Here is a 72,089-nt window from a genome sequence, read left to right on the forward strand (position 1 = left end):
ATCAGCAGGGTGAGGGGCACGCTTATTCTTGCGTAGTTGGGGATGAAGTCGCGGTAATACCCCGACAAGCCAAGGTAAGCACGTACCTGACGCTTTGTTCGAGGAGTTGGTGCCGCCTGTATCTTGTCGAGCGTTTTCCCGAGTGGTGCCAGCTCACCTCGGCCAATGCGATGCCCGAGGAACTCGATGCTTTCCATCCCGAATTCACATTTGCTTGGTCGTACTGTCAGGCCGGCCGTCTCGATTCTCGCAAACAGCTGCCTCCCACGTAGCACTGGCAACGAGGACATCATCATAATAGTGCTATACTCCGGGAATTCTCTCCACCACTCGTTGCATCAGTCTTGAAAATACTGCCGGGGCCGTCTAACGGCATACAACGAAATTGGAAGAGTCCCTATGCCGTTGAAAACGCCGTCTTGGGCTTGGACTCCTCAGTCGATGGGATTTGCCAATATCTTTTGACAAAGTCTACCTTTGAGAAGTATTTCTTCGCTCCAGCTGCAGCGAAGACCACGTCTGCTCTGGACATTGGCTCCAAGTCGGCAACCAGGACGTCGTTCAGGCGTCGGAAACCAATGCGAAGCCAATTTGTGCCGTCTGGTTTCTTCACCAAGAGGACCAGTGCATTGTAGGGTGACTGGGACTTCTTGATTATTCCCAGCCGCTCCATCTGCTGCATCTCTCTTTTCTACGGCTTCTCTCGTCGCAAACGAAGTGGGTATTGTTTTACGTGGACCGGGGTGCGGGTAGTGAGCTCTAACCTGCACTCAGCCCAGTCCGTCTTGCCCGGGACGTCAGAGAAGATGCGAGAGTGTTCTGAAATCACTTCTCGGAGCTGTCTCCGTTGATCCGCCATCAAATCATCAGAAAGCTTCACATCTCGCTCGCCCTGTGACTGTTCAAGCGCCGGAACAGGAATGGCTCCCCCGCTGCCCGATTCGGTGACGCCGCAGATCGCGTGGCACACGCGTTCTATTGGCTGGCTTTCCCGCTCTTCGTACTTTTTAAGCAGGTTGACGTGAAAAATCTTCCTCCCTCCGGCCATCTCGATAACTTAGTCGGCTTCTCCTTGATCTCGAAGGGCCCCTTCCACTGAAGCAGTAGCTTGTTGTTGTCCGTAGGCAGCAAAATCAAGATCTTGTCTCCCGGATCAAACATCCTCTCTCTGGTTTTCCGGTTGTACAGCTTTGCGTAGAGAGCACCCCGGCCTTTTCGAGCTTCTCGTGCGCTAGTTTGCACGTGTCTTCCAGTCGGTTATGGAGGTCGAACACGTGCTGGTATGTGGTCTTCGCCTCCTCGTCGAGGTGATGGTTTGTCCAGAGCTCCTTTAAAATGGCCAGGAGTCCCCTCACGTGCCGCCCATACAAAAGCTCGAAGAGTGAAAAGCCCAAACTTGCCAGTGGAACTTCCCTGTATGCGAACAGCAACGACGCCAGATAGCGGTCCCAGTCTAACGGCTTTTCGGCGAATTTTTCGACCATCCCGTTCGCCATGGGGTAGTACGGCGTGGTATGCAGCCGGCGTATGGAGAGAAGTCGGGCCACCTCCTTCATCAAGTCAGAAGTAAAATTGGTGGCCCGGTCGCTTAGGACTTCGTTAGGGACTCCAAACCGATAAAACATTTCAACCAGTGCCTCAGCGACTTTCTCAGTTTCCACGCCTGGCAGCGCTACGGCCTCTTGGTACCGGGTTGCATAATCCATTAAGGGCATGATGTACCGGTTGCCATGTTTAGAAGGGGGCTGGATTGGGCCCACAATGTCTATGGCCACTCTTTTGAATGGCGTTTCGATGAGTGGCGTCCTCCCCAGCGGCACCCGGGCGACCCGGCCCTTCGGGATTGTCCTCTGGCATATGTCACAGAACGCGACAAATCTTTTCACGTCCGCGGTGATACCCGGCCAGAAAAAATCTTCCAACGTCCTTCCTCTTCTGAGCGCCTGAATGTCCGGCCATTATTCCGTCGTGCGCAGTTTTGAGCACCGCCTCGCGATGACAATTTGGGACAAGCAGCTGACACACGATCCGGCCAGTTTTCTCGGTGTAGATTCGGTACAGTACCTCATCCTCTTTCTTGAATTCGATTTTGCCTTCCGAATCCCTACACATCATTTTCTTTCCAATTTGGGAGAAGCAATGTTTGAGCGACTGGGCCTCTGCTTGCTCCTCTGCATGACTCTTCCTCAGCGGCTCCACTGTGACGTCGGGGGTTTTTAGTGCTTGGAACTTCTTGTTTTGCTCCCTTGCTTTTGCTCTAGTTACAACCGCTGCAACTTCCTCTTCAGCAAGCTCGTTGCTGACCGGTCGTTCAACCAATCCCTTCGGGTCATCTGGAGCTCTTGCGCCTTCTATGTTTCTAATAATTACATCATACAGCGGCTTCTCCATGCATAGCGCCGTGATAATCCCAGAAAAATACGGGGTGTCGATGTGAACCCGTGCCTCAGGCAGCATCTTAGCTGTTCCATCCACTAAGTAAACTGGCCTCTTCTCTCCTGAGAGCTGGTCATCAACGATGAGCTCTCGTCTCACGATCGCCGTATTGCATGCGGTATCCCGCAATACCAATATGCTCTTGCCTCCCAAAGTTCCAGCCACCACCGGCAGTCCTTCAACGAGGAACTCCGGTCGAGTCATCATGACCGCGTTCACAACGGGAATTTTGTCCCCATTTTTGAGCTCCATGTAGCCATCGCGAATGCTCTCCTTATTAACCTCCTTGGCGGGTGAGTAGACGCAGGATGCTTGTGGCCTATCCTTTACCGCTTAGCGGCACGCATCTGCCTTGTGTCCCTTTCGCCCGCACTTGAAACAGGTGACGCTATGACTGTTACTGGTGTGGGCACGGCACTGTGATGGCTGATGCCAAATGCGGTTGCAAAGGTAACAGCGAGGCGGTGCTCGTTGATTGATTCTCTTTCCTTCACTTTCGGGCCTCCCGGCACCGTCTCGGCTGTCTGTCTTTGACTTGGAGAGATTCAGGCTTCCTTGCGCTTCTAAAAACTAGTCAGCTAGGTCCAACTTCTCTCCTAGCGATTTTGCTTTCCTCTCCTTCAGGTAAAGTGCCATGTTGGAATGACAGCCTTGTAGGAACCTTTCCTTAATGAGGAGCTCTCTGAGTTCCTGAAACTCAGTCTTGATGCCTGAAAGCTCGATCCAGCTGTCAAAATAGTGGCTGAGACGCGCTGAGAACTGAGCTGCAGTTTAGCTACCCGCCGGTTTTCGAGTATTAAATTTCTCTCGGAACCCTTCCGCGGTGAACTGAAATCGCTTCAAAAGGGCGGTTTTCACCTTGGTATAACCCGCTGCATCACCCGGCGGCAAAAGCACTTAACCACTAATTGCTTCCCCACTCAGACACGTAGCTAGCGCTGTCGACCACTGGCTCTGCGGCCACTTCTGGCTCTTCACAATGCTTTCAAATCGTCTTATATAAGCATCTAAATCATCTTTCCTGTCGTCAAATGGGATCAGGAGTTTACTTGTGTTCAACATCAAATCACCTTTGTCCTGGCTCTCTTCTTTCTCTCTAGTCTCTTTCTCAAGTCACTGACACAATATTTTCAAATGCATCATCTCTATCTGACGTTCGTCAGCTGCCTTCGCGGCTGCGCGCTCCTCCTATACGGCCGCGCACTCGTCCTCCGCTCTCTCTCGGGCAAACGCCCGTTCTTCGCGCTGCTTATCTTCCACCCATTTTCTGAGCTCAGTGCTCGTCAGACCCAACTGGCTACCCATCGCTATCGACCCTTCCAAATCCATGCTTCTATCTCCAAGAACACTTTCAATAACACAGCTAGAAGCTCAGCAAAAAGTAAATCCCATTCATACACGACAACTCTCTAATACGTCGGCACAGTTCAACACCTCAACAAGTCTCCCTCTCAGTTCAACACGTTTTCTTTGCACCAAACGTCCTGTCGCGGACACCAGTTAATTGTCACGGGTTCGGCAATTACCCGACATCATCACCGAGTCCTGACAATGAGTGAGGTGGCCGTTTGATGACCGGCGTAGCCGGTAAGCAAACGTAGTGAATGAGAGAGAGGCGTGCTACGAGGTAACAACAAAACAACGTTTATAGTTCAATTGAAGAATGCGGCTGCTCTCACAGAAGCGTAATGTACATTCTACAAAAGAATTGCGGAGAAAATAGCATTAAATACACTGAATTAAGTAATACATTGAATATGTCTAAACAGGTCAGAACAAAAGTGAGAGTCCAATTAGCTACAGTCGCTAAAAGTTCAGAAGGGGAACAAACATACAGTCAACCGAGGAGCACGGCTGCAGTCCATCCACAAACACGCAGTCAGTGCGGCCCCCCGAAGGTGACATCCTTCCAGGGCAGCTTGCGGTTTCGCGGATGCGGTGCGGTGGCTCGTACTCCCGGGAGTTCACGGCGGCAGTGTCTCCACCGACGAGTGGACTGAAGTTTGTGCCCATACGGCCCCCTTTTTAAAGTCCTAGGCCACTAGCGGGCGAGGCACATGCGGCGCCACACAGTCGGTGTCGAAAAAGCAAACACCAAAATGCGCAACAAGAGCACGTAGGCACCTACACTTTGACACTTCATGGCCGCCATCTTAGAGCAGGAAAAAATTACCGGACGACTAAAAAGAAGCCCTAGGTTTCGACTCTGGATTCGGGAACCTTGGAACTGCAAAAAAAGCGAAACACAACCAAAAAGGGAGTCACATACGCCGCAACTTCTTTCCTGCTAATGGTCAACTCAAGACTTCGGCAGCATGGGGGCCGACCTTAAGCCGCCTCTGCTTTCGCAATGCGAGGGGGTTTTCTAAAATATTAGCAGAGGCTTAGCTTGGTTAAGCATGGTAGGTTACGAAAGCTCGTTTCTTTCTGGCTTCACACTGGCGAGCTGCCTTCTTTTGTTTGGCAGTAGACGGCATGGCAAACTATCTTTGTACGCAGTGAGAAAGATCCACCGTGACTACCCGCCGCCCTCCACGGATAGATCGAGCTGGGGGCCCTTTTTTTTCGAGCTGGTATGACGTCACCTCGACTGTAGCGGCACTGGTGAAAGGAGCGCGAGGCTCACCGCCGTGACTACCGCCGCCCTCTGCCGACAGATCGAGCTGGGGACCCTTTTTCGCAACTGGTATGACGTCACTCCACGAAAGGTCAACCGTAACAACCGCGGTGCTACGCTGAAGGCTCAAAACCGAGCGTATTATTGCTTTCGTAATAATAACTGAAACAGCATGCATGTATTCTTGACTTCCCGAGACACATACGAAGAAATGCGTACGCATCAGTTTTTTACAAACAAAAGTAAATTACAGACTGCCACCACTTCTGTGACGTCATGGAACAGCCGAGCCGTCCTTTATGTTCATGAGGTCCTACAGAAGAGCTGCAGTCTCATAGTGCGAAAGCCTTCCATTTCCGAACTTTGTGACTAAGGGTTAGAATCAGCCTGAATGCTAGCAAGAAGTGCCTGAGGCTCACCCAATGGAAATGACCTACTCTGCGCAGAAGTAGAGGGAAGAGCTTCAGTTTTATGAGGCGGGCTCTGAAACCCCGAATTTTGTTCTAGTTCCCACTGCACAACAGCATGAATATGCTTGCACAAATTCAAGCTGTTCCTGAAGTCAGCGCATGTACAATGGAACCTGTGGATACAAATTCGGCATTCATGACAGCTCTTCCTGCAACCTGTGCATGCTGTGCTCCCCTAGACAACTGTGTACTGATGTTGCCATAAAGATTCAGACTCCACAAGCTAGCCGCCATGAGGTGCTTTGCTAACACCGGATTTCATTATTATGGAACCTCCACAGTGCTTCTTGAAGTTATCAGCTGTGCGGTGGTTTGCCCTTGGCCTCACCTCAGAAGCAAGCTGCTTCAGGAGCCGCTCATTAGTGAACCTCTGCAAAGTAATCAACAGCTTGTCTAACCTCTGGCACTGCTTCTTCTCCAAGTAGACCGTCTTGAGCTGATTATGTAAGCTCTCCAAATGGTTGTTAGGAGTGAGACCGCTGCCTTCTCTATAGCAGAGTGCCCACTGCTGCTTCAGGAGTCGCTCATTAGTGAACATCTGCAAAGTGATCGACAGCTTGTCTAACCTATGGCACTGCTTCATCTCCAAGTAGACCGCCTTGAGCTCATTATGTAAGCTCTCCAAAATTTTATTAGGAGTGAGACCGCTGCCTTCTCTATAGCAGAGTGCCCACTGCTGCCTCAGGAGCCGCTCATTAGTGAACATCTGCAAAGTGATCGACAGCTTGTCTAACCTATGGCACTGCTTCATCTCCAAGTAGACCGTCTTGAGCTCATTATGCAAGCTCTCCAAAATGTTATTAGGAGTGAGACCGCTGCCTTCTCTATAGCAGAGTGCCCACTGCTGCCTCAGGAGCCGCTCATTAGTGAACATCTACAAAGTGATCGACAGCTTGTCTAACCTATGGCACTGCTTCATCTCCAAGTAGACCGTCTTGAGCTCATTATGTAACCTCTCCAAATGGTTATTAGGAGTGAGGCCGCTGCCTTCTCTAAAGCAGAGTGCCCACTGCTGTGGGCGCTTTGCATACACCCTCTCAAAGTACTCAATGAAGGCTCTGAGCTCCTCCACAGACTTTGACGCCAGAAGTTTCGCAAGGACAGCCTCAAATTCTGTTACGCTTGGGCAAAGCATCAAAGTGTGCAAAGTTTCCTTGACAAGTTTCTGATTTTCTCTCCCGCTAACTTTACTGACATTCAAGTTCCAAATACGCTTGACATGCCAAGTACAGAGCAAGTGTTTCTGGGGGCTCCCCATTACCCTTGCCCAAGCATTGTAATATGCTGGCGCATCGTCCGACATGAAGAGCTCGGTGCAAAGTGCCCGAGCAAGTCTCTCCTTGACTGCCTGAAAAAACAACAACCATATTTTCTTCTGTAGTACTTTTTGAAAGAAGGTACGCGCATGGAATGCCTGACAAGTCTTCGCCAATTACTAGCAGTGTTGTCAGATGAACATCGTGCGAATTCGTTCCATGCGTGGAATCAATACAGACACTTTTCCTACCATATTCGAGCAGGAATGCCTTCCGAGTGCTGTTCATGAGAGCTATTTTAAACTTCCCTATGCCTTGTTCTGTAAGCAACTCTCTATCAGCTTAGAGCAAAACTGAGGTTTCTTGAAGCTCATCAATCCACACACTCATGCTGACAAACTCATCTGGATCTTTCTACTCATTTCCAATATGGAACTTTCGCTTTACATTATAAACATCGTGCCTGTCCAAAGCGTGGAGCACATTCTCCACCAGTTGCATGTGCATCTAGCAAAATCCTTTTACTAGGTACTCCTAGGCTCAGTTTTGCTGCTATGGCATTCTTCTGAGAGGATGTCCAGCGCTGATGCTTCACACTTTTCTCATGGCCGTAGTGCTCCGCCTGATACTCAACACTTACTTTCTCACCTTCTTGCGTGACAGCCATAGTTGTAAAGCAGTGCTTGTTGCACTTCACACTGCCCACTAACTTTGGCTGCCGCTTACCTTTTCCAGTTTTCACCTCCATTCCTGACCTGTGGCAAAACAGGTACCTCTTCGTTGCTCCTGAGGGTAAACGCTTTGGTCCAGTAGTGGCTGTGAACTGGACTTGCTCCTTCATTTCTTCCATTTCCTTCCATGATGCAAACTCTACAAACAAAAATACAAATGCACGTATTTAATGGAGACATATTGTAACAGTTGCTACACTGAAAAGTAACTGCAGCGGCTGAACGAGGGCACCAGAGAAACGGACCTCCACTTCAGCGTCGTCTACTTCTTGCGGCTGCGATCTTTTTCCTCTTCTACGTCCAATCCTCGTGTCACTGCCCCCTCTTCAGGAGCATCGCCCCGATGCGGTGTTACCGTCAGACCGAAGAAAAAGTGTTCAAGAGTTGCACCACGAGTCTGACATCACGGAATATGACTACATGCAGCCGGAAAGTCACTCAGGGGGTCGCTCGTAGTACGGCTTCATTCGCACCACATGCACAACGTCGCTGCGCTTGCCGTTGTGCGACGAACGAGCTGGCGAGGCTGGTGCAACTTCGTACGTTACGTCGCTGAGGCGGCGGACAACAAGGTAAGGGCCGAAGTAGCGGCGCAGTAACTTTTCGGACAGCCCGCGGCGACGAACGGGCGTCCAAACCCACACACAGTCGCCTGGGTTGTAGGTAACGTGGCGGCGTCCAAGGTTGTAGCGGTCAGCATCGATCTGCTGCTGACGATGAATGCGGTGTCTGGCCAGTTGCCGCGCTTCTTCCGCACGCTGAACATAGGTGGCGACGTCGACATCAAGTTCACTCTCACTGTCAGGGGGGTCCACGGGTAGCATAGCATCCAGGGGGGTGGTAACCTGTCGACCGAAGACTAATTCGAACGGAGTGAACTGCGTCGTCTCTTGCTGCGCGGTATTATACGCGAATGTTGCGTATGGAAGAATTTCGTCCCATGTCTTGTGCTCGATATCAATATACATGGAAAGCATGTCGGTCAAGGTCCTGTTGAGGCGTTCCACCAAGCCGTTTGTCTGCGGGTGGTAGGCCGTTGTACGTCTATGGCTGGTGTGCGTGAGCTTGAGTACAGCCTGAGTGAAGCGGGCCGTAAATGCAGCTCCACGGTCAGTAATGATAGCTGCAGGAGCGCCATGACGCAGGGCGATGTTGTGGACGAAGAAGTCGGCGACTTCAGCAGCAGTACCGTTTGCAAGTGACGCGGTCTCAGCGTATCGGGTCAAATAATCTGTCGCGACCGCAATCCACCGTTTTCCTCTGGACGACTTCGGAAAAGGGCCGAGGAGGTCTATGCCAATTTGCTGAAAAGGGGTCTTTGGTGGTGCTATGGGCTGCAGAAAGCCTGCTGGCTTTAGAGGAGGAGATTTGCGCCGTTGGCAATCCCGGCATGTTGTTACGTATCTACGCACGGATTGTAGTAAATTGGGCCAGTAATACTTAAGCCGAATCTTTGCCAGTGTGCGACTGACCCCCAAGTGGCCGGCGGATGGTTCATCATGACAAGCGCTTAAGATTTCGGAGCGTAACTGGGATGGCACAACAAGCAGAAACGTCTCCTTGTTGCTGTCGAAGTTGCGCTTGTAGAGGACTCCACGCCGCAGAATGAAGGACTGTAGTCCACGGCGAAACACACGAGGTACATGAGCATTCAAACCCTCCAGATACTTAACGAGTGGCGCCAACTCAGAATCTGCTCGTTGAAGCTGCGCCATACGGGAGATGCTAATGGCACAAAGAGTAGGGCAATCTTCGGTGATGTCTTGCGTAGCCGGTTCCACGGGCGCTCGTGATAAACAGTCCGCGTCTTGGTGCTGCCGACCCGATTTATAGACGACCGTAACGTCGTACTCCTGTAAACGGAGGCTCCATCTAGCCAACCGGCCGGAAGGGTCTTGAATGCTGGCTAGCCAGCATAGCGAGTGATGATCGCTGACAACACGAAACGGTCGGCCGTAGATGTAAGGTCGAAACTTACTCAGAGCCCAGATGACGGCAAGGCACTCCTTTTCTGTCGTCGAATAGTTCCGTTCCGATCGAGAAAGTGTGCGGCTCGCATAAGCGATTACTCGCTCTGCGCCGTCCTGCCACTGTACGAGGATCGCTCCGAGGCCGACATTGCTGGCGTCAGTGTGGACATCAGTCTCTGCATTCTCGTCGAAATGAGCTAGTATTGGTGGACTTTGAAGGCGGCAGCGGAGTTCCTCGAAGGCTGCGTCTTGGGCACTTCCCCATACGAAGGGTGTGTCATCTCGAGTCAAGGCAGTCAATGGCTCAGCTAGGCGAGAAAAATCTTTAACAAAGCGGCGGTAATACGAGCAGAGGCCCAAAAAACGTCGGAGGGCCTTCTTGTCGGTTGGGCGTGGGAAACGGGAGACGGCGGAAGTCTTGTCGGGGTCTGGAAGAACACCTTGTGCGCTAACAACATGTCCTAAGAAACGGAGCTCCTCGAAGGCGAAATGGCATTTCTCTGGCTTGATAGTTAGTTGTGCAGACTGGAGGGCTTGAAGGACAATGCGCAATCGCTGCAAGTGTTGTTCGAAGCTAGACGAAAAGATGACCACGTCGTCCAGGTACACAAGGCACGACTGCCACTTCAAACCAGCTAAAACAGTGTCCATCATGCGTTGAAATGTGGCCGGAGCGGAGCAAAGTCCAAATGGGAGCACCTTAAATTCGTACAGACCGTCGGGTGTCACGAAAGCCGTTTTCTCGCGGTCTCGCTCGTCCACCTCGATCTGCCAATATCCGCTTTTCAGATCTAAGGAAGAGAAGAACCTGGCGTCCCGGAGTCGGTCGAGGGCATCATCGATCCTCGGGAGTGGGTATACGTCCTTTTTGGTAACATTATTCAGTTTCCTGTAATCAACACAGAATCGCAACGTGTTGTCTTTCTTTTTCACCAGGACCACCGGCGACGCCCACGGACTTGTTGACGGCTGTATAACATCGTCTGCAAGCATTTCATCGACTTGCGTTCTAATAGCTTCGCGCTCTTTAGGCGAAACGCGGTATGGACGCTGACAAACTGGTGGCGTGGTCGAATCGGTGACAATGCGATGCTTGGCTACCGGCGTACGTCCGACCTTGGAGCTCGCCGCGAAGCAATCTTTAAAATCAAGTAGCAGCGACGACAGAAGGTTCTTCTGATGAGGTGACAACTCCGGGTTGATTTTAACCTTCTGAAGGGCGTTACTTGGTGCGGCATCGTCGTGAAGATTCACCTGTACGGGGCACAGATTCGGCAACCTATCCACGTCGTCGAGAAAGGCGACGGCCGTTCCCTTGGCGAGGTGCTGAATTTCATTCGTGAAATTCGTCAGAAAAACTGTCGCACAGCCGTCATTCAGTTCGACAAGACCGCGCGCGATAGCCACACCCTTCTCGAGCAACAGCGAAGGGTGACTGTCCGCAATACCTTCGTAGTCGTGAAACGAGTCGTTCCTCACTAACACCAGTACACTGGACCGTGGTGGCAGCATTACGCCGTCTTCGACTATACGCAGAGCGTTGACTCCTGGGCCTTCTGTGTCACTCTGCGCCACGGCTTGCTTCGTCGAAAATCTGACTCGCGCCTCGTGTAGATCGATCACAGCACCGTTTGCCTGTAGAAAGTCGAGGCCCAGAATCAAATCTCTCGAACACTCGCTCAAGACGACGAATTCACCCACGTAGACGAAACCGCGGATGCAGACTCGGGCTGTGCACCTTCCGGCCGGGCTAATGAGGTGACCTCCAGCTGTGCAAATGCTAGGGCCCAACCATGGTGTCAAAACTTTGCTCAATTCCTGGGCGAGGGTGTGGCTCATCACTGAATAGTCAGCACCAGTGTCAAGTAAAGCGATGGTGTCAGTTCCGTCAATCGTCACACACAAATCAGAAGTAGCGCGTCGGATGCTGTCGCTACCCTGCCCCGGTGAAGAATCAGCGTATCGGTATATCGGCGGCGGAGGATCTTCAGTTTTCCCGACAGCAGCGGCCTTGCCTCCGGAGACCGCTGGAATTAGTTTTCCCGATGTGGACTGGGAGAACGCCGCTCAGGGTAGCCGGCGTCTCGGCGAGGGCTTGGGGAACGGTAACGCAGCGGAGATGACGACCTAGGATCGTAGCGACCGTATGTCCCAGGCCTCTGACGGGCCGACAGATGAGCTTCAATTTCGAATGGTCGTTCGCCATTCCGGGGGCAAGGGTCGTCGGGCGCGAAACCACGCAGACCCACTCGGCGGTACGGGCAGGCCCTGTAAAGATGTCCCGCCTCACCACAGTGGTAGCAAAGGGGCCGCCGGTCCGGTGCACGCCACACATCACACTTCCGTGGCCGCTGGTAAGCTGGTCGATCAGGCACACGGGAAAGACCAGACGGCTGCGCTGCGTGAGTCGCGGTATTCACGTCGTAGCCTGACGTTGGGGCCCGGCAGAGGACAGACGCATAGGTAGGTCTGACCTCAGTCTGTCTTGGGATCTCAGGCAGTTGTTGCTGCTGTGCTGCTAGGCGCACCTCGTCCCGGACGGCTTCAGACAGCGATGTAACAGACGGCGCGCTGGGAGGCAGCTGGAGGGCTTGTAATTCCTCCCTGACGATCGACCTGATTAGGTCCCGTAAAACGGCCGCATCACTCCCTAGCGGCATCGAAGAAACAGCGGGCCCAAGCGTGCTTACATCCCGATTGTACTGCCGGGCTCGTTGCAGGAGCGTCGTCTCCATTGTAGTCGCTTCCGTGAGGAATTCGGCAACAGTACGCGGTGGACTGCGCACAAGACCGGCGAAAAGCTCCTGCTTGACCCCGCGCATGAGGTGGCGAAGCTTCGTCTCCTCCGCCATGGATGGGTCAGCACGCTTGAAGAGGCGTGTCATGTCCTCCACATACATGCGGACGCTTTCGTGAGTCCGCTGGTTACGGGAGCGAAGCGCAGCTTCAGCTTTCTCCCGGCGGTCTGCGTTGTGGAATGTAGCTAGGAGATTTTGGCGAAATGCCTCCCAGGTGGACAGGTTGCTCTCGTGGTTCTCGTACCATGTCCTAGCGGAGTCCTCGAGCGCAAAATACACGTTATGCAGCTTACGGTCGTCGCTCCAGCCGTTGTAGCGGGCGACCCGCTCGAAGGTGTCTAGCCAGTCTTCCGCATCTTCGTACACGTCACCGTGAAAAGATGGCGGTGTTCGCGGCGTGTGGTAGAGGATGGGCGCCGGGGACCTACTGTCTGTGGCCATTTCCGGTGGGACCGCCGGTCGAGGCTGCGTCATCCTCGTCGGGTTGGCAAGAGGCCCGAACTCAGGCGACTCACCGCGGAGGCGGCGGCTTGGGCGTTGATGGACCGGTGTGAGTTCCGTCTTTATCTCGTAGGCGTACGCAGGTCGGGAAGCGTACCCAGCACTGCTCCACCAGATGTGTAACAGTTGCTACACTGAAAAGTAACTGCAGCGGCTGAACGAGGGCACCAGAGAAACGGACCTCCACTTCAGCGTCGTCTACTTCTTGCGGCTGCGATCTTTTTCCTCTTCTACGTCCAATCCTCGTGTCAATATTACACAATGGTCAAACTTGTGTGGCTATGTTTGCAACAATTTAACTGAAGTTTTTCAAGATGTAAGGCAGCCATTAGAGCAACATGGACTATTTATTTTATTTATTTGGGAATACTGCAGAGTCAGCTGACTCCAAGCAGGAGTGGACACAAGAGAGAGAGAGAGAAAACTTTTATTGCTCTTTCAAGAGATTCGCGGAGATGAAGACTTCTTGGTCGTCCTGCTTGGGCGCTGGCGACTTGAGTCTTCGAGCAAGGGTGGGCCCTCAGTCCAGGGCTCCACTGAGTCGTGCCGCTTCAACAGCGTGCTGTACCAAGGCCCTCTGGACCTCGAGCTCGCTGCTGGAGAGACAGGTCTCCCATTGCTCCTCACTCGGTGGTTGATAATTGTGGAATGCTATGTTTCTTTCGCACTCCCAGGTAATGTGATAGAGTGTAGGTGTACCGCCGCACCAGGGACAGTCTGATCTGAATTGCGTTGGTGACATTTTGCTGTATATGTACAGGTTAGGAAAAGTGTTCGTCTGTAGCCTACGCCATCCTACAGCCTCTTCCCTAGTCAGTGCTCTGTGTGGTGGTGGATACCTCAATCTAGTTCCCCTATAAAGTTGTAGGGTCTCTGCGTAGCCTCCCTCGCACGTGAGTAGCCGTAACTCCGGGGCGTCCGATAAGCCTGCTCGGTAAGTGAGCCCTCGAGCCAGGCTGTCCGCCCTTTCGTTTCCTGCTACGCCTGCGTGAGCTGGCACCCAGATGATATGCTGTATAGGCGTTTTTCCAGCGGAAGCTGCCGCCTCGCCGATGATCCTAAGGGCGATGCCGCTAATGTTGCCCTTCGTATAACTCTTGCATGTTTCTTTCGAGTCCGTTAGAATGTTCAGGGAGCGGCCTCTTCTATAGCCTTCGGCTACCGCCAGCGCGACGGCAATCTCTTCGGCCTCCGCTATCCCCGACACTCCCACTGAAGCGCAGGAGGTCATTTCCCCTGTACCATTGACTACCACTACAGCGGCTGTGCGCTTCTCTACGCTTGCGTACATAGAAGCGTCCGTATATAGTGTGTTTTCGGATCGGCCTAGCCTTTTGTCCATCTGCTCGGCCCTAGCCCTCCGCCTCTCCTCGTGTAAGTTGGGATCCATGTTTTTAGGCAATGGCCCTACATTGAAAGTCCTTCTGAGGTCGTCTGGTACTTCTGTGTATCTGTCAGCCAGACCACCGGTGTTCCGACCCAACCTCTTCAGGAGCGCCCTTCCTGTGGGGGAGCCTCTGAGTCTAACCAGTTGTGCACCCGTTTGAGCCTCTGCGAGCTCGTCGAAGGTGTTGCTGACTCCGAGCTGGAGCAGTTTTTCGTTTAATGCGTTCCTGGGTAGGTGCAAAGCGATCTTGTAGGCCTTCCTGAGGACACAGTCGGCCTGCTCCCTCTCCGCTTTCGTTGTAGCGTGGTAAGGCAGCGAGTACATGACCCTGCTGACGATCAAGCTGTTTACGAGTTTTACAGTGTCGTCTTCCTTCATTCCGTATCTTCTCTGAGATACTCGGCTGATCATTCTTCCCACTTGTTCCGCGGCCCTCTTGAGCAGGGTGATGGTGTGACTGCATTTGCGGCTACTTTGCAGCCACATACCCAGGATGCGGACCAGGTTCTTTCAGGTTCAGGTTCTTTCAGGACCAGGTTCAGGCCTTTGACAACGTGAGCCACGCCGCCATCATGGAAGGCATAAACGACACGAATTGCGGGAAGAGGGTCCACGACTACATCAGGGCCTTCCTAAGTGACCGGACAGCAACCGTAGGGCTAGGCGAGTTACGAAGCGACGTCTTCGCCACGCCCTGCAAGGGAACACCCCAAGGCTCTGTCATATCGCCTGTACTCTTCAACATGGCGATGCTAGGACTAGCGAGAAGGCTCAAAGCGATCCCGGGTATTCAACACGCGATGTACGCCGACGACATTACCGTATGGACCACCCAAGGGTCGCTAGGAGAGAAACAAGATCGGTTACAAGAAGCTGCCACCTGCATAGAAGACTACGTAAGGGAGAGAGGCCTGAGGTGCTCGACCGAAAAGTCGGAGATCATCAGAATAGGGAGACACCCCACCCAAGCTTCACAGGAGTGGACACAAAAAAAAATTACAAGAATCAAGAATACAAGAATACACTAATACAAGAATACACGATTACAAGAAACAATACAAGAATACAAGTACAAGTACAACTTCACCCCAGCATTTTTAGGTTTTTAATGAACTCTTGCGCACTGGGACTGTCGACAATATTCTTAGGTAATTTATTCCAAGCGCGCATGGTTCTTGGAAAAAATGAATACTTAAATGTATCGATTAGGGGCCTATATTCACGAATCATTTTCCCGTTATCAAAACGCGAGCTTGTGCGTAGTGTGTGAGGGGTAATGAAATTATGATTGTTGATGTCTATTATATTGTTATATATTAAATTTAATCTGCATTCGGAACGCCTCGCTCGTAGTGTCTCGAGACCAAGATAATCAATCATTTCTGTCACGCTGTCAGTGCGTTTATATTTATTACAAATGAATCTGGCCGCGGTTCTTTGAACCCTTTCTAATTTGGAAATATTTTTCTTTGTATAAGGGTCCCATAGACACGAGGCGTACTCCAGACATGGCCGAACCAACGCTTTATAGGCTGCTAGTTTCACGTGCATGGGGGCTTTTGAAAGCTTGCGTCTAATAAACCAGAGAGATTTAAAGGCTTTGGTGCAGACTGTATTAATATGAAAATCCCAACTCAGATTGTGTGTAATAGTAACTCCGAGGTATTTAACAGACGGCGATTCCTTAAGTGCAGTGCCATTTACAGAATAAGAATGTTGTAAAACGGTTTTGTTCCTGGATATGCGGAGGACTAAGCACTTATCAGCATTTAAAAACATGTTCCAATTTGCGCACCAACCTGAAACGTCAGCAATACATCAGCTATAGACTTCTCAAATGTGATCGCGCTCAAGGGTAAATCACTCTTAGCGCGTGAGGCCCACCTGCCCCAAGTTCTGCATGGCTTCAGTGTCCAGTAGTGTTCGGCGTTCTCCGCACTGAAGTAGCTGTACGAGAGCAGGCACATCACAAAGGTTCGTCATGTGAGAAAGCTGCCTCGCATCTTGCATCCCGCCGTCCTTCTTCTTGGACTTAGCGATCGGGTATGCTGTATCGCCCCAAACGTTGAGACTGCAGACCTGTATACCTCGTGCTTTCTCGGTTTCATTTCATAAGTCAACCTAGTCGACCGTCGTAGCCACGCCGTTGCTGCCAAATATAGGAGCGCAGAAGGAAGCCTATGCAGCGCTTCACCAGACAATTCCGTCCATGGTGTCGAACCGGAATTTTTTTGGGTTCAGTTCAGGTTAGGGTTCAGTTCCGGGTTCGGCTCCGGAGCGACATTTCGTTCTGGTTCAAACCGCTCCGGAAAGAGTCGAACCGGTTCAAGCGGGTTCAGGCTATAAAAAATTCTGAACGTAGGTTTTTATTGAACCTTGTTTTGCTGTTTACTTTTCTTTGTGATATCAGCATATAAAACAACTCTGCAAAATTTGCTCATTGCGAGATGTTTTACTGTTCGCGGCAAAAAGACTTAAATTTACGCAAGAGCCGCGAAATCAAATGAACTCAGAATTAGTGTACACCGGCTATGTATATTAGACTATCTGATGAGTTACATAAAAAGAAAAAGTGATGGATTTTTCATCTACAAAACCTTTCAGTTTCAGCAGTTTCAAAGTCCCCGTCAGGCGAGTAATAGGTCTCTCTTGAAGCTCGTGTCAATCGGGAATTTCTCCGGCCGAAAATGCTTAAGCGGGCGCCGTCAGGACCACTGCATGCGCCCACTATGAGCGGAAGTTGCTTTGTATTTGCAGGTATATAAAGCCAAGACATCTTTCTGTCACCCCAAAAGCGGCTTGCCAGTCACCCCCCCCCCCCCCAACCCACTCTGGCACACCTGCAGCATACATCTTGAGAGTTTACCAAAAATTTTTTTATTTTCACCTGCTCTACATCGCCTTTGTAACTCGCATTTTCTCGACCACCTATAGCTCAGTTTCTTCAAAAACACAGCTAATCGTGGCTTGTCGCTAGTACAGTGTAAAATTAAGATTTTGTCCTATGCTGATGTCGTCTCCGTCTCTTGCTCTGACGTAAAGAATATGATTAAAAAGCAGGCTTGCATTGGTTGGGGGCTCTTCGTGTCTGTACGGACACAAACTTGCGACGTCTTCGATGCGACGTTGCGCTGTGAAGATGTTGCAATTGGTGCATTGCAAGAGGACGATCGTAAATTCGTTAAATAGAATCTTTGTTACTTTTCTGGGTCGCTTTCAAAGGGCCCATGCGTGGACAGAATTTCATGCTACCTTGATACAGTATGGTGAGTCTTTCGTGCAGTTTTTGTCCACTAACCTGTTTCATGACTTATTTTTCGAAACCCAAAAAGCCACCGCTTCCTGGCAGCTGTGCTAATAATTATTAGGTGACTAAATGCTCATCTGCCTTTTATGTACATAGTCGTGAGGGCATTTTGTGCTGACACACTCGATTTCCTAAATATTCGATTTTCCCTAGAATACCTGTACGGCTTCTCCAGAAGGCAGCTGACACAGGTTCTGATCGGTTATTACTTCCTCTACGTGCAGCCTTACCTAGCCTTTGCTGACGGCCTTATATTAAGCAAGACGAGTTCATAGGATGTACATTCAATAGGCCCCAAAAACCTTTCTTAGACCTCAAACGTCGACTTTACGTGTTAGGACATGCCATCGAGCCAAGCGGACGTTTGTGCCATGATCAGGGAATTGCTACATCTGCAAGCAAGGAGGAACTATTGAACAACGAAATTATTTGTGACACTATGTTCGTTTGAGACATAGCTCACCTCAGCAGTCTCTTAAAAAGGACATTGAGGTCATGCCTTACACTATAAGATTTGTGCCAGTAATGAAGGACACCGGAATTCCGTGTGAACATTTCTTGCTAATAAGACTGTTTAGCGTGTGAAGATGCTCTATGCTTGATAAACACGCACAATCGCCACTTTCGGCGAGATCACTGTTCACAGAACAGTTCTCATTTTAGCTCAGAACGTATATGCTGCGAAAGTTCAACCTCCTGACTGATCGCCCTTTTTTGACGTGTGCACCTTCAGGAATTTTTATGTGCGGGCAGAACAAGGAAGTGATAGTGGCATGAGGCCGTGTGCCGAGGTCGCGGAATTCGACCCAATCAAGTAAAGCAAGACAAGGTCAGGGAGGTTCCCGATACTCCATGCGGCAACAATAAATAGAATCTTTCAAGATGACCGAGTAGCCTACGACATCAGTGAACGAAGCTTCTCTGTTGCGCCCGCCGCCACTGGCTCGATTCCTACTATGGGTTAGACTATTGTAGGTCGTTTCGTTACTGCGTTAGCAGTTTAGTCTCCTTTCTCAAAGATTTCCGTGGTGTGTGTGTGTACATGCGCGCGCGTGTGTCCATGCATGTGGGCGCTTAAGCATGTGTATGCACACGTGTGCACAATTCGGTGGGCGCACATCTGGGCACTCAAAAAATTTACAGACGGTTGCAAATGGCGGTAAGGCGAAGTTTAAGCGCAACTTTCGCCACTGCCAGGTTGACAACAAACCCTGTGACCAAATCTCGACATGGACTCCTGTCAGCTGCCAAGGCTTGTCTGAGGAACTGCTATGCCGCTATTTTGGCCCTTAGAGAATGTTACAGTGCGTTAACGATCTCGACTATGAAATTGTTCCAGACAATGCTGTGCAACTGCGACGCAGACAGCTCAGACATTGTGCGCGTTGTGCGGCTTAAACCGTTCTATACACGGTAATGGCAAACATGTTGAAGTCGTAACGCGCTTCAGCTGGAATGCTCTGCTAACCCCCCACCCCCCCAACGTTTATTTTCGGTATTAAACTTACGTTGACCGCTAGGCTGTCGGCATCACAACAATGCTTCTCTTTTTCGGAAGGGGAAATAATGCCACATACAGTCCGACAAAATGTAAAACAAAAAAGCAGCTGCTAACAGTGGGCTACGATCCGCGACTCTACTGGCCAATCCGAGTAGTAAAAAGTGGAACAACTTTTTACTGTTTGAGTACAGCAAACAAGCCAGGGATCAAAATTCTAGAGCATATAATTGTTTCTCTTGTAAGCCGCTTTTTCTTTAGGTGACAAGAAAAGTTTTAACAGATTACTTTTAGTTGTGGAAGAATTCTTCGCAAAGGTCCTGAATGTGGGCGAAGCTTCGCTCCAGACTTGAGTTGTATCAGACTATAGTATTGCCAGGTGGCACGTGGCTGAGCTGGAAGACGACGATGCAGCGCTCACGCTGTCATGCATCGGCCACCAATCGACCAAAGTCTTGCCCAACACCAGGTATTAAAGCACCCTGCGTCAACAAGCATGTCACAACAAGAGAATGGAGCAAGTTCTCAAGAATGAAGATAGCCTAAAAGCCGTGAAGAGGAAACTAGGCAGAGAGAAAAATCCGATGTATTCATTAAGAGAGAGAGGGCAGTGTCATTTCCAAAGTAGGCACAGAGTTCCACTATATAGTAGGCAATGGAATCAGGACAATAATGAAAGGCAGTAGTGCACAGCACTGACATCCCGCCAGAAACGAAAGAGGAAGTGAAGGAAGCTTTAGGAGCAATGCAAAGGAGGAAATCAGCTGGTGAGGATCAGGTCCATATATGCTGGGAAGGTCAGAGGGGAGATGGTGCTAGAAAAACTGGCCACCCTGTACACAGGGTTTTTAGTGTTTGGGAGAAACAGGACTTTACCCTATTAAAATTTTTACACCTCGAATATGCTCCTGAAAGATTGGGTGAAACGTGATTTTCCCCCGATTTCTGAACTACAATGCCCTAGACAGACAACGAAGAAAACAATCTAACATTATCGAAGGTGGCAGCCGTACTGCATCTACTCTAGAAGTGCTTGCTGAGTCAGTCATCCAATGACTACCGACATCTTGATTTCCGTGACCAACGTGTAAGAATATATTAAGGTGCTGACACTGCGCCCGGCGGAGCGGCCAGACCTTGTTCGCTGCTCCTCGCGCTTCTATCGAACGCAGACAGGTGGCACCATACGATCGAGGCTTGTCTAGACGCCGAGCTGCGGCAGCTATAATGCACGTGCTGAGCAATCGTTTGGTGCTGCGGCATGTAGTATGTGCGCTTTCTTAAGTGCAGCAAGGCACCGAAGGATTGAAACTGCTGTTGACACCAAATAATTTTGGGCAACTTCGTGTTGTACTTGCTGGGACTGCATGAATGGGTGAAGGACGATGCCGTGCGATCCTTCCAAGCTCGTTAACGAAATGCATTCACTGCAAAGTTTTTCCAATCCATCGACACGAATGCTCACAACATATATAATAACTATACTGACTCCTAAAATATTGTCACGAAGTTGTGACGACGGGAACGGGTTTATTTACAAGTGGGGATCGGGGACATCAATGGACGGTAAGCGTAAGGTGGGCTCCACCACAGTCTCGCAGACTGTCGTTTTCTAGGAGTCTAGGTGGCATTTCGTTTTCTAGGTGGCAACACGACCACGACCATGGTAGCCTTCAGAGGACCCAAGGTACCGAACTTTGTCCGATATGGTGTCAGGCTTATACCGTGCCACCTGTACAGAAAGCAAATCGATGTCTGCCACCAGTGTGGTCAGGGTCGGGCATCGCAAGGACGTGTGCCCGACGCCAACCAACCGGATCTGCCGGGGCTGCGGCCAAGCGAACCCCAAGGAAGACCACAAATGTAACCCCAAATGCAAACTTTGCGGCGGCGCTCACCCGACCGCCAACAGAGAATGTAAAGCCAGGTACAAGGTTCTCTACGTCGTTCGCAAGCGTCAGTGGGAGCGCCGAAAGGTCAGCCACCAGCAGCCGTCGGAGAGCGATTTCCCGTCACTCGACAAGCCAGCTGCCCGTAAGTCAAGAACGCCATCGAGAAACCGCGCGCAGTCGAGAAATAGCAGCTGCAGGAGCCAGAGCAGAGACGCGCGAAAAACCAAAACCCAAAGATCACCATCGCGCGAGAGAACCGGTTGGGTCAACGCCGCACGAGGTATGAAGACCAATCCGAGCGACAACGCCAAAACAGAAAACAACGCTTCAACCAAGGAACGAGAGATCAACGAGGCCCTGAAAAAGGAGAACGCGACCCTGCGAGCCACCATCAACAACCTCACCAAGGAAATCGCGGAGATTCGCAACGCCACCCGCAACGTCATACAACAAAAATCCAGCCCGAACGGCAAAAACAAGGCCGAAGAAACTACGGCCGACGCAGACAAGGAGCCGCCAACGAAGAAGAGGGCCGTCAAATCGCGCAAGACCAAGAACAACATGAGCAACTGCAGCACCGACAACACCAACAACAACGTCGAGGCCAAACTCAACAGCCTCGAGGATATGATCAAATCGATGAAGGAAGGCATCGAAGACTTCCTAACGGAGAACGTCAATAGAGTCAGCAATCTGGAAAGCAGTGTGCAACTAATACTAAGCAACCTAACGTTCGCGCCAGTACAGCAGCAAGTCAACCAAGCGCAGCAACTCGGAGAATTCCGAATAGGACAATCATGGCCACCAACTCCACAGGCATAAGAGTGTGGCAGTGGAACTGCCGCGGCTTCGTCAAGAAGAGGGCAGTCGTCCAGCAACACATCGAGCACGCGGCGCGCAAGCCCGACGTGCTCCTGCTCCAAGAAACACTAACGGACAAGCCGTCCCTCCCCGGCTACAGGGTGCACGCGGGCCCGCCCGACGGCAGAGGACTGAGCACCCTGGTCAGGAAGGGACACACCTTCGTCAAACACCGGCTAAGCAACGTCAGGATCGAACACACGCTCACGAAAAAACAGCATCTTCATTTTGAACATCTACAGTAACCCATCGCAGAGACTGCAGAAGTTCAAAGCCATTCTTCACAAGGCAAGCACGACGGCCGGCCAGAGCACGCTGATCGCATGCGGCGACTTTAATGCGATGGATCCGGCGTGGGGCTACGTCAAGAGCAATGCGAAAGGCAGAAACCTATCCCAAGACGCGGCGGAACTCGGCTATACCCTCATAACCGACCCGGCTTACCCAACGAGAATTGGCAACTCTGTGTCCCGAGATACCAGCCCAGACCTCATTTTTGTCAAGAACAACGAACCGATCACGATCACGTGGAGGAACACGGGGGTGGACCTCGGCAGCGACCACATGACAGTGGAAATCGTCATACCGGAGCAGAGAAGTACCAACGTCAGGAAACATACGTGGATCGATTGGACCGCTTTCAGAGATAACAGAAATCAGCAGGCGGAAGAGATCGAAATCGACGACATAGACAGGTGGACCAACAAGATCCACCAAGACGTTCGAAACTCAACCACGGACATAGAAACAGACCTCGAAACGAACAGAATGGATAACCGACTGGCCCACCTCATCGAAGCCAAGCAGTCCATTCTCAACAGATGGAAAAAACAACGCCTTAGTCGTAGGCTACGAAAGAAAGTCGCAGAACTCAACAGAGCAATCGAGGACCACTGTCGCATGCTATGTGCGCAACAGTGGAACGAGATATGCAACGCCGCCGATGGCCAGATGCACAACAGGAAAACATGGAACTTGCTGAAGCATCTGCTCGACGAAGCCAAGACTAAGTCACACCAAAGGGACCGACTGGCGAAACTCATCCATCGAGAAGTCACTAAACACGGCGCCGATGAGGTGACGAAACGCATCAGCGACAGATATCTGCCGGCTACGCCCACGGAGTGCCATAGGCCGTACGGGGGGCTGCCCAACGCCCGTCGTGACAGAGATATAGACGTAGAAGAAGATCGCACGGCACTGCAGGACCTCAACAGCAGGTCGGCGGCCGAGCTGGACCGCATCACCAACAAGGCACTTAAGAACCTCGACGACAAATCCACAGAAAGCCTCACGAGCTATTACAACAAATGCTGGAAAACAGGAACGCTGCCGACGCAGTGGAAAAGGCCAAGATAATCCTGATCCCCAAGCCGGGCAAGCCATCCGACACGGATAACCTCCGACCCATATCACTCACATCTTGCGTGGGCAAGGTGTTGGAACATGTCCTGCTCAACAGGTGGCAAGAATACCTCGAGAAAGATCTCTACCCGGAAACAATCATTGGCTTCAGGCAGCATCTAAGTACCCAAGGCGCCATGATACAACTCAAGCACCAGATCATCGACGGCAACACCGGCGACAACAAAGCAATACTGGGACTCGACCTGCAGAGCACGTTCGACAAGGTGAAGCACTCGGCGATCCTATCCCAAGTCTCGAAACTAAATATGGGAGAGAGATCCTCACGGACAGAACGGCCAAGCTCAGAGCGGGGGACCTCCAAGCACAGCAAAAGAAGCTGGGAAGCACAGGCACACCTTAGGGATCGGTCATCTCGCCGGTGCTTTTCAATCTCGTGATGATAGGAGTGGCCGAAAGGCTCAGGAGCATCAAGGAAGTCCGACATACGACATACGGTGACGACATAACGCTGTGGGTGGAAGGGGGCAGCGATGCCCACATCGAATCCACTCTACAGGTGGCCATTGACGCGATCGAAGACCAACTCGACGGAACGGGGCTCCGATGCTCGCCGAGTAAGTCGGAGCTCGTCGTCTACCCGCCCGTCAAGCACCGCAAACCAAAGAGCAGCCCGAGAGAGTACGAGGCAATCAAAGTCAAGACCAGAGAGGGAAACGCGATCCCAAGAGCCAACAAGATCAGAGTGTTGGGAATGACGATCGAGACGCACGGCAGAAACGGCGAGACTGTCACCCGACTCATTGCGAAAGCGGCGAATGCCACGAGACTACTCAAACGAGTCACGAACAAGAAAAGCGGAATGACGGGAGAGAGCCTGATCAGACTGATCCACTCGTTCGTCATTGTCACGTAGCGTACGTGGCGGCCTACCACAAGTGGAAGGAGAGCGAGAGAAACAAGATAGATATACTCATCCGCAGGGCCTACAAGACGGCACTGGGACTGTTCGAAACAACGAGCACCAAACGCCTCCTGCAGCTGGGGGTGCACAACACGCTAGAGGAGATAGCGGAGGCCCAACGCGCCGCACAACTCGAAACACTGTCTACGACCAAGGCCGGCCGGAAAATCCTGGACAAGATGGGAATTGGATATCAAGGCAGGGAGCAGACACAGCTCCCCGTCCCCTATGCGATCAGGCGCAACATCAGAGTGTACCCGGTACTGAACAACATGCACCCGGAGTATAATAAAGGGAGGAGAAAAGCAGCGAAAGCCAAGGCGCTGATAGACCAGCACGCGGCCGACACACACGCACGCTACGTTGACGCGGCTGAGTACGCCAAGATACACGGCTTCATGACGGTCGTCGTCGACGCGACCGGCACCGTTCGCACGACCGCCAGCACGAGATGCCCCAGGGCAGAGCAAGCGGAGGAGGTGGCCATCGCCGACCGCGACTACCACACGGTGCTATGCGACTCGAGGCAGGCGGTGAGAAATTACGCCAAAGGCAGGATAGCGAAGGAAGCGGTGCGCATACTGCAGGCAACCAAGTACGACGATGGCAGCAAACAAGTGAGAATCAAGTGGTTCCCGGCGCACGCGGGCGAGGCGTCAGACCGCAACGCCAACCACAACGAGACGGCACACGCCGAGGCGAGCGCGCTAACGGGCCGCGCCTCGGTCGACTGGCCGCTGTGGTTCAGCACCAAGGACCGAATGACCGAATACAACGAAATAACCAAGGCGTTCCGCCTAGCTCGCAGAACCCTTCCACCCTCTTGCTCGGGGCTCAATCGAGAGCAAGCCGTTTTATTCAGACAGCTACAGACGGGCTCACTCCTCAGCCCGTCGCTGTTGCACAGACTGTATCCCGAGACGCATCCGACAGACAAATGCAGAGTCTGCGAAACGGAGACGGCCGGCTTCGCACACATTCTGTGGAATTGCAGCAAGTACCAGGAAGAAGCTAAGTCTGGGAGGATCCCGCCGCGACTGGAAGCAGCCGCAGGGAGCGACAAACAAGAGGAACAACTTTGGGCCGTCCAGCAGGTCATGGAGGCGCTGGCCCAGCAGGAACCCAGCGAGCCGGCAACGGCGAGCGGGGACCCAGGCCGCGCGGCCGGCACCCAGAGGACGACATAAGCCCCGTCCGAAGCGCGCGCGCGCTCTACTGCAGGCCCCACACACACTGGTATAGTTTAGATTGGCGCTCTGGCGGGTCGGCGCATCATGGACACGTTACTGTCAATACTTATCGGTTTTTATCCCGGCTGTGTCATGTGGTGGTTGTTTAGAGTGTATAAAAGGTAATGCCCGAAGCGTTTTTCGAATAAAAGTTGGAAGTTCTGCGCTCAGTGTGTACGTGTGTTTCTGTCTCTGTCCTTGTTTTCTTCGCCCAGTTTAACCATGAACGAAAAGCGCCAACTGGCCCGCCAGAAGGCTATTCTTGAATATATTTCTCCTACCCAGGGCTCTATTCTATGTTCTACATCTAAGCATCAAGCGGCAACCTTTTGCGCGTCGCTAATCGCAGTCACCACATGCCGATCCCGGGTTCTTGCATACTACCTGAGGATGAAGATCCCCCCTCCGCTGATTCAAGTAATGCTGGGCACGCCGGAGCCGTCATGGGGACACGCTAGAAAGATCAGCAAAATAATGAAGTCAGAATGTTGGAGACAAGTCCGTTTCTACACGGATTGGCTACGCGCCCTTGTCTATGAAGAAGAAGATCCCTCCTTGGCAAACCGAAGATTTTCAGAACTGAAGAAGACTGCTGCCAGTTGCACCGAATTTCTTTGGCACCATGTAAGGCCGAAGCTTCATTCTCGGAAGCGCGTCGACAAGGCAGCCAGGAACATCTTTGTGGAAGGCAACATCAGCATCCCTGGGGGTATACGGAGCATCCTGGAGAAGGGTCCGAAATTCTCCTTTGAACCTCGGACCAACCTCTCTGAGCTTCTAGCTACGGTGCGACAAATTGCCCGCAGCAAAACCAACCAAGATAAAGGACGTGTTATCGGCGACGGAGTTGACAGCCTCATCCGTACTGTAAGTGAACAGCCACCTAAGAACCCCCCTTTTAAGGAAAATTGTGAACCACTTGAAAGACAACGACCTCACAGTCATCCAAGCCGACAAAGAAGGCGGCTTCGTTGTTATGCCTGTTGGAATGTATGACGAAAAGGCTCTGCAGGCACTAACGAAGAACTTCAGGCCGATAGAATTTTGTGAAGAAAGACAAAAGAGGGCTGCCAGGAAGCTTCTCAGGAAGGTACAGCTCGAATCAATGGCCAAGGACGTCAAGAAAGAGCAAAAGGGGTTCCTTCAGGTTTTCTTCACAGGAAAAACCCACAAGGTGAATTGCCCTCTTCGCGTCATTGTGTAAGAGAAGGATAGTTGGCAGCGAATGGTAGGGGATTTTCTAAAGAAGCACGTAAACGAAGTAGTGGGACCGGACCCGTTTTTAGTGAAGAGCTCGAAGGAATTTCGTGCCACTCTAGGTGACATTACCTCTGCCACCACGGCGTTCTCGATAGACATAGAAGACCTGTTCTACTCTATTCCGCATGAAGCCTTGTTTGCAGCACTCAAACAGCATGTAGAAGAATACGGTGAAGTCAGCTTCCGCAACGCTGTTAGCATGTCTTTGGAACAATTCCTTGAACTGTTGAAATTTTACCTTGCGTCGACCGCGATTTGCCACAAAGGACACTTTTACATTCAGAAAAGTGGTATTTGCATAGGCTCATCTGTGGCACCTGTTTTATGTAGTATTTTTCTCTCTTCTTTGGGTCGGCGCTTAAAAAGTAGTCTCTCCGACCAAAGCATTTTGCGCATTTTTCGGTACGTTGATGATTATCTCGTGATGTTAAACCTTTCTTCTAACTCTAGTCTGCCTCAGTCAGTTAGTACTATCCTTAATGTTTTCAAGCGTGAAGGAAAAGGGCTTAATTTTACACATGAATTGCCCAAAGGCAACCAAATCCAGTTTCTGGATATTAGTCTGGAATTTACGCCTTCACACATCTGTTGGTCCTACAACCCCAGAATGAACAAGCAGTTACTACCCTTTGACAGTGCGCATTCAAAGTTGGCTAAAAGAGCGATTGTTCACCTTGCCTGCCGTTCAGCCTTAGAAAAATCATGTGAACACAGAATGAGTTCAAGTCTTAACCGTCAGACTGAGAGGTTGTATGATGCCGGGTATCCGCCGCAACTGATAGCCTGTGTTTGTGAGAGTCTGCTACAGGGGATGAAGAACCCCCAAACGAACGAAGACCGAAAACCAGTGTGTGTCATGCCTTACCTGCACCGAGTGTCTCACAATTTAAAGAAAGTAGCAGGAAGATACGGTGTCCAACTCGTGTTTGCGGTGCCGTGCAAGCTAGCTAAACTGTGTGCATACATGAACCGAGATGATAGGCAGCAAAGATGCACCTCAAATCACAGCCTTGAGTACACTGATTGTGCCAGAGAAGCTATTTATCAGGTGCCATTATCCTGTGGAAAGATGTACATCGGACAAACTTGGCGATGTTTTAGTGAGAGGGCGGCTGAACATGTTCGCAATCTTTCTACCAACTCAGGAAGAAATTTAGCTTTACATTGTAAGAAGTGCGAGAAAAGTGATTGTCAACCGTTTCTCGAAAGCACAGAGTTCCCCGCTACGGCTAGAACCAGAACGGAAAGGGAGATAATTGAGGCCTTCCTAATCGCAAAAAATTCGAAGAATTGTGTGAGCACACCATCCATTATGCTCTCTGATAAAGAAATCTCGTTTTTAGAAGGGAACACTTTAAACCGTCCATTTTAACCCTGCACGTGTACTCTTGTTATTTGTTTTTTGCCATCCTTCATAGATTTTAGCCTGGTTTCGCCATTTCATTGCTCGCGTCGCCGTTACCTTTGTTGTTTGTTGTCTCTATCTTTCACTCTCAGTTTCACAGTTTTAGCCTCTCGTGTTTTTTCTTAGTTCTTTTCAGCCTACGTGTTTTAGGGGCTTTGCACCTTCATCGTTTATTGTTATTACCAGGGTGTCGAACCGGAACCGAACCCGAACCCTAAACCGGAACCGAACCCGAATTTTCGCCAGGAACCGGAACCGAACCGAACCCATAAATTTTTTGCCATCTTGGAACTGAACCCGAACCGGAACGATTCAAAGGAACCGTTCCGAACCGGTTCGGGACCCGGTTCAGCGCCACTTTTTTTCATCTCGGCATACTTCTTGTTTTCGGACAAAATGAGATGATCTAGCGCGTAGATTTACCCTCCCGTAGCTGTCTGCGCTGGGAAGTGCGAAAATGGTACCCAGTATATGCGACATAAAACTTACAGGAAGTCTGGTGCCTGGGAAAAAGTCTAATTGACGCTTCTGCAATGTACTACCGCCAATTCTTTGTGCGTCAGGTTTATGTGAAATCTTGAGTTATTACTCCTTCCCTTTTTACATATTTGCGTAAATCTTTAATCAAAATGTTAGGACTGCTCTAACTCAGTAAAGTACTATAGACACCAAATTTTTTGCTTGCGTGCTTTCTTCTTTCAAACGATGTGTTAGACGTTGGTGTACACGGAGCATGGCGTGGTATTTCACCAACACACAATAAATAATTTGTATTTCAATTTCTTCATGACCCTGTTTCGGTTTCACCAACATAACGATGGCTGTGACGTGTAGAGGAAATTAAGTCGCGTGAGGTGCAGTAAAACGGCAATTTAACTGCTGATACGTTGTTCGTTGTAACTATAGGTCTTTAAGCTGCCTTGTTAAGTGCTATGGTGAGTCAAAACAACGCATCAGCGTTTTTATTAGTTTTCTCGTGCCTCACTGGACCTAAAGTTGAAATCATGTAACAACCATCATTTGGTTGATGAAACCGGGACAGCATGAGAGAAAAAATTGTTTTCTAAATTATTTAGTGGCAGTAGGCGAATACCACACGGTGGTCCATGTATTCTAATATCTATGGCGTAATTTGAAAGAAGAAAACACGCAATAAAATTGGGTGTCTACAGTCATTTAAGCACCGATTAAGAATGTCTTTTCTTTGTGTCATTTCCCACCAATAGATGAAATATTAGCGCGAGGATCCAACAACGTTGTGACGGTGGTTTTTGAGGAGGAAATGGCGCCGTAACTGTCTCATTTCTTGATGGACACCTGAACCGCGCCGTAAGGAAGGGAGGAAGGTGGGAGTGAAAGAAAAAACAGAAACAGGCGAAGTAGGCGTACACCGAATAAGTAACCGAGCGCCCTAACCACTGAGCCACCGCAGTGGGTAGTGCAACATTTACTTTTGTAGGCGCTCATTGTCTCAAACAGCAGGTTCTAAATAAAACTCCTCACGATGTAGCTCAACAAAGAAAAAAAAAGGCTGAATGGCTGTGGAGCTCGGCTGCTGATTCCAAAAATACAAAGACCAGCGTGCTTTCTCGCACGCCGAAAATCCCCAGCTGGTCCTCGTTAATATGGAGCCCTCCACTACACGGTCCATCATATAGCCACAATGTCTACTCGACACATTACACCCGAGATATTCCTACTATTATTACCAAAAGAAGGATGTATAAATAGGTGCAGCTTGTTTTGTTTTTAGAATCCGCATATTCTTGTTTGTGCGCGACGGAAATAAGCAACGAAAGGCGGGTTCTTGGCAACGGTGGATATGTACTAATAAGAAAAAAATTAAATACCGAATACTCAAAAGGACAATGCGGAAATATATGCGCTTGCTGGCATGCGATAGTGATTACGCCCAGAAAGATGCTACTGCGATTAAATGTAACTGCGATGAAGTGATTTCGTTATCCCTATTCGCTGAAATCGTTCTGCTTCTAAGAAAAAATTGCTGCCAGTCGCCAGCGCGCGGCTCTATCCGCTGTCATCTCACTGCTCGATCTTAAATTCTCTGTCTGGCGACTTATACCTACTTCTCGCTGTCATACTTCCCATTCGTAGTGTCTGACACGACTGGCTTATGACTGTTGGCGTTTTTTTTCGTACAACGCTTGGGCGACTGAATACGTTGAGCCTTCACAACAATCTGCCTCGGCTATATCGGGTACAGGTGGGTGGTGGGGGTGGAAAGATGAGTGAAAGTTTTTGAAGGTGTATTTTTACCAGTGAATGCCCGAATGTGCGCCCACCGAAGTGCGCATCAAGGATGGAGGCTGCACGCACGCACCCCCCCTAACACACATACACACACGCACACGCACACGCACGCACGCACGCACACACACACACACACACACGCACACACAGCGCGGTTATTTTTGGGAAAGCAGGCTACACTGCTAACGCAGTAAAAAGAACAACTAACAGGGTTTGTATACTCTATATCCTCTGACTCCAAGTGGGATTCGTACCAATGGCGGCGCAACAGAAAACTCTCTTTACAGATGCTTTCGGCTATTCGGCTATCTTGTAGGCTTCTTTTTATGGTTGTTGCATGGAATATTTGGAACCTTTCTGACCCTTTGTGGCAGTTTAAAACTACAGTTGAGCCAATTTATAACGAACCTGTCGGTGACGCGGCTTCCGTTCGTTATATCTGATCAGGAGAGCAAGCTGCCGGGCTAGTTGGTGAAGCATGTTAAATTGAATTCAGCGCAAAAATACAGACAAGGGACAAAGAGAGACACACTCAGACGTTCACGAGCGCTAACTACCAACTGTTTATTCATGCTGAAGTACAGGGGATATATAGGAAGGGAATGAAGAGCATGCGCGTAGCGAGGTACAGATAATGCACATCCGTCAAGCAAACGAGTTAATCAAAAAACGAATCTAAAAAAGCACATTCAGATGAGTATATGTGTACCGATGTGTCACTCACACAACGTTCGGACAGCTTTCTGATATAATAAGCTTCTAAAACGAGCCTTGCCTTATCATTGCCGCTCTTGCCAAGAATCGTGGTCTTCTCTAATCCCGCCCTACATTTACACGAAGCAAGGTGCCGCACAAGATTCACATTCGTGTCGTTATTTTCTATGTTTTTGGCATGCTCCCGTATATCTGATGTTCGTAGCAAGTGGATTCTTCGTACAACAGCCAGAAACACTAAGGCCACTAAAAATGGCGTCTATTTCTTATAAAACTGCGTTCGTTATACGTGCCTGCTTGTGCAAAGCAGAGCCTGTCGCGGCTCTTTCCAAGCTATCTAGGGCGGTCATTTAATCCTCGTCGAGACCTTGCTGCCAGCTTGGTCCCTTGTTGTCCTGTTTGCGCTATTGCTCCGAAGTATGAACCAACAAGCCCGGATTTCAACGTTTTTAGTTGATCCGCGACCATGGTCAATAGCTTCGCTTTCGACGATGCCCCCGTCTCACGCACACCGCGCTTCTTCCATACGGGATGCTTTGCCCAGCCTGCGAACGCGTAGGCAATGATTGCCCTCGTAGGCCATCGACGCGGGTTTGGCCGGCGGTTACTTACTATTTCAATAGAGAGTTATAGCACATCGTTACCGTGTTTAATTTATGGTTTACATTGTTACCAGACGCTCGAATTTGCGGTTAGCGCTGCGCAGGGCAGTGCCGCCTTTTAATTGCACTTCTTCCATAGTAGACGGCACTCCCCTATCCTCTGGACCTCACCCAATTGCCAAAAAAGCCTGACTCCTTATCTACCAAACTTATAGATGGTGAAGCAACACACTCATCTGCTTCCTTCCTGATCACATAGGCCTCGACCAACTCCCTACATATGCAAACAGGGTTATTAAACAGGACACTTGTCTTATCTACTGGGGGAAGCAATTGTTGCACTCGCTGCAATGCAAAGCCAAGTTGTACGACACCGCTACTTTTTTCCCCCATCTGTGATGCTCGAACAAATGCTCATTGCTTCCCCACTTAGAAAGACAAGTCTCCTGCTTATTCAGCCTGATCGAATTGGTAGCGAGATGGTGGAGGCCTTTATGATCAGGAAGGAAGCAGATGAGCGTGCTTGTTCACCATCCATCAACTTCGTAGATAAGGAGTCAGACTTTCTTGGCAACTGTGTGAGGTCCAGAAGATAGGGGAGTGCTGTCTACTATGGAAGATAGTCTTCGAATTTCGTTGAACAGATGTCATGACTCGACATTGATGTTGGTTAGTTGGTTGGTTGATGGGGTTTAACGTCGCAAAGCGACTAAGGCTATGAGAGACGCCGTAGTGGAGGGCTCCGGAAATTTCGACCACCTGGGGTTCTTTAACGTGCACTGACATCGCACAGTACACGGGCCTCGAATTTCTCCTCCAAAGAAATTCAGCCGCCGCGGCCGGGATCGAACCCGCGTCTTTCGGGACAGCAGCCGAGCACCATAGCCACTGAGCCAGCGCGGCGGCCCGACATTGATGTGCATGCGCAGTATATTTGTTTTATTTTTAATCTTTGTTGTTCTGTTTTTTGGATTGTTCACTGTGTCCTGCGCGTTCATATAGTTTTCTGAAAATGTAATAACCTGTTGTTAGTCAGCGTCTGTGTCGTCTCCAGTCTTCCTTTTGTCCTGTTTACTGCGCTTCTTAAGCATGAATCCTTACAAACTGGCACAGTTTTATGTTCTCGTAAACAAATCTTTGCATTTTTTTTGTATACCGATGTGCCAGAAAAAAAAAAACGCATAGCAAGGTTGACTGAAACTCATCTGCGTTCTATTTTTTTTTTGTCCTGAACCCGTTTGAACCCGTTTGAACCGGTTCGGGACGGTCCGAACCGGTTCAAACCGGAACGGAATGGCCCTCTGGAGCCGAACCCGGAAATGAACCCGAAAGGCGTGAACCCGAACCGGAACCGAACCCGAAAAAATGCCGGTTTGACACCCTGGTTATTACTGTTGGTTCCGCGTCTCATCCCATTGTTGAGTAGGTTGCGCTAGTAATACAGCGTTTTGTTGATGACCTCTTTGGTGGTATTGGTTTTATCTTCACTTTTAGGATCTTAATCTTCCAGTCTCCCTTTTCTTTTTCCTTGTATCTAGGTATCAATGGTGCATAAGCTTGCACACACTGGTATAGTTTAGATTGGCGCTCTGGCGGGTCGGCGCATCATGGACCCGTTACTGTCAATACTTATCGGTTTTTATCCCGGCTGTGTCATGTGGTGGTTGTTTAGAGCGTACAAAAGGTAATTCCCGAAGCGTTTTTCGAATAAAAGTTGGAAGTTCTGCGCTCAGTGTGTACGCGTGTTTCTGTCTTTGTCCTTGCTTTCTTCGCGCAGTTTAACCATGAACGAAAAGCACCAACTAGCCCGCCAGAAGGCTATTCCCAAATAAACGTTTTAACAATCCAATCTAGGAGGCTTTCTTGAACTTGCCTCTTTTGTCAGATTAGGACATCTAGGAAAAATACTGGGCACAGCATCAGCCAAAAGGATCGGTTTCTTGGGTGCATTTAAAAGTGCATTGCCATTAAATTTGGCATAGTACGATTTTATAGTGTAAGCTCGGGAAAATGCTTCGCGCAGATGTGGTCACTAGATCGAATTATCCTACCTGTTCTGGGCAGATGGGATATTTATTTCCTATCCTCGCCTAGAACCAAATTTCTAGGCGATCGGGCTCAAACGCAGCTTGAAAGAGCGACACTTGGTCTGGACAACTCTGGTATCCTGATCTGCACTTGGATACTAAGCACAATCACGTATGGTCAGCTTCTGCTGCCATGTACATAGGCCGCAACAGCCGTCCAAGGAGTGAGACCACACCACCACGTGGGTTTCCACAATCACTGCTGCTGGTCCCAAACCGCAACACAAAAGCCAGTTCTACCAAACTTTGTTCGCGCACAGTGACTAAGACAACATCGAAGGCATGAACCTAAACGTCCACACCTTGTGATGCACTCTGGCAGTGCAAAACACCGAAAAACGAAGCCTAAAATAGGACCGAAAGCCGTGCAAACCATTCACCCGCGTCCGCCACTCCGCAAGTGAATGGCCACCACTGCGCTGAGCCCCCGCGCCGGTGTGCGCATATACTAGAAGGCGAACATGGTCTGTGCGTGCTCTCCGCAGTGGCAGACAGCCAGTGTCAACACCGAAACTATTTTTACACCGTGTCCGTGACCGGTGCAGACCATTTTTACAAGCAGTTGAACCAGTACTTGATGGAAGCGAAGCAAGCCCCACAAATACAGGTGTTGAAGTCATGGACTATTGGAATGACACAACTGCGGGCTACCCCAGGCTAGGAAATTCTGCGTTGACGGTCACAATGCTGTAGACAATAAAGAATTTTAACAATGGCTGCACACCAAGACATTTCAAATTACAGTACAAAAAATCGGAGGGGAAACAAACTCCACCTGAAGGGTATGACGCGATAGCATGTGGATTAATTCCCGTATATGCAAAAGGTCATTATCTATTTTAGATTCGTATATCCCTGACAGTCCTCATACCCCTCCTGGTGCAGTGGTGCAGCGGATAAGCCATACGCCTCTGCCCTGCAGTGGCAGGTGCTCCCCAGCGGCAGCTCTATATGACCCACGTTGCTCTTCCCAAATACCAGTCTTTCATTTAGCCGGGACCTTTCCCAATGGACAGTTTGCGTTGGGTTTGAGGACGGCACAAGGTTATGTGATGTAGGTGGGCCACCTGCCTCGTAAGTTGCTCCCGCAGCCAATCATTAAGTGCTACCTGCCAGGTTGCATGAGAATGCCGTGTTTTACGGGTACCATTGAATGTTAACACACACACACACACACACACACAGACGAGTTTTCGCTCAATGAGGCAAGCAAGGTTTGCGCATTAAAATTACTTTTGTATTCGCACTAGTACCTGCACATGCAATATAAATATCATGCAGAAAGGAGCCATGCTCCTTTATTGAGAGCACAGAGACAGCACTGATGACTTCTTAGTGAATAATACAGTTTACGTGAACTGTTCACAGACAGAAAAGATAATCATTTCGCCAGTTCTAAGCAAGAACGTGCAAGCTTGTAGCTCCATTGTGTCCAAGTTCTCACCCTCGAAAATACCGCACGTTTGCCGAAGCAGAAAGAAGAGGTAAACTGTTGCTCCACATTGCGCATTAAAATTACAGAGGAGAGAGCTATAACCAACAGATAAGCAGAAGCAATGAGGCGCATAATGCTTCTTATTCGTTTGCATTTCTCACGCTATTTTTTATGCATCCTGTGCTTCTGCTGTTCTGGTGGCAGACTCGATGGTGGTGCCTGCAAATAGCATTAACCAGGAGTCGTCCGGCGCTTGCTGTGCTTATTCCTTGCTTTACCCACCAATATAATTCGCAATGCACTGACCTCTGCCGTTCATGTAAGTACCTGGAAGCGCTTTAAGCTGTCAAAATTTCGCTCCCTTTTCCTCCGCAGAACACTACGCGAGCGGTCTACGCAAGCTAACATTTATTCGTGCGTGCACAAAAAAAGAACGCCAAGAATGCGTGCATCTTCCTCACCTGAATAGGAAGAAAACTGAAGCGTACTTAGTCTCGACACGAACCCGTGGTTCTGCTCGTGGTGCTGCAACAATTCGCCACGGCGGGCAAAGTTTACATTAGTACACTGGTCACATGAATAGGAGCCTTTCGCGAAACAAAGGGAGCTTATAGCTTCGGGATGCTGGTTTCGCAAATGCCTCCTTTGAGAACTCTCAAAAGCAAACTCAGCTTGGCACACTGGGCACAGATACTTATCTGGTGCAGGTGACTCGGCGGGTGGTGCACTTGGTCCCTCCATTCCTACAAGGGCACCTCGCCGACAGACACAAACACAATTTATATTGCCAAATAAAGAATGCGCAACGGCGCTAACAATTAGAAACTATGAATAGTAGAAAAGTGCGCACCCAGCGCAACACAGAATACGGCAACGGCCAAAAGAAAGCTCAACGGAGCTGCTACCGAACAAAGCGGTTATAAAACAGCGTGAAACATAGAACGCGCAACGGTGCTAACAATTAGAAACTATGAATAGTAGAAAAGTGCGCACCCAGGGCAATACAGAATACGGCAACGGCCAAAAGAAAGCTCAACGGAGCTGCTACTGAACAAAGCGGTTCAGCGTGAAACAGAGAACGCGCAACGGCGCTAACAACTAAGAACTATGAATATGGCAACGGCCAAAAGAAAGCTCAACGGAGCTGCGACAGAAAGAGGTAATAAAACAGTGCAATCTAACGTATACAGCAATCAGCCCTACAGCAATTGCACAGCCTAAAAGACCAGCGAAGACGCTCGCACAACGGACACGAGAGGACCGTTAGAATATCGAAAAGTGTGCAAAACAATGAAGTCACGTGATCATGCACAAATAAAAGCCCAAATTCAATTTACATAAAAAACTGTAAAAAGCTTCTATAAAATTAATAAGCATTGTTCTGAAATGCATTGTTTGTAAATATAGTAAAAAAATATTATTTCAGCTAGACAAAAAACACAAACAAATGTAGACAGGGGAAGAGAATTACCCCTAGGGACAGGGATTTCTAAGGGCCGAAGTAAAACCTAGGGAGGACTCGGATGGGTTGAACCGCACAAACAAAAAAGAAGGCTGTTCATTTACTCTTGTTACCCGGCTCGGACAAAGAGCACCATGGCACAAGGTATTTTCTTCATCTCAAGGTGGGGCAATGAACCATTTGGCAGGCATTTTGCCCTAAAGAAGACGAGCACCAGGTGAGAAGAAAGCTGCACTTTCCCACAAGCAATCAGGAAGCATACTTCCCCGAAACCTTATGCTTTCAGTTATAGTTTCCATTATCTCAGCATCTGCAAGAAAATGTACTAATCTGTGATGTCAGTGAAAATGCAGCAACAGGTGCTGGTTTGAGCTCACTAAGGTATTCAAATAACTCTGCAGTGTGCCTCACGAGGAACAGATGCTTAAGTTTCCACAAAGGGCTCTTTGCAGAAATTTAACCGAAGGCCGCTGCCATGTTAACCTTTTCAAAATGATGGCCCAGAAAGACAAGGTGTCTTCATGTGTCTGATGTAGAAAAAGGATGAAGGCATGAATCAGCTTCTTTAACAGCTGTGATGTGTTTGTAACTGGTATTGCTTGGTCTGGTTTGGTTATTAGGGTATAACGTCCCAAAGCAACTCAGGCTATGAGGGACGCTGTGTTGAAGGGCTCCGGAAATTTCGACCACCTGGGGTTTTTTAACGTGCACTGACATCGCAGAGCACGCGGGCCTCTAGAATTTCTCCTCCATGGAAATTTGGCCGCCGCGGCTGGGATCGAACCCGCGTCTTTCGGGTCAGCAGCCGAGCACCCTAACCACTGAGCCACCGCGGCAGGGCTGTTGCTGGTATTGTTTCGCACAGCTTCAGTCTTCTCTTTGACAATTCGTGAAATCATTCCATACCTGTGAAAGATCTCGCTCGCAAACATTTTGGTTCTAATGAAGGAGCAAAAAAGACCCATGTTCTAGGCCTTTTTTTGTGACACTAAAGGAAGGCTCGCTTTTAGGGTCATTTTACGAAGAGGTCTATGTGGCAACAATTTTTGAAACAATTTCTGCAAGGGCTGAGTGTTCTGAAGCCTAAGAATCTCTCATGAGGTGCCCTGTAGATGCATCAGAACACGTGAGTGAGCTGCTACTGGGCCCTTTGAGTGCTCTGTCACTTGACATCAAGGGTATGTACTTTTCCTCGACACATGCAGTGATGATGTATATGTCGAGCGAAAGCATAAAAGACTTCGAAGAGTTGCGCATCCAGATTGCTTGCGGAGGAAAGCACAAGAGTCTGGCCATGCTCAGCTGTTACCTTTGCTTCTTGCTTGTTGAGTTCTGCAGTGAGTGCTATGTAATGACAGAAGGTATCTGCATCGACTCATGTTTAACATCTGTCTGTGCAACCTCCATCTTGCACGACATGACAGGCAACTCCATAGTGCCCTTCATGCACTGAGTGTCAGTGTGTTCTGTCAGCTTCCTGGTCCTGTGATTTTTGTTCTTAAAGTTATTATCGCCTTCATTTTCCACTCCATGAAGCCTGAATGTGCTACACTGGGTTGCTCCACGCGTCATGCAGTAATCTGGCCATTTTTTTTATACATCGGAGGCACTCAGGTCGCAAGCCATGCTTACTATATTCAGGAGATAAGTGTACATGTGAGACATATCATTTATAACCAATTTTAACAGTGGTATTTCGAGCAAGAATATCTAACTGCTAATCAATTTTTGCTCAAATTTTCAGATACACACTCTTATTCAGATTAAAAACATAATTTGGCTACTGTGCTTTCCTGATGCCACGTCTTGAGTTTGCATCAGTAGCTTAGAATAGTGCCTCTGTTACCTCTGGCAATGAAATCGAAAATGTTCAGCAGAAGATTGTAGGCATCCTTTGTGATAGATATATTGAGCGCTGTCGTTTCTAAGATTACGACTTTCTTTTAGCAGACCTTGGTATGTCTACTCTTTATGACAGGTGACTCACGCGTGACATGCATTTTCTACATAAAGTTGTGCTCGGCTCTATTGACTGTGAGCAGTTATTGATGTCACTGCGATTTCGTGTGCCTCAGGGAAAAACCACCAAATGCTATGATAGATTTTATCCTGACATGCATGCCATTTCACCAATGACTCGTTTGCAAATAATACAATTCAACTTTTTATGACAGAAATATTTGCCTAATTTGCTGTTTTCATTGTTTATTTCATTTTGCTTGTTTTTCTTTACCATTATTATCATCGTATTTGTGACCATTTTTCTGTATTATGTCTGTTCACGTCATGGTGTTTGTATTGACTTAGTGTGCACTCGTTTAGGCCAATTGGCTGTTCAGGCACATTTAAAATAAAATATCTACCTATCTATTTAAGCAGAAGCACAGCACCAAGGTGCTCACCAACTGTTTGAAGCACTGTGCGCAAGTTCTCGTGCCGACATGAATACAGGTACTTTGGAATGCACACTGTCCAAGTCTTCATCATGCGATGCCGCTCTGACTCTCTGGTAGCAAAATTTTCCGCTAAAAAAAAGAGCAATTTTGTTTATATCAAACTAGTAATATTAAATTTTTCTATATACTAGGTACTTCTCATCATTCTACCCCAGACTAAACTATACACCAGTGATCATCACGTTTTGAATTTTTTTTGTATATGATCACAAAATGTGGTGTAATTAACACGTTAGAAATTCTGGTCAAAATAAATCTGAAAAAGTATTGTTTAAAAAAATCTGGGCACAAGAAAGAACGAAGCTAGCCAGATAGCCTGGACGAATGTTTTCAGTTTCATGCAAGCATCACTACCCTTGCGCACAAAATGTACAATTTAGTGAGTTTACCCTTCCAGAATGGAATTTCATGCTGCAAACATCTAGCTATGCGAAACAAATTTTAACTTCCATTACAGACAAAGGAAAAAAATTCCTCTGGTTTTTCTTCACAAGCCTCTGCAAGTATACAATTCAGTGAATCTACTCTGCAATACGTGAACCTACCAGCACGAGACAATGACAAGAAAGGAGACAAAGCAGGTGCTGACTCGCAACTGAAGTTTATTGAAGTAAACAGGGAGTACACAGAAAAGCCAAACAACACCACAAACCACACAGTTACAGATGAGCTATACCACACCATGAGTAAAAGATCGCCCTTAACTTTCCTCTCATCTAGAAGGTCCAACTCGTTGCATATTAACACGATGGACAGAACACTCACAGATTTGTCACCGAGTCATAAGATGTGTCTAGCCTCGATAATTTTCCGGTTAATCTGCTCCGAATGTATCGCCAAATTGAGTGTTGCCAAAAGGAATGGCTAGCAGCCTTCACATTCCTTGCGATGTACAGATAAGTTAGAACCCCTACCAATATCCAAATATCTCTTGTGCTCCCGTAGTCTTACATTCACACACCTTCGAGTTTGACCAACATAAACTCAACCCCAAGATAACAGTAACCGATACAGTACATACATTTTACAAGGCACATGCTTTTCCCGGAGCAAATTCACATAATTATTCTTAACAATTTTACAGATTGTAGACAACTTATTAGGGGCCAAGAGCACCATTTCTGCGTCATACCTTTTGACCACATTTTTCAAATTGTGCGACAATCTACGTATGTACAGTAACACACTCGTTGTTTTGGCATCTCGATGGCTGGCCCCGGCCGTATCCTGCCAATCCCTGTGAAGGGGTTTTAGCTTTAACATGCTAAAGGGAAGAATGGCGCAGCATCAAGTAATAAGGACAGCAGGACAGCAAGCACACGCACAAGTGCCAACCTTAGAGCGGATACAGAATCCAAGAGCACGTGCTTGACAATCAACACTGACAGTCAAGGAAATGAGAAAACACTGATTTGAACATTCAAGATTGAATGAGCCCGATCCTTGACTGCCAACGCTGAATGTCAAGCACACGCTCTTGGATTCTGTATCCGCTCCAAGGATGGCACTAATGCGTGTGTGCTCTCCTGCTGTCCTCGTTACATGATGCTATGCCATTCTTACCGTTAGCATCTCTGACCAACTTGATCAATCTTACACGCTCAGCTTTAACAATTTATCACACACTCCTGCAATAGTATGGTTGGGGAATAATGCTTTCGTAAGCCTTAAAATCTGCTCTTGGAGACCACTTGTCATGCTGTGAAAGCATCACTTCATCAATACCGAGCCTAGCCTAGATGACGCACTGCTATCTTTCACTAGCTTAGAATGGTTCGGCCAATAGTCAAGTAGCTGCTTGACACTCCTGGGTGAATATCGACAGCATACATGACATGTGCAGAACATCAAGGTGAAGCCCTGAAACCGCAGTTCTTTTTGATGGGACATTTCCTCTAAGGAAAATCTAAGACAAAGAAAGGCCTTGCTCCTTAAACAAATTTTACTATATGCCCAGGTCCCACACTATCGCAACCTTTTGTAAAAGACCAGAAAATCAGACGCAGTGAAAGATTTTCCCCCAGCCCATGCAAGATCTTGGCAATCACTCCATCTACCCTGCTTAAGAGAATGTTACTTAGCACAGAGGCATTCAATCGATACATATACTAGACTTTTGAACATATGCTGCACAGCCATACACCAGAAACATGCACTTCAAATAAAAGGAGGTAAGTAAAAAAATACTGTTACGCACCTGTTCCTAAACACAAGATCATCATTGTGCTCCGATATACACACTCACAAGCTTCTCATAAGGTCTTCAGACGGGATGGAATAAAATAGTTCTACATCGACACTAACCGCCACACAATCTGCTCGATTGCAATTCTTCAGATACTCAACCACGCTAGGAATTGAGTACAAGAAACGGATCTTCAAGTTGCGAAGCAGACAAATGCTTTTGCAAATAACCAGACAAAATTTTGCAAGAACCCTTTTGTGAAATTTATCCGAAGAGCATGCTAGTGAATAGCATTTATTTTAAGAGCATGGTTGTAGAGTATTAAGCATGAAATGCTTTTAGCTCCCGTTGTTGGCAGTGTGGTGACGTCACGCCGAGACCGAGAGCCATCATCCGGGCACTGAAATCCACTCATCCGGGCACTGAATTCCAGTCATCCGGGCACTGAAATCCACTCATCCGGGCACTGAATTCCAGTCATCCGGGCACTGAATTCCAGTCATCCGGGCACTGAAATCCACTCATCCGGGCACTGAAATCCACTCATCCGGGCACTGAATTCCATTCATCCGGGCTCTGAAACGAGAACATCCGGGCACCGTACGAGACTTAACGAGATTTAACGAGACTCTCTAAGCCCTCCTACGCGACCGGCATGCAAGCGCCGGTTCGTCTCCAAATGAGACAAGAAATAACTGCTGCCAGTGCCTTCTCAATGTATATCAAGATATCAGTGGAGCTGTGGGTTTGATAATGCACGGAATTATAATTTCCGATTTCTAATAACGCGTGCAAAAAGCACATAAATGCCACGTTACACTTCGTTGTCATACGTGATCCGGGGGAGAAGCGCTGCGTTCAAAGGGCAAGGCATCGCGCCGAACGGGTGGTGGCGTTCCTCCCTTCCTTTACGGTGCGGTCCGGGTGTCCACCGAGATGGCAGAGAATTACTGCGCCATTTCCTTTCCTCAAAAAACCTTGCATTCAAATGGCAAGGCATTGCGCTGAACGGGTGGTGGCGTTCCTCCCTTCCTGTACGGTGCGGTTCGGGTGTCCAGCGAGATGACATTAGGCCCGTAAACATTTCATGCTTACTCTACTCTCGTTTACGGGAGAGGCAGAGATTTTTTGTAGTGTGGTATGTGTTCAAAAATCTGGTACATGTAGTGGTTCGAAGATGGGCCTTGTGCTAAGAGATGTTTTAAGTAGGGTGGATAGAATGATTTTCAAGGACTTGCATGGACTGGGGGAAAAAATCTTTTGCTATGTTGATGATTTTCTGGTCTTTTACAAAGGTTCTGATAATTTGGGACGTGAGCATATTCTCAAGCTGTTTAAGGAGCAAGGCCTTTGTCTTAGGTTTACCTTGGCGCAAATGTCGCCACAAAAAGAGCTGCGGTTTCTGGACCGTACCTTGATGATCTGCACACACCATGTGTGCTGGTGATATTCACCCAGGAGTGTTAAGCTGCTACTTGGACACAGGTTGGCTATTACAAGCTAGTGAAAGATAGCATTGGACTGTCAAGCCTGGGCTCATAATTGATGAAGTCATGCTTTTACAGCATGACGACTAGTTTCCAAGAGCACATTTTAGGTTAATGAACGCAGGATTTCCTCAACATGTTATTGCAAGAGCATACAATAAATTGTTAAAGAAGCCGAAAGCTCTTCACGGCGACCGGCGCAATCAGGCCGGGGCTAGCTAGCGAGATGGCAAAAGACCGGTTGTGTTACCGTACGTACATAGATTGTCGCACAAATTGAAAAATGCGGCCAGAAGGTATGATGGAAAAGCGATTTTCTTGGCCCGTAATAAGTTGTTTAAAATATGTAAAATTGTTAAGAATAATTCTCTTAATGTGGCTAGAGAAAAGTACACATGTGGAGTGAAATGTATATGTACCTTGTAAAATGATTATGGTATCAGACACTATATCTTGTGGTAAAGTAAAGATGTACAAGACCAACCATACCATTGTGCAGAGTGGATAACTTGTTAACCTCATTTAGCCCAAAATATATTTTCATATATACTTGTGCTATAAAGTGATTAGATTCATTAATAGCATAACTGACCGACTGAAACCAAAACAAGGATGAAGGGCAGTGAATGAGCCCTAGGCGTGATGCTTTTGCCTTCCTAGTGGGACACAGAAGGATCATTCAGTTGAACATCGGGTCTCTGAGATTGATATGTAGTTTAATATTGGCGGAAAAATAGAAGTAGTAACAACAAAGCAAGCAATGTAGCTGAACATTGTTCTATGCACATGACAAAAAAAAGCATTATGAATAACCAAGTATGCAATGTTTGTAGCTGCACATTTCTTCACACACGTGTCTAAAACATGTGCGCATGATTTGCCAAAAGATAGTGTCTCGTTTAGATAGGGTACCTGCTATGGCAGTAGTGCTCAATCAGGCTGGAATGAAGTGCAAACAGCGCCTATGAACAAGACAAAATATTTCACCTGTATGCTTTCAGCTTGAGTATGCAACTGGCCTGATTCCTGTTTCAGGATAAGAGATCTACCTAAGTACAGATTTATAAACCCTTTCTAAATGTATACCTCGCTGCAAAGTAGAAAAGCACTGCTCATGTAAGTTCGCATTTCGTTCCGGCCTAACTGTAAATGCATAATGTGTGTCTAATGCATATCATTATCAGTCAAGGCTGTCACTTCCAACACCAAGCAGATATGTGAAGCCTGGAAGAACTCCTTGAAGGCAAGAGTCTGGAGGCAAGTTTCTAGACCCACTCTGAAGGATGTAGATTTGGTGTTTAGTGTAGCATATAATTACTTCTGCATTAATAGTGAGCATGTAAGGCCAATACAAGGTGCTTCTGAATTTGGTCACCTAAAATTTGCTTGGGAGAACGCAAAATAATGCTAAAGAGCAATCTATAGACACAATATTGCATGCTGAATAAACAACAAGAAAAAAGAAGGCAATGCTCTGGAAGCACCTTCAGTCATTGAAGACAAAAATGATGAGGCATGCTGATGCTGCTACTTGAACAATAGAAAAAAGCGACTACTGCTTACTTACAATAAACGCTTTCTCTGAGCAAGCAATGAAAGAGAGCTGTAACTCATGAAACCTCACGTCATTCTTTTTACAAAAATTGAATTTAAAAGGTGCAGTGCAAGAATCCCTGCCAGAATTGTATTCTCCTCACACTTGGGTTACACAAGCCAAGGCTTTTAACAGCATGTGTTTTTGCATGTGTTCATTCTGAAGCATTACCCGGTTGAAGCGACACAAAATATTTACTTCCCCATGAACCTGTGCGTGTAGCATAATCACAGAAAATATTTTTTACACTGGACAGAAACACAACAGCATAGTGGCGTGACTGACACACAACAGGCTTCGGGGACAGTGCAAGACAATGATCTGAAATCCTACACAACAGACCTGCGACATTACAATGGCTAAATCCTTGACAGTAGTACTTAACAGCCTTCTAAATGTTCGAGCGCAACAGGTGGGAGCACTTTACTGCGAAGCAACAGTAAACCTTTGCCACTTGTCTAAACAAAAGTGCGCCTCATTGCGACTTCCACTAAACTTTTTTGCTCCCAGTGCAACAAAGCATGGGGGATCGAATGGCAACGATACGATGTGTTAGGCTATCATGTCATCATCTTAACATAAACAATGCATGTGGTCTCTGTGCCGGACTGCCAATCAGCCTCGAGAAGACAAAGATGCTTATAAAAAAAGAACAAAGCAACAAGCTCTCAAACCTCACCGTGAACATAGAAGTAGCAGAACCATGTAACCTAGCCAATAGTTCGAAGCTAAGCAGCAGAAGAAAACAAGTTATGGCCAGGACAGAGCAAACAGAAAATCATGGAGGAAACCTAAAAGCAGCAACAAGCAATGAGAGTAGAGTTGCCTTGATGTTCATTGTCAATACCTACTGTTCAAAGTAAAGGAAACCAGGGTATAAGAAAACCAGCATTTAATACTATGCTTTGAGCAAATGCAGTGAGAATGAAACAGACTAGAGACTTGTCGTATAACATTTTCACTCTTTACTTTGCACCAGAGGAAAATAAATTTGTGTGCAGTTCACCTACTGCTTGGCACTGTCCTAGAAGGAATGAATCCAGGTCTCGAAAAGTCTACAGAGAGAATACTGATGCGGCATGTGCATTTCTCTCTAGACTCCCTCGTTTATTCCTTCCCTTAGGTTCAGGAGTCCACCGAGAGAAGTGAGACAGTTACTGCCCCATTTCCTTTCCTCAAAAACCAATTTTAATTTAATTTCTCTCAAATGTCCTGAAATGTGTATAAGTTACCAATTTTTTAAGTGCGTAATTACATGCTGTAATTTTTGCAGGGAATATGAGGTTGATGGACAGAAAAAAAAAGTCTGGAATGGTACCTTTGGCAACTTGGCACCTGGACAAACAGCTGACCCACTGTGCGTCCCCAAGGGCTCTGCTGCGAGGCGCCCCTAGCAACAATAGCCGGTTGTCCAGATCCAAAGGAACCACGCGAATGATTACCGAAAAGTTTAAGGACAGCAGATGCATGAACACAAAAAAGCTTTTCAGCACTGTTGCAGCGGGATGAACGGTTCCAAATCTCTAGACCATACCTGGTAATAAACAAATTATTAGAAGACCATCTCGAGCGCAGAATGATCTCAAAGCACATTCGACACGCACTACCCACATGGACAGCCTGTGCTTAATTGAATCCAAAAGTTTACGCTGATCGACCAATGTTACTTCAAATAGAGACAGAAAGCGCATGCATGTTGTACTGATGTTACCGTGAACATAACATGCGACGAGACACAGGGTTACAATACAAACAAAAAAGCACTTTGAAAATCTGAGAACAAATTGCTCACCTTCTCACAAGTTCACCAAACCGGAGACGATGCCGTGTGGCTGCCGCCTGTCACTCGCGATGCACAGAAACAATAAAAATGCAATGCCGATGACTTTCCTTGAGCAATTTTCAGTCGATTAAACTTCAAACTGTTCGCATCGACCACCGTCCACCTCACCAAGCATGTGTGCACGGAGGAAGTAACATTCATGCGGGCAAGTCAGACGCGCAAAACACCGAGCACGATGCCATTTGCAGAGCTATGGTGGCTAGCAGAGCTGCACGGGAAATTCACAGCGTCATTCGCGTATTCGCGTCCATGCTTACGTCGCTGATGCCGCAAAAGCGCACCACCTTGAAAACATATCAGTTGTATTTAATTTTACCGTAGTTTTTTTAGCTGACAACTTGAATGGTTTTTACATATCAAAATTTTCTTTTCTTTTCATGAGCGTTGTTACCACAACAGCGCAGTGCATGCAGCTTGGCCGTGACGAGTCGAAGCGCTAGCCAAGCCCGCAGTCGGAACCATGCGCGGAGTATGTGGTGTTGAGTGAACAGGTGCTTTAGAACGGTTATTGTTCTTCCGTGTTCGCTGCGTGCGTCCTGCGCGCTCTATTGTCGTTACGGTGTGTGTATGTGTGAGGCCCTTACGCCGCATTGGAGTGTACAACCGCTTGCTGTCCCATGCGGCATCGATGCATAGTAAAACGACTGTGCAGAATGGGCGTTACAATGCCAGTGGCCCTGCACGAAAGAGGAGACTTGAAGCCGGCGGAAAAGCTGCTCACCCTCGTGGGACTGCAGGAATCTGGCGAGGAACAGTCGACACACGTTTCGGTGGATGATTGCGTTTATCAAGCTAAAAAATTCAGCACTGGCCAATAGCACTGATGAGCTGCTGCTGCATCATGATAAACACCTGTCTAAAGTTTATTACAAGCTTGTTGGATGTGAACGTGGCCAGAGTGGTATTCGTCGAGCAGCGGCCCTCAGGAGGTGGAACCAGTCGATACCTGAAGACGATTACTGTTTGCCCGCGCCCTGGCGCCTCGCTTCCAACCGCATACGTTGGCGTTATTTGTATCTGAATTTCACACGTAGTTGAACTTTCGCAAATATTACAGCCGCATCTTTCAAACGTGCCGTGTGAAGAGGACCCTTTTTCATATTTTTTTGTGGGAGGGGGTGGGGGAAAAAACCGGCTGCTCAAATGTCATTCTTTATTATTTTGAGCTTATTTTCCATATATGTTCCAGGCTGGCCCATTCTTGCCTCTTGGTTGCATGTAAGCAATGCATTTATTGGGCATAAATTTCTTTGCTGTTGTATTGGCACAGGGTTAATGATTCTCATTGTATTGTGGTGACACATCATTGTATGCACTCTTTGCAGAATGTCTAAGGGGGTAATAAATTACTGAGCAGAGAGTATGCCCTGTGATAAATGCAAGGAAAATTACTGATTTATTTCACACTTGGCATGTTCCGTTGTCGTTAGTGGTTACGTATGCCTTGCCTGCTGTTTTCCAGTGTAATGGCGAGAGGCATGTCAAGCTCCATTTAGCAGCTTTTTTCTGTCCACTCTTTACTGGTCAACATGGTAAAATAATCTGAACATAATGCATGCTTGCTGAGACTTAGCTTAGACTACAATTCATTTATTTACTCTCAGGGCCTATCGGCGCCAGAGATAGGAGTGGGTGGCTAACAAAAATACATGTGTAATAGGCAGATTAGTTATGGTGATTATACACAGCATACTTGATGGCGTCGGATGCAGTGATGGACATGACGAAGGCAGAGAAGATGTGACAGTTGGAAACGTAGAAAAGTAGAGATCTGCGTGAGCTTACACATGACTTAAGGTGAACACTAGCAAAAAATTAAGAAGGTGCAGAAGACTGAGGCCAGAGTTAAAACTAGTTTAACAAAGAAAAGAACCTCTCAGCAAGCCAAAATGAGCACATGCAAGCAGTTACGTAAACATGGAACATAAAACTTTTTGGATGAAAGAAAAGCCAAGGCACATTGCTCATTGTGACGTTGCTTAAAAAGTTGGTGTCCAGTTGTTCACCTTCATATCCGGTCCTTCCACACCCAGCGACTGAAATGCCATCAAGGAGGAGCATCTCCAATCACTCTAATTTCATGGAAGGTACACATCTTCAGACGACAGAAGCTTGGTGTCTCATTTTAGTCTAGATAGTTTGGTAAATATAAACATAACCACATGTAAGAGGCATGTGGTAGCCTTGCAGGGGGTGTATTTTGTAAGTCATACAGCATGTTGTGCAATGCTGGCATGTTTCATTATTTACATTGCAGTAATATGTTAGCACAGGCGAGAAAGTTTGTAACTGAGCAGAAAAAAACAATATTCATGCCATATGTTAGCCACATTCTTAGCACAATATAAAACATAGTACGTATAAGGAACTCCTCATTTTTTTTTTCAAATTTTTCTTTCCGAGCACTGGTTTTTTGCAAGTTAGCAGGGTTCTACAGTCTTCTGTGGCTATCGACTGGCCCGCATGTTTGTCAAAGCTGCAGAGTTCATGATGGGTCGTGTCAGTGCAAGCTAAATAAAGGGGGATAGGAAATTCATGCTTCCTGAGTACATTCCAGAAAAAACAGCTATTATTTCCTACTCAGGATGAGGGAGCAGCACCGACGGTGCACATCCTCCTTGTCACTACAGTAATTATGGCTGCTCACTGCTTTTTTGCAGCGTTTCATTTATCCGCAGGAAGACCAGCCATGAATGGCCGGCTATAGGTACCTAATAAATTGAACATTGCAATGAGCAATATTTTGTTGTGCCTGTGCTTTTGTTATCCGTGAAGGATTTAGCGTATTTGATTGCTGGTTGTGTAGCAAAGATGTGACTGCTACACTGCACTGCATTCACAAATTTGTTTGCCCATGCTTTTGGCTTTTTCAGTGGTTCGTTTCCTTATCAAACAGCAGACGGAAATTCGGCTTTCACCTTGTGCACTTTGATCATGTTTGTAATGTATTTTCAGCTGGTGTTCAGTTTCAATTTAGAGAAGTTGTCTAACCATTCTCTGCACTTAAATGTTTTTTTAACTCTTGACCTCATTACGCTGCATTTCTAAATTATTTATTAAATGCATTTATTAAATGTTACCCTGTCATGTGGTTAGCAACATGGTGAAAATATTTTTTTATGAAGTCAACGTTCTTCTTTTAAAGTTATAGCCAAGTAAGTCCTTTGTTATTTAATGTTGCTCACAATTTGTAGCAATCCCTCAACGTTGAAGCAACATTATGCGTCACTTGGGTCTAATTTGATTATCACCCCCCTCGGAACTTCGGCTTTGCGCATGGGGTTAATCTGATTTTCACCATGCTAGTTTGCGGACACTGTTGAACAAGAGTAAACCAGGCAGATCGGAAATGGGGCGTCATGTGGTGCCTACTCCGGGGGCCAACAGTTACGGCGAGTAATACGTTTCAGAAAATGCATAATACGGCCAGCCACCTTCACGATTGTGTTACAGATGGACCCTCCATTTTAGATGCAACAGAGCAAGCGTTTGTTCTGTTATGGAGAGTTTGCACGTAACATTCACGGAATTTTTTTGCAGTGTGAGAAGCAATCCTATTTGCTGCGGCATTCATCTATTGACTGCATGGACGTGATGAGCGGATAATACCGGCGTGCTGTGTCCGTGATTTTCACTGATTTAACTGATTTTATTTTTGGGCCGAAATAGTGTTGCATGGGTCAACGCAGTCTGAAAAGTTTCTGCACGGGCGTTTCAAATGCCGAACTTGCGCTACCAGAGGGAAGTTTTTTAACGGCACTAATGTCATTTGAGTCTACATTTGAGATTTTTGAGCGCCTTCGACACGCGAGCTCAGTCCGCTTCCTCCTATGGCAATCGCCATCGCTTCGGCCAGCCCGTGGAAGAGGTCATGGGAGGAGTAACTTTATGAAATATAGCCAAATTACACAGATTAAAACACAAATTAAAAAAGGGGGTGGGGGGGGAGTGGAATTGTAGGCTAGGAGGCGCAAGCCAGCGCCCGATACGAAGAGTTAAGTCACTACCATCCATACATCCGCCTGCCCAAAACCGTGCCGCGCGTGTCTGCTTGGCTGAGGCTGTTGAATACGATATCAGCTGCTTGCGTTTTTCTGGTGCTTCTTTAGCAAATAGTTCGTGTACTCGCTAAATGGGCGCCTCGAGATAACAGTACACCATTCAGCATTCACTACGTGTTAAGCTAGACGCCTACGGCGCCAGTAGCTTCTTTCCCCCTCTGGCCTATTACTACCGTGTCCGTCGGAAGTCTGGAGGGGTCGAGAATGGAGACAGTGCGTCGCGCGCTTCGGGCGCTCTCCAAGGCCGCGGGAAACGGGGAGCAGACCGCGAACAGCCTTGTCTGGGCTGCAGAGGGTCGGTGACCGCTTCACATTGAAGAGAGATAAGCTGTCAAGTGGGGGTGGGGGACAGTGAGGTCGGCAACTTCTTAAACCCCCGACTGTCTACCTAAGCAGTGGACTTACTGGCGCCTCTACAGTCGGGCTCTGGCGAGCACTGGGCTCTGCCCACCTGTATGTACAGTGTCATCGCGGCAGTATTGGTTGAAATTGGGCGAGAGCAAATTTGATAAAGCTCCGCCCAATTATAGAAGCTGTTAAAACCCGCCGCGAACAAAGAGCAGGCAGGAGCGCGCCGAGTCTCAGTCTCGGCCGCTTTTCTACAGGCCTTCATTTAAAAGCCTCTTTTTTAAACCGCCTTTCTCTTTAAGTACTTGTTTTCGGTCCCGTCTTCAATAAATAAGTTTTGCTTCTCAAGAAGTTTGGAGTTGCTGCCCCAACCGGCAACGTGTCGCCGGACGAGTGGAGAAGACGTGAAGTGCTATACGATCATCGGCCAACGTGCCATCGTCATTCGTCGCATCGACGAGCATTCGTTAACTCTACGCGAGCTCAAACTTTCCGCAGCACTGCGCCGATCACGACGACTGCGTACCTTAGTACTTCGTACTATGCTACTTAAAACATAGTCATTTACAAACAGTGTGCTCGCTTGCTAGAGATAAAACGCAAGCTGCGCTCTACTGCGCTTAACTGCAGTGCTAGGACAACCTCTTGGCACCGCTCGATGGAGGGCCTATTTTACTTTTGAGATTCTCCTTTCATCTTTGCAAAAGGTATAATTCTCTGTGGTACCGCACTCGGGCAAGCATTCCTGATTTAAAACTTGTTTTGTGCAGGAGGCAGTTTCCTTACTGCAAAGAGCTTCACCATATGCATCGACACCCTGCCAGTGATGCACGCAGCCAACCTATTCCAGGCTTTCAAGCTCATAATTTATTGCACTTTGCTTTCAATGTTGTGTACCCCAAGGAAACAAGCCTCTGCTTGGAGTTCACACAGCGGTAAGTACCTATCTCGCTGGTTAACTTAGTTGTGATAACCTTTCTTGTTTTTGTTTTGCCACTTCTCACATACGCAGTGATGATCAAAGTTACAGGTATATACCACTTTGCCATAAGACCTTTTTATGAAAATGCTAACAAAGTGAAAAAGCAATCTTTAAAAAGTAAGAAAATGTTTGATGAACCCAGACAACTAATCACCCAGGGAATTAAATTTTGCTGCTGCTGCTGCTGCTGCGGCTGTTTGGTTAATGCAGCTGGTAAAAAAGCGCTCTAAAGAAATCTGTATAAAGGAAAGACAGATAAAACTATTTTTTCTGGAGTTGACCTTCAACCACTTTTTTACAGATTATGGCTGTACTAACTGCACTGCATGGTGCCCAGTCACTAATATGAAAGGGTTGGAAAGGATGGTACTATATTGCTTCTGATACTGTGTAGCAGTGTATGGGTAGTTCGGTGGAAGTTATACACATTGCTTGCTCATAGGGGTCATAGATATTTGCCCAGGACAGCACAGGACCTAGGGGAGAGGTTTTGCTGAAGAGTGCATATGTGCATGCAATGCCGTAACCCCTTTGTGGCCATGTAACCATCCATTGTTTATGGATAGATTTGAATGTGTCACCATGCACATTTGATGGGTTTGACGTCGTAGATGGTACTTCGCAGAAATTGTCAGCATTCTTTTGCTGTTAGTAAGTATGAGGACTTGTGTTTATGTAACTGTGCGATGAACTTTGTGATGGTTTGATTGCATTTCCACTACGGCTGCTGGAGCTTCTTTGATCTTGAGCTCTGGCAGCTGATGTGATTCTGGTGTTACTTGGACGGTATGGTATATTTTGTGTTTTGTTTATTGTATTTTTGTGGGGCTTAATTTGTGTTCGGATCGGATAAATGATGAGGATTTTAAATAATTGTCCATTGTCTGGTTCTTTTCTTTGCTGTATTTGATGGAAACACATTTGTCTTGTAATGTAAGCCAGTTTTTAATACTCTGCACTTTAAAATTAAAATTTGAAATATGAACGCACTTTGTGGAGAACGTATGCTCAGAAGAATAAAGGCTATGTTAACCACTTGTGTTAGAGAACTGGAACCGAAAAAGCAAAGATAGTTTCATAAGTCGCATTGAAGCTGGTCTTCTTCAAGAAGAAATCAGCTGCCTCAAACAAGAGTAAATCTGTTTTGATTGCAGCGTTTGAAGTTTCAGTATATAGTTTTTTTCTGTGAATAGATCACGCATACTGTCCATTACCATTGGCCGCTGTGTTTTCCCGCCTCTTCAGTGGTCACAGGATTTTGACTTAAATTATCAGGGAAACCATGGAAAAGTCAGAGAACTGGTAGAAAGTAGCTTGTTGACACCCTGGTTTAGTGGCGGGTCATACATCGTGTTTGTACTTATCGTGTCAGTCAACATGACTGGTAACATGGGGTAAGTATACAAGCCTTTGCAACCTCAGTGCTTCAATTTTGCAGGCAAAGTTTTGAGCACGCTAAGTCAATGAGGCTTCCTTGTTCATGTTAGCAGCAATTTTGTGAGTTCTGTCAAAAACTAATGTTCTTTAGCTCCAACATTTTTTGGAATTGCATTCATCTGCTAAGTCTTGTTTAACTCACAATGGGGTTATTAAATAGAGCAGTGAAATTTTCGTATGGCTTGCTTTCGCTACAGACTGCGAGAGAAGGCTGTGGCTAAAGGTACACCTGATGGACCCGATGCGTTTCCTCACCTTAGTACGTCGGACAGACCCGGAGCATTTTTTTTTCAAATACATTGGACAAATCTGACAGTGTTGATCAAAGTTCGGCCATTTGATTCTTGCCCGACAGTCTGCTCGATTTACTCTCATTGTGTTCCTTTGAATTCTATCTGGATTAGTCATACCTTGGGCTCAAGATTGTTTACTCACTGCCCGGAATGGGTCAATTGGTGTTCGGCGCACATACTCTGAGATCTCCATGCAATGAACTGCTTGTTCACATGACAAACACCATGTTCTCCGGTTGCACCATTCGCCTCACGTCGTTTGCTTAGAGTGTGTGAAATGCAAAATTATTCCTGGCTATTTCCATGCAGCATGGCGCACATGTGTCCTTTTATGTCGTGCGCCGAAGTCCGCTTCGTGAACTTGAAGGCTTGTTTACTTGCGACGATCCGCTGTCCTCGAAGCTGAGTGCACATGCGGGATCGGTGTTCCAAATACACGTGTGGTGTGTGGCACTGGATGAGAGGGGCCCATTGGCTCACGCTAAGCTCTAACCACTCAATATGTGCAAACTTGCACCTGAAAGACCAAGCAGCGAGCTAGGCATTTTCCTCGTATTCTCCTCAGAAATGTCAACGTTGGCCTGTAAGGGGTCTGTACATGCTTCCTTCTTTGTGGTTGCTCCTCCACAATGTTCTTTTGTATTGTGGTGGAGTATGTCTTTGCGTTACCTAGGTCGACGCTGTAAATAAATTCGCCATACTATTGCTTTTGCCATGGCTATGATGCATAATATAAATATTTTAAAGATAAATATTATATCTGGTGATAAATAGAGCTAGCATTATATTTCTTATGTAATGCACAGATAGGTGCATCTAGCGATATGCGTGCTGTGCAGAGCATAGGCGCTCAATCTAGCAAGCATTCTGCTGTGCTTCAGTGCTAGTGCTAACATGTTTAAATTATGAGCTGAACGACGTGACAGATTACAAGACCAGTGTGAAAGCACCAAGCTGCTGGTGCACGCCGCGTCGCTTGCTGCTTACATATGTGAAATGGTGCGAGTGATGGTAGTGCTATATGCACGCGCAAACGGGTGTGAAGACATATATCTGAGATTTTTGGAGAGCTGGGCTTGTTTTACTTCATCTAAATGACAGCCATCGATATAAGAATGGGAAAAATTCACTTTGTAGCTTCTCAAAAGTCACAATATGTGGCATACAACTTGCAAATGCTTCGTAGAGAAGATTGTTGCAAGCTGCAATAGTGCACCGGCTGGCAGCATCCACTATCATGTTGGACGTGATTTAGCCATGGGCCGGCAGCTACATCTGCCGTACGCTCAGTGAGAATGAATAATCTGTCGGGTGTATCTTTAGACACTTCGGCGAAAGAAAAGGGAAATTAGAAAAGCGCAGAGTTCAGCTAGGCTTGTGTTGGATACATTGCACTGTGGGAAGGACGAAAGAAGAAAAAGATGGAAAAAAAATCTTTTTACACTATATGATATATGCAGATGTCTCCAGAGATGCAGAAAAGAGGGAAGTGTGCTAGGTATGCGTCCAATGTCTCATAAACAAAGGCCGAGGGCAGATCTCTGAATGACATGCAACTTTTCATTCCGAGCAGTTTGAGCTTTCATGTTAGTGTCCTTGCATGGAGTAAAGGACCCTATATTTAACTAAGTTACCAAACAGCGCTTCGTCAGTAGCTTCCCAGTCTGTGTGCACAGGTGTATACAGTAACAGAAAAGTCCCTCAAAAAACACAGTGATTCACCAGTACCACCTTAAGGTGTTCTCCAGCCTCCATACTTTCTTAATTTTCTCCTTTTAGTAAGTGTAACCCATGCAACATCGCAACACTGCCATGTAACTTTGGCAATATCACGTTGCCTCAGGGACGACCTTACCGCACCTTGTGTGAGCCCTTGCTGAGGCCCATACTTGCAAAGCCTCTCTGTATTTCCTTTTGTTTATATTACCTTTTTACATCGCAATTTTTTTCGGTATTTTTCAGAGGAAAGCCCAATTGTAAACCAAAATTGTGCTTGACAGTACATTACCGCAAGCTGTGTCGTTAGATGGCTGTAGCCTGAAGCGATACTGCAAACCAATAGCGGCAACCGGAAGTCGCCACCACAATGCCACCGAAGGTCACGGACTACCAACTTCGCAAGCAGATAGTACGGTTTAAAATACAGAAAAGCAAAGAGGCTTGCCACTGAAAGATGAGTTTAGTTACATGAACTGAAAATTCTGACACTTTCAGCTACTCTTCTAAAAGTGCATGCATGAGCAAAGCATAGATATTATATGTCTGATTGAAATTTCTTTAAGAAACCAACCAGTGCAAGGGGCATAAATAGAATGGGCGTCAAAGTGACTCAAGTAGTATAGTTATTCAAAGAGAAGTGGCAGCAACAAGATCTCAGTAATGAAGGGTCCTATAAAGTGCTTATTTGGTAAGAAAGAGCCGCATAGAGTGAGCTCCCGACTTATCCAAGAGAGTCAGTTATTACTGTTGCAGTGCCCCGGAAGCACTTGCTTTTGCGTTACGGGGAAAAAATAAACAATACTTATTAGATGGCACAGCATGATCCACTTTTCACCGAGGCATCTTTGTCACCATAGTACACATTCCTTTTCCAGTACTTATGAAATTGCTAGCCAAGAAGGGAGGCATAAGAGGCAAAAAAGCACTCACTTCATTCATTTCATTTTCTGTAAAATGCTTGATCTCATTCTTCACCATTACGTCAAATATTCTACTCTAATTTATTTTACTGCAATAATGATCTGCCACATCTGGCACAGACCTAAGTGCTCTTTCATGACTCTATCTTAATAATAAAGAAGCTCAGCTAATCGCAGAAAGTTTTTACTGTTTACAGTGAAAAGGTAGAGCAACACTTTCTGTTGGGCAAAGAAGTACACGGAAGGCGGCAACGTGGATGCTGAACTGCCAACTTTTATATTATGACTTTATATTAGAAACAGGAACAGCTATTTGTACACCTTCCTAGCTGTCAGGATACACGACGACAAAAGCTAAGCAAGGTCCATTTGATATGAAAGCTTGTATCACGGATTACCAAAGTAAGAAAAAAACAGTATGGCAAGTAGATATTTTTTTGAGGCGGAAAAGACTGGGAAGGAGCCAGCAAGAATTTGCGCAGCTCTATCTATGATACAGCAAAAAACCAAAGGTTCCGAAGAACGGCCAACAAGACACACGCCAAAAACCACGATGAAAAAAGTGAAAAAATAAGACATGCTCTTGAAGGTTACAAATGATACAAGAGATAAAGAGCTCATAGGGCAGCAAGTAACAGCCCAAAAAGCTATTAAGTTAAAAGTGATAAAAGTTGACAATGAGGTAAAAGACGAAGTGTCAAACCAAGAGCAAGTGGTGAAGGCAAAAGATAAATAATACTGCTGAAGTCCCAGGATAAACATGATGAGACAAGTGTTGTGTAACTAAAACCAGGAATTGCGTGGCAGATAGGCTAGTTCTTTTTCTGATAATGAGTAATGCTGCCATCTTGGCACTCACTGTCGGAACTAAAATTTTGTAAACAGGACGTTCATCAGAATTTGAAAGAATAGAAGTAATAGCGAAGAACAAAAACACACTGGCTTGTGAAATCATCAAAGCAGGCAAGATACTGGCAATGAAGGACTAGTGCATAAGCAAACCGTCAGTTTCATTATTTGAAAAAGTACGAGCCTATTTCTCACTGAATACCAGATTTTAGATATGCGACACTTGTCTCACCATGTGCACCCTCGGCCTTGAGTCATATTTTTTTATTTTTTGCCTTCACCACTTGCTTCTGGTTTTATATTTGGTCGTTAACCTCATTATAACTTTTGTGACCTTAATCTTTTTAGCCTTTTGCCCTGTTATTCATTGGACTGGGAAGTTTTTATCTATTTTATTGGTTTTAGCTTTCAAGACCATGTCTTGTACACTTCTTTCCATCCTGGTTTCTTCCTTGTTCCTTGCTGGCCATTCTTTACTAACTTTGCTTTTCTGCTGTGTCCTAGAAACAGCTGTGCAGATCCTTGATGGCTTGTTCCCTCTGTTTTTTCAGAATAAAAAAAAACACTTGTCACAATGTTTCGGGGTATCTCCTGATATGGTTTCATCTTTGTTCGCTCTATGTGCTGGCAGAAAACTGTACAAAAGTTGATCATTCAGTGCTTGAGTTCATGTGGTCCTCCTCCTGTGCAGTCTGTTGTCATTTTTTTTGCCCTGGTTCCTCACAGATTGCAAAAAGCCAGTCTGAACAGCCATGAAATACCATATATGCTTTTTATTCTGATCAGGTGCTCTAAGACATTCTTGAAGAGTTTCTTCGCTTGCGCTCGGATGAGTTCATGCTCCTTGTCAATGCATTTGCTATGCTTAATTCTTAGACTTGCCTCTGTGCAAGCTTGATATGGTGCGAAATGATTTGTCAAATATTCGAGGCTTCTAAGAATCTGTGCCGGTGAGTACATGGGATTCATGTCAAAGAGCTTGCAGCAGAAACACAATACTCTTACTTAATATGTTAAATATCCAGCGTCCACTGAAGGCTTTTCTGTTTTTGAGGTGTTTTTGAGAAACCTTGTTTAGGATATATGGTAGTGCTCACCTAGGATAAATTAGGACAAATTGATTAAAAGGAAAGGATTCCAGCTGAAAAATATTAAATAACTGAGCCATGTTGAACCTCCTTTCTTAGACGAAAAATGTCCAAAGAATACATGATTCTAATGTACCCCACTCCCCTCCTTTAACCCCCCCCCCCCCAGTTGCACCCATGAATCTGCCCCTGCACTCACGTCACTAAAATGTCTTGAACGGTTGTAACACTGGGTCACGGATGGGACGGGACGGATTTACTTTGGTGTTATCGTAGTGTTCGTTGTCACAGTCAACATGTGTTACGTTGGTGTACATATCCGTGAAGCAGCAGAGAAGTGGTATCCAGATTTTAAAGTTGTGCGTTAGTTTCCTAGAACTATGAGTACAATCCACCTGTCCCACTTTTCATGCAGTCCCTCTGGGGTTCTGTGCTTCACGATACTGGCTTTCGCAGGGCATTCCCACTTCTTTTGAAACCATTATTTTGCTCATGAAGCTGATGTTTTCGTCTTCCCTTTTCCGCTCTTAATAGTGCCTACAAAAAAGCCAGCATAACAAAATTTTGATAGCGTTAAATTGGGTGACAGGAGAATTGAAACCTTTTCCTAGCTGGTAATGCAGACAATGGTACAAGCATTATATTTATCATCACGGATTCCTTCTGTTCCTAATAACAGTGCCTTGGCTGCAGACTGGTGTGAAGAAGGTCTGGCGTACCACTTTTTTGCATACACATGGCGAAAAGTTGAATGGGGCGAAACAGCTATAATCGACATGAGCTGAACTTGCTCAGGTTAAACAGCAGGCCGTGCTAAGTTAGTCAGGCTAGATTAGGTTAGTTTTAACCTTACTACGGTAATTAATCTTATTCTTGTACTTTAAAAAGGGCTTTTTCCATCTTCTGTACATTTCCTTGAATACTGTCACAATGCACCACCAATTTTAGCACTTCGGCATTCTTTTTCTTTCATAAATTTTCTTGCTTAGAACTGCGCATAAGGCAAGACAGCTTGTTGTGAAAGTTCATTTGCACAGTCCATGGATATAATGCAAAAGGCAGGACAGGTGATTGGGAGGAAGCAAATTAATTTCAAAATAAAAACAAGCCATGCCGACATAATGCCGAGCACAGCAAATCAAATCTTTGTTTCTAAGTTGCCAGAACACTGCACAAAATTTTTGTCTATATCTATGCACATAGCAACAGTAGTAGCAGTACAACCATTCTCTACAAAATCATTAAAATTTTCTGTGCCATTTTCTCTCGGCATTCAGAGTGGAAAACATTTGTTTTGTCCAAGGCAAGTATTTCTCATGAACGAGTAAATATGAGCTCACAGTCCAAAATCCTGAATGATGATTAGCACAAAGCCTAGTCTACATTTCGGTCTGTAATTAACGGCTAAAATCAAGCAGTGCCGCTTTGTGGTGCTGGTGGTGGAAAACGTTTATTTGCTGTATTTTACAATATTATTTTTTGCGGCTTCAGATGGAGTCTTCCATGTTATCATCAGGGTCGGTTCCCCTAGTCCAGGGCTCCGCTGAGGGTAGCTGCCCTGCGTGCACGCCTTACTAGTCCTTGTTGAACTTTCAGGATGTCGCTGGATAGCACCCTCTCCCACTGTTCCGCACTCGGGTTTTCAATCATGGGTAGCTTGTCTATTTTCTGGCATGCCCATGTGGTATGGTATAATGTTGGTTTGTCTCCACGCCACGGGCACTCGCTCTTGTACTGTGTGGGGTAGATTTTACTTAGGATGTTTAGGCACGGGAATGTTCCCGTTTGAAACTGTCGCCATGCTACGGCGTCTTCTCCATTGAGTTGTTTGTGTGGGGGCGGGTATTTTCGTCTGATCCCTCTGTAGTAGTTAAGAATGTCTGTATAGCTTTAGGCTACCGGCTCGGGTTCCTCAGCGGTGTCGGGAATGTTGGATGTTCGGTTTGTTGCGTACCCTCGAGCTATCCTATCCGCCTCCTGATTTCCCGTAATGTCGGTATGTCACGGCACCCAAACTATCGTGTGTTTGGCCTGGTTGTTTTCGGTTTTGCCACTTGAGCGGAGAATTCGGAGCGCGCTGTGGCTGATTCTGCCGTTTAGGTAGTTGCGGCATGCAGCTTGTGAGTCGGTGAGTATTGTTAACGACCTGTTGGATCGGTAGCCCTCCGCTGCCGCTAGAGCCACGGCTGCCTCTTCGGCCTCGGCTACCGTACAGTTCCGGATTGACACGCTGGTGATTTCTTTTAGGTCCGAGTTGATCACCGTTGCAAGTTTGCTTTTCTTGTGGTTTCTGTTACCAGTGTATGTAGCGGCGTCTACGTACACAGTGTGGTTTCTAGTTGCCAGTGTTCTTTGTACGTACTCTGCTCTTGCTTCTCTTCGCACCATGTGTAGGTTCGGGTACATATTCCTTGGTATCGGTGCTACTTTGATGGTGTTTCTGTATTCGTCTGGTATCGTCTCCGTGCTTTGTGTCTCCTTTATTGTAGCTTCACCGCCGTATCTGCTCAGGAGTTTTCTGCCCGTTGCCGATGGTTTCAGTCTTTCGATTTGTGGTATTATTTGCGCTTTTTGCAGTTCTCCGAGACTGTTGTGTAGCTCCAGAGCCAGTAGTTTGTCGGTTGATGTTGATTGTGGTAAGTGAAGCGCCGCCTTGAGAGCTTTCCTCAGGATTGCGTCCGCTTGTTGCATTTCGTATTTTGGGCAGTGGTAGTATGGTAGGCTATATGTTACTCTGCTTACCACCAGGCTTCTGACCAGCTGTAGCGTGTCTGCTTCTTTCATGCCGTGTCTTTTCCTCGAGATCCTGGTTATCATGCGAGCTACTTGGTTGGTTGCTGTTTTAAGTATTGTTAGGGTGTGGGTGCACCTATATTTCGATTGTATCCACATTCCTAATATCCTGATGAGTGTTTTTTCCGGGATTAGTTGTCCCTCGAGTCGGACGTTTAGCCTCATGTTTTCTTCCTCGGGGACAGTGCGGTTCTTCTTGCCTCGCCATACTCTTAGGAGCTCGGAATTCTCTGTCGAGCAGGCTAGTCCTCTTGCCTTGACATAGTCTTCTTGCCTTGACATAAGCCAACGTATACTCTGATGCGCCAGAGCATACGTTGGCCAGACGGGTCAATGTCTAAACGATAGGCTGCGACAGCACTTCCGCTCCTTGAAACCTGATAATGGCGAAAATCTGCCGAGACACTGCAGGGAATGCGATAGCTGCTTCCCACAGTTCAACAAAGCCACCATCATCGGAAGGGGAGGTCGAGGCTTGAAAGGGAGATTTTAGAAGCGGCACACATGCGCAAACTTGGGCTTGATATATCTGTGAGTGAGCCTTCCGTGGCGCTTTTAGATAAAGAGACCCGGTTTCTGTTAAACCTGTGACGGGCATTTCATTGTTTTTGTTCGTTTTTTGTTCGTTTCGATGTATTTCATTAACTATCTCGTGTGTTCCACGTGTCACTATCTCAGTTCTCGTACGCTATGCGCAGATGCAACCTTTGCTGCAACATGTCTTTTTTCAATAAATTTCAGTTGCTAGTTACCGCTCGTCCTGTCCTCTTCTCGCTCTTGAGTCCTGTCAAGTTTGCGGTTATTCCTCCTCTCCAACATAGTCTTCTACGCATGTCGCGGCCTCTTTAGTCTTTCTTCCTTTTCCCCGAGTGAGTCTTTGGTTACCCATACGGTGATGTCGTCGGCGTACATTGCGTGTCGTATGTTTTCGATTTGCTGTAGTTGTTGGGCTAGCCCGATCATGGCAACGTTGAAAAGGATGGGTGAAATAACCGATCCTTGAGGCGTGCCTTTGTTCGGGGTGTTGGATTTTTGTGATCTTAGCTCTCCCAGGCCGATTGTTGCTGTTCTGTTGGACAAAAATGCCTTGACGTAGCTGTGTATTTTCGTGCCGCAGTTCAAGTTGTCTAGTCCTGTGATGATGGCTTCGTGGCCCACGTTATCAAAGGCGCCTTTGATGTCCAGTGCCATGATAATGTGTTCTCCGTTGAGCGGGGTGTTGCTCAGAACTTCTTCTCTGATCTGTAGGAGCACGTCTTGGTTTGAAAACCTGGTTCTGAAGCCGAACATGCTGTGGGGGTAAAGTTCGTTTTCTTCCATATAGTTTTGTAGCCTTCTCGTGACCACTCTCTCGTAGATTTTGCCTAGGCACGATGTAAGGGAGATTGGTCTGAGGTTTTCTACTTGAAGTTTCTTGCCTGGTTTCGGCATCATGATGACTTCCGCGTGTTTCCATTCTTCTGGTACGGTTCCCGCCTGCCAGTGCCTATTGAGGTATTCGGTTAGCTTTTCGATTTGTTCGCCGCTGAGGTTGCGAATGAGCGCGTTGTTGATCTTGTCCGCGCCCGCAGCTGTGTTCTTTGTGGCGTTTCTTATTGCTGCGTACACCTCTTCCCGGGTAATGGGTCTGTTTGGCTTTTCGTTTTCTTCTCCTTTGTAGCGCGCTGCGTAGGCTGCTGGGTTGCCTTCTCCATACCACGTTTTGCGTACTTTGTCCAATACTTCCGAGTCTGTTCCTTCGTATTGGTGTACCAGTCGGTATATGGCTTTGTTGTTTTCTGTCTTTGTTTTTGCTGGATCTAGAAGTGCCTTGAGTATGCGCCATATTTTTGCGGTGCTTAGGGTTCCGTTTAGGGAGTGGCTAAATTGTAGCCAGTTCTGTCTTGCTAGCTCCGTCGCGTACTCCTCTGCCTTTTTTGGGATTTCCGCGATTTTCATCCTGAGTTTCCTTTGTATTTCTGTCGTTTCCAACCTTTTCTGAGTCCCCTCCTATCTTCCCATAGCCTGAGGAGTCTGGAGTCTACGTCCGGTGTTTGCGGCGTACGATCGATTTCTTTGGTGAAATTGCGTTGTTTTTCTTTGAGAAAGTTCCCCCACTCCGTGATGGACTCGATACTTCCTATCGCGTCGTCACTTGCTGATCTGAAGGCATTCCAGTCCGTTATGTTTACCTTCCCGATCTGTCGTCTGATTTTATCCGCTATTGTAATTTGTGTCTTTAGGATATAGTGGTCGCTTCCTAGGTTTTCCATTAGGTTGTCCCACTCCGCTTGCCTTGTTCTTTTGACGAACGTGAGATCGAGGCAGGTGTCCTTGGTCACGCTGTTTCCGATTCTCGTAGGGGTGTCGGCGTCCGTGATAAGCTCACAGTCGATACTGTCGGCTGCCTGGGTTACCGCTCTTCCCTTCATATCTGCTCTTGTGTTTGTTTGCTCCCTTAAACAGCGCGTCGCATTTTGCCCTACTTTGTCTTTGGGGGCTGTATATATTTACGACGAATATACTTCCTCCATTTCTTTTCTTCTTCGGTGTGATTTCTATTATTACGTGCTCCACGTCTTTGTCGGCTATCCTATCATGGCGCATGGCGATGAGGGCTTTGCTGACTAGGATTGTCGTTCTTCTGCCTTCTTCCGAGTTTTCGTAGCACGTGTAGCCCTGGAGTGTTGGGGTGATCCCAGTTTCTTGTAGGGCAATTACATCAGGTGGAGTTAGTTGCGTGTTGATGTATTGTTGTAATAATCCTTTATTTCTTCTGTATCCTCTGCAGTTCCACTGCCATATTTCTAAATTTTCTTCCTTCTTCGAACCTTTGGTTGTACTGTCCATGCTTAGTTTCCGGATTCGTCTCTCGTACTGCAGTTTTCTAACGCCTGGCGTCTCTGATCGAACTTATCTTTAACGCCTTCGGTGATTTTCTGTTTTCGCAGGGTGCGGATTTCTGTTCCTTGCATGGCTACCTGCTGTTCTATTCTTTGTATTACTTGTTGCACTTCTGCCATAAACTTGGCGAAATTGGTCTGTGGCATTTCAGTGGGTTGACTTTGCGGGGGTTGTGGTGGCGGCATGGGAGGGCTGCTTGACCTGAGGTCCTGTATCTCCTGCTGTAGCCTGTTGATTTTTGTGTCCTGCTCTTCGCGTGCTCTGCGGCTATTTTCTAGCTCTCGCCTTAGTGCCCTGTTTTCTTCCTATAGCTGTTTTTCTGTGATGTTTTGATTGTTTCCCGAGTGCAGAGACAGAGTTTTGGGAGGGCCTGCTTCCCAGCTCACCTTCGTGCCGCCGTTGGGTTTCTTCTTTTTCTGCTGCTGCTGTTGCTGCCCCTTGATGGCCGAGGGCGGCAGGGGTGGAAAGGACCCGGACCGGCTCCGTGAACTGCTCCGTGACCCGCTCCGTCACTGTCTTCGTGACCCGTTCCGTGAGTGGTTCCGGGATCCGCTCCGTTCGCCCTCCGAGCTGAATCATCTCGGTTGGCGTTGCCTCCGTTCCTTCTCCCTGCTGCTGCGCTGCTGTTGCTGCTGCTGAGATTGGTGTTGTCGGCCTCGCAGCTCTCTAGCTTTCTTTAGGCGGTCCTTACAGTCCCTGGAGCCGGTGGCGTGGTCGCCTCCGCATATCAGGCACTTGGCTTGGCATTGGTGGTTCTCCAGTGGGTTATGCATTCCACATTGCCTGCACGCCTTGGTGTTTGGCGTCGGGCCGACGTCGGACCGGTGACCTTGCTGGCAGCAAATGCAGCACACCTGCCTCGTCGGTCGATATGGGTAGCATCTGAATTCTGCGCCGGCAAAGATTACGTACTTGGGTATAATGGGGCCGTCAAAGAGACGGAGAGTTCGAGGGCGCCGCCATGCAGCACGACCAACCCGGTACGTCCAATTCGTATGATACCTTCGAGCAATGGCAGATTTACACCTGAAAACGCCAGAAAAAGCAGCAAAGGAGCGGAATGCGGAACGCTGCCATTTTGAACTCGAACGAGACCCAGAGCGGTGAGAACAATAGCAAGATGGCGCCGGCCGCCTCGGCAGCAGGTGGCGCGAGCGGGGCAGCAGCTGGCGCGCCTGCTGCGCGCAAAGGACAAAGACAGACGGAACGCAGGCTGCCGCCGCTTCCAAAGGGCGACGCGAAAATCACCATCAGACCAAAGAATGGCCTGCCGATCAAGGCGATGAAGGCGATAGAAATCGCGTGAGCCATCACCGAGGCATGCAACAACAAGTTCACGGATGAAGACTTTATAGTCAGACTAAGAACAGGATCGAACATCATCATCGCAAGTACTTCGAACGAAGAAGTAGCGAAGATGATGCTGGGAATAACCAACCTAGGAGTCAGAGGTCAAGCCTACGAAGTCAACAGATACGTGGCAGGCGTTGTTTGTTGCGGGCGGGGCCATCTAAATGACATTCTTTCCACCCGTAAGCTGTCCTGCAGCAGAAGGGAAAGGGGTAGGGGAGGACAGTTGTGCTTACAGAGCTTTGCTAGTTCACTGTTTAGCCCCTGTCTCGTCTCAATTGCACTGGTTCTTTCCATCTTTGAACCTAAAACTGCCTTCAGCACACCCTTTGCATTATATAAATCGGAACGCATCTGACTGTGTCAAGCTGCATTGCCTTTAATGGTGGTAGGAAATAATGTGTGCGTCATTTCTCTCCCTTTTGCATGCTCTGCTCTGCGGGAATTTGATTATAGCTACTACTTATTTTCCAACACCCAGCGGTTGCCACTGCAAAGCGGCCGTCAATGGTGATAACCGCCGTTTGCGATTTTCCTAGCATTCTTGCGGTAAGCACCACAACACCCTGGGTGCGTACTCGTATCTTTGCCTTGAGCGTTTCTCTCGGCGTTCCCGTGGGGATTCCGTGCATGACGGCTCGCTTGACGTCTTCCGGCATCGCCACGTATCTGTTGACTTCGTAGGCTTGACCTCTGACTCGTAGGTTGGTTATTCCCAGCATCATCATCGCAAGTACTTAGAACGAAGAAGTAGCGAAGATGATGCTGGGATTAACCAACCTACGAGTCAGAGGTCAAGCCTACGAAGTCAACAGATACGTGGCGATGCCGGAAGACGTCAAGCGAGCCGTCATGCACGGAATCCCCACGGGAACGCCGACAGAAATGCTCAAGGCAAAGATACGAGTGCGCACCCAGGGAGTTATGGTGCTTACCGCAAGAATGCCAGGAAAATCGGAAACGACGGTTATCACCTTTGACGGCCGCTTTGCAGTGGCAACCGCTGGGTGTTGGAAAATAAGTAGTAGCTATAATCAAATTCTCGCAGAGCAGAGCATGGAAAAGGGAGAGAAATGACGGACACATTATTTCCTACCACCATTAAAGGCAATGCAGCTTGACACAGTCAGATGCGTTCCGATTTATATAATGCAAAGGGTGTGCTGAAGGCAGTTTTAGGTTCAAAGATGGAAACAACCAGTGCAACTGAGACGGGACGGGGGCTAAACAGTGAACTAGCAAAGCTCTGTAAGCACAACTGTCCTCCCCTACCCCTTTCCCTTCTGCTGCAGGACAGCTTACGGGTGGAAAGAATGTCATTTAGATGGCCCTGCCCGCAACAAACAACGCCTGAAACCATGCCGCGTCTGTAAGGTGCAAGCACCCTTTGCAACCCTCTACAGCAGCGAGTTATACAGTCATTTTGGCATGCTTCAGGCATACATATTGTCTCCCTCATTTTGAAGAGCTCTGGAAATGTCTCTTTTGAAGGTCAAGGGACAGAAGGAGGGCGGGTAGAGGATTTGAGGGTGTAGCATCACACCCACAGGGCAACTCAGCATCCCCATCTTGGTGACGTCTTGTGCGATTGCATCGATCACCCTCCCCTGAGGCTGGCATTGCTCCCACTTGTCGGAGACAGGTTCACTGCTAATGGAAAGTTTGGGTTTTTTCTCTTTTGTATTTTGATTTGCAATCATTTCAGCATGAACTACTAGGCAATGCTTAATATTGTGACTATAGTTTGACACAACTGAAGATTGCAGCGGCAAATGCCCCTATGGTGTCGAATGATTCTGATGACTTCATGGTTAATTCCCATGCACTTGCTAATCCATCACACCAGCTGCCAAAGGGAAAGGACGAACCACAAATTAGCCAAAATAACAACATAGTAACGGTTGGTTGGTGCCATCGACTGGAAGACTTCCTTTTGCGGTATTTGAGCCTACAGTCTTGAGTTGTATACTATGCAAGATAACCCATGCATACAGCATTACATATTGCGGTGGCATACGCCTCGCTATGCGCTATCTCAATAAACTGGCTTCTCAGTCAATTACGTGAGGATTGCTGATGAGACATGCAGCATTGTTATTGCTGCATTTGATTTGAAGCTTTCTTGATGGGTGCGCTGTAAGCCACACATAGTTCTCCCAAATTGCATCGGTAGGGAGGAGTTCAAATGTGGAAGAGTGAGGAGCCCAGGATGTTGTACAGACACGCCCAGCTGTGTTGACTAGCCTCGAGGTCAGCTAAGCGTGATAGTGAAAGTACCTTTTCCTTCCAGCCCAGTTCAAAGTCGGCATAAACCAGGATACTGAAAAAAGGCTCTTAATACTTGCATTATTGAGGCCTGCATGTAGCCGTACTAGCGGCATCGGGGAAAATGCTACAGCACTGAAAATGTGCGACTTCCAATGCTCAAACAAAAGTTTTATTCGAAGCTATAGTTTAATTTTGTTTTGATTCTGCCTACATAAAATATTTTGTGTGCATTCTGCATGAACATTTTGCTGGGTTATTGCTTGAGGTTGTGGTCAGAAAAGTTATTCACTCAGGGCAGCCGACACTTTGCACTATTCTGGGACAGCGAAACCTGTGTGCAGGTGTGAGAGGGTAACGTCACATTCACGTAACAGCTTGCTCTGCAGCACTAGACATCATTTTAGACGCGTATCACTAGTGGGGCATTAGTAATACAAACAAGCCTCTGCTCAGTTCTATTAATTCCAGCTTCACTAAAATGTGCCTATCCCTCGTCATGCATCTAGATCTTTGTAAATACAAAGCACGTAATTATGTGCTGCAAACTTATTACCTGTGAAAAAAGATTTGTGCTCATGGCTGTACTTTCGAGTGACACAAAATAGGCATGCTGATGATTCGGCCTGTGTATACATAGACATTGCTACTCTGGTGTCAGAGAGCGCTTTGAATGAACATTGAATTCAAACGGAAGTTGGCACTGTCGAGAGGTTACTGTCTGATTGCAAGGAGACTGATATGGTGACTAACGTGGAAAATTGGGCGTGTTTATATATGTCTTGAACAAATAAATAGCAGCGCAAGGAGATGAGGACTAGACGAGACAACAAGGAAAGCGCTGAACAAGGAAAGCGCTGAACAGGAGCGCTGAAGTCAGCGCTCCTGTCCGTCGTGTACCACCTTTTTCTTCTCCGTTGTGTTTTGTGCGCTGGTTCCTTCAGAAGTATGTATTACCAACTAGCCCAACAACAAGTGTTGCTGAACTTCGAACTTTTACTTGCAACGAATCGTGCGAACATATATGCACTCTGAACAATCCGGCGTCATCGTCAGTGCATGCGCAAACATGTCAGCTCTTTATCAGAGAGAGTGATAGAAGCGGAGCTAAGACATGCTTCTCCCCGATTATAAATCAACCCCGATTCAATGATTTCGCGCGTTACACGTTGATTATTCTTTTTTCTAATGACGGTGCTAGTAGGATCTGGGGAACATTGTTCACACGTAAGGCAGTGGGTGCCCAGAAGACCTTCAAAATCTTTTCCTTTAAGGGAATTATCTACGTTTTTGGCATGTTCCCTCAACCTGTCATTCACGCATCTCCCAGTTTCGCCGACATAAGCTTTACCACGGTTTAACGGAATTTCATATACTACGCCTTCTGCGCATTCAACAAAGGGCCGCCGATGCTTATTTCCAGAGTTCTTTTGCTTCGCTGTCTCGCGATCAGTCATCTCGCACAGCTTTGACAGCTTGTGAGGAGCAGAGAAGACGACTTTCACGTCGTACCACTGCGCAACCTTTTTCAGGTTGTGTGACAGCTTGTGAATGCAAGGTATCACAGCTATCTTTTACCTACGCTGCGCGTGGGCGTCGCACTTACTCACGTCAGTGCGCAACTTTTTGAGTAGGCCTTCAGCAACCGAAATGAGAAGGTGCTGCGGATAACCGGCACTGCTCAGCCTATCGGCTTGACGGTTGAACGCTTCTGCGGCGAGATGCGGGCAACTTTTGCTAAGGGCGTTTTTAAAGCAGGAGGTGGTGATGGCTCGCTTAACGAGCTTTGAGTGTGCAGTGTTGAATGGCAGAAGCGATTTTTTGGCGCGCGGATCATAGCCCCAGCAGACACCATCATCTTTAAAGTGAAGCCTGATATCTAAAAACCTAATTTGGCAGTTCACTGGGAGTTAGTGGGTTAGGCCAAGAGGCCTCTATCACCGTTCCAAAGGTTCCCAATATCTTTCTAGCAGCACGTTCAATTGCCTGCGCGTCACAATCAACAACAACTAAAAAAATCATCTACAAACCTAAAGCCTGCGAACGTTGTGGTCTTTTAAGGATGTGATTAAAAGACGGTCTAAATGAGCAAGTACAAGGTCACTAAGGGCTGGGGCAATGCAAGACCCGATGCATACGCCCTGCTTTTGCAGGTGCGGTGTCCCTTCAAACTGGATGTAGGTTGACTCTAAATAAAAGGTTAAAAGCTCTAAAATACCTCGGACTGGAACTCCAGCTGCGTTCTGGAAGGCAATGCAGCCAAATTTTTCAATAGAGTGCTGAACGCATTCAAGGATTAGCTTGAGAGGTAAAGAATAAAAAAGGTCTTTAATGTCAACTGAGAAGGCTTGGCAGCCCTTGTCATGATTATGGGAGAAGAATTCTAAAACCTGGTTAGAGTTCTTGACCAGAAACGGATCTGCTGCAGATAACACAATCGGGACCACATGCGCCTCTCCGCGCATGCGTCGATGATCCTTCTTTCCTTCTTTCTCTCTTTTCTTTGCTCTATATATTTCCGAGCTGGAAATAAAGGCCCGTCTTTTCTGCTCTGCGAATCGTCCTGTTTTCATCACGTTGCTGCCGCCCTTTGGCCGGTAGAACGTAACAGTGGCGACGAGGATTCTGCTGCCGTAAGGAAGCCACCATATACGCCCAAGCACGACAGCGAAGCAGAAGGAGCTCACCACCAGCCATGGCACACAGGCTACCGGAATGTGAAGAAAAAAAAGATAAGTGGCAGGCGTACCTAGTCAAGGTGGAAGCCTGTTTCGAAGCGAATGATGTGAAGGACGATGCTATGAAAAGAGCCTTGCTGGTAGCTGCGCTTGCAACAAGAACGATAGAAAATTTGAACGGGAAGGTAGCACCGCGAAAGCCTAGCGCCCTGACCTACAAAGAAGTTGTGCAGGCCCTAAACAGCTACTACGACCCGGTGCCAAATGAAATTTCTGAAAGTTTCAAGTTCTTCTATCGCTGCCAGCAGGAAGGAGAATCTGTACATGCAGTCATAGTGGCAGTACGGCAGTTGGCACACAATTGCAGTTTTGGAACTGCGCTGGACAGAATGATAACGGACCGTGTTGTGTGCGGTGTCCGGTCCAAGAATGTGCAGAAGCAGCTGCTAGCGACGAAAAATCTGACTCTTGAGGAAGCCGAGACTCTTGTCCTTGCCGCAGAGAGCTCTGAGCGCGATTCGCAAGGTATTGTTACGGACCAAGAATAAGCGAGATTGCTAACGCTCTCTGGTGAATACGAGTCGCGTGCGAAGTCTCAGGGCGTGCAACAATGCAAATGTTGCGGTAAGCATGGTCATAAGACCAAGTCTTGTCGACTAATCAAGCTCAAATGTTACAAGTGTGCACGGCCAGGGCATTTAGCTAAAATGTGTCCGGCAAATGAGCGAAGTAGAACGCTAGCAGTAACGGCACAGACGACAGAAACGAATGAGAGTGATAGCAGCCCGTCACAAATTTGGTCCTTGACCACTCCGCGCTCTCTCATACCCCCCATCAGGAAACCGTTTACGTGGAATGGCATCGAAATAATGACGAACATCGATACCGGCTCCCCTGTTTGCGTCATTCCCAAGAGCATTTACAAATTGCACTCTCATCGATGACCGCAGCTACAGAAGTCTGAAGTACAGCTTTCATGCTATCTGGGAAAGTTGCCGCTCCTGGGTGCATTGACAATGCCAGTTTCATATGATGGTACAACAGTGCGGTGCAGTCTGACTGTTTTAGACTGCAATGGCCCCAGTCATTGCGGTCGGGACCTGCTGAAAAAATTAATAGACGAACGCATCCAGGTGCTGAGCGTCTATCCGAAGGCTCCCGTGGCAAGACAAACCTTGGAGGACGTGCCGACGCTGCTCCAGCAACACTCCGACCTCTTCACTGAGGGCGTTGGTCTCATGAAAGGCCCGCCAGCCCGACTGTACATCAAGGCTGGAGCAAACCCAAAGTTCTTCAAGGCAAGGAAAGTTCCTTTTGCGCTGCGTGATAAAGTGTCTAAGGAGCTTGACAGATTAGTCTCAGCTGGAATAATATCGCCAGTCCCTCATTCTGAATGGGCAACGCCCATCATGCGAGTTTTGAAGAAGGACGGAACACTGCGCATTTGTGGGGACTTCAAGGTGACACTAAACCCTGTGTGCGATGTTGAGCAGCAGCCCTTGCCTGTCATCGACGACATTTTTGCAAACCTATGTGGAGGAAAAAAATTCAGTGTGCTAGATCTTCGCGATGCTTACAATCAGGTCGAGCTAGATGAAGACTCGCGCAAATTAGCGGTGATAAGCACACAAAAGGGGCTCTTTTGCTACAACAGGTTACCGTTTGGCATCGCATCAGCACCAGCAATATTTCAACGGAAAATTTAATCGGTGTTGCAAGGACTAAAAGGGACTCAGGCTTATCTAGACGATGTCCTGATAGTCGAGAGCAGCGAGGCTGAAAACGTAAACCTGCAAGCGGTGCTACAGCGTTTCCGCAAGAACGGTATCAAATTTCGTTGCGACAAGTGCAAGTTCGGTCAACAATCAGTGACATATCTTGGCCATCTTATTGATGCTGAAGGATTACACCCGCTCGAGAAGCACGTGGATGCAATCAGGCTAGCCCCTTTAACGCGAAATGTTGCCGAGTTGCGGTCCTTTTTGGGACTGGTTACATTTTACAAGTTTTTGGCAAATCTTTCCACTATGCTGGCACCGTTGTACAGCCGTCTTGGAAAAGGTGCAAAATGGGTTTGGCAAGAAAAAGAAGACTCGGCATTTCAGAAGGCTAAGGAAGCTTTGTGTTCAGCCCCAGTGCTAACGTACTTTAATCCGCAGCTGGAGTTGATGTTGGAATGCGACGCTTCGCCTTACGGTGTCGGAGCTGCCTTTTTCCACCGAGTAAATGGAGAAGACAGGCCAATTGGTTTCCGATCACGGACGCTTACCTCAGCTGAGAGAAAATACTCCCAAATTGAGTGCGAAGCTTTAGCCCTGGTGTTTGGCGTGACACGGTTCC

General features: G+C 47.5%; 1 pseudogene; it reads right to left on the reverse strand.

Moving 5' to 3' along the window:
- Window positions 1-7,193: 7,193 nt before the first annotated feature.
- Window positions 7,194-36,009, reverse strand: LOC149326243 (uncharacterized; annotated as a pseudogene).
- Between the last annotated feature and the right edge of the window lie 36,080 nt (window positions 36,010-72,089).

The sequence above is a fragment of the Amblyomma mixtum genome, chromosome 10, assembly GCF_055824585.1.
Source record: "Amblyomma mixtum isolate Tamu chromosome 10, ASM5582458v1, whole genome shotgun sequence".
Classification (NCBI taxonomy): Eukaryota; Metazoa; Arthropoda; class Arachnida; order Ixodida; family Ixodidae; genus Amblyomma; species Amblyomma mixtum.